At 35.4% G+C, this 69002-nt stretch overlaps 1 protein-coding gene across 2 annotated transcripts; it reads right to left on the bottom strand.

The window, feature by feature from the left end:
- Positions 1 to 13527: 13527 nt before the first annotated feature.
- LOC129256750 (uncharacterized) lies at positions 13528 to 41366 on the bottom strand. Of its 2 annotated transcripts, none has more exons than XM_054894917.2 (14): positions 41120 to 41366; positions 37857 to 37914; positions 32839 to 32988; positions 29489 to 29625; positions 27786 to 27936; positions 26048 to 26104; positions 25051 to 25214; positions 22503 to 22607; positions 21870 to 21933; positions 21386 to 21502; positions 17424 to 17540; positions 16824 to 16940; positions 16154 to 16273; positions 13528 to 15574 (listed from the first exon to the last, which is right to left on the bottom strand). In XM_054894917.2, the coding sequence occupies exons 1-14, from the start codon at positions 41309 to 41311 to the stop codon at positions 14799 to 14801; spliced, it is 2325 nt and encodes a 774-aa protein (XP_054750892.2). In that variant the 5' UTR covers positions 41312 to 41366; the 3' UTR covers positions 13528 to 14798. The 2 variants fall into 2 exon arrangements, with proteins under 2 accessions (XP_054750892.2, XP_054750893.2); XM_054894918.2 differs by having other exon boundaries at positions 14697 to 15574; positions 25051 to 25211; positions 41120 to 41344.
- Positions 41367 to 69002: the final 27636 nt, after the last annotated feature.

The following is a 69002-nucleotide window of genomic DNA, read 5'->3' on the forward strand; positions in this document are numbered from 1 at the left end:
CAACCCTTTCAGGTTTTTTGTTGAGCCAAGATGTCTGTGTATGGCTAGATATATTTCTTCATGCTGAAGCGGCTTTCCTTCGGGCACGTCTCTGTTCTTTAGGAAGACAGGCTTGACCCCGTTCTCCACGCCCGTACGACCCGTATCACGTGCCATTGTTTTGGTTGCGTCTGCATACGTGGAATCCGACGTAGCACCATACTCAAATATAATGTATGGTCGATCCAGTTCCTGGCCTCCGCAGCTTGCGATGTCTCTTCCACATGGCCTCGGCCTCCGCAGACAGTGTCGGCCCTTGATGAGTAGCTCCAAGATCAGAGAGATGTGGCTTCGACGAGTTAGTGGACGAAATAGAGCCCCCCATGATGACATCAATTTTGACCAATCATGTCGGTGGAGAACCGGCGCACAGTGGGCCAGAATGAGTTGAAAGTGCGCCAAAATTATATTCCGTGTTATATTTTTACTTTAACATGTGGATTAAGGGTCATTTTGGGCGTAGAATCGACTGAACATAATTTAAAACCGATATGACGTCACTTTGATACCAAATTTTGATTGGCTACTTAAAACCCATCTGTGAAAAGACAAATTACGCTAACTGCAATATGCAGTATATAAACTTTGTGTTATGTGTATACTTTAAGATTGACCAGAGTGAATGTTGGTTAATGCTTCTCACATGCCTAAAAAGTGTGTATGAGATCCTGAAAATAGGTTTATGGAATAAAAATGATCATTAGATTTTAAAAAAATACTAAAAATCTGAAAAATATTAACCGTGCTTTATCAAGCAGCGTAGACTTGGATAAAACGCAGAGTGTATTACACCACGAATGTTCTACTATGAGGAGTGTTTTTGGCTGAAATTATTCTACAAGTAACTTTTATCTCTGGAATAGGGGTGGGTAGCCCTAATATGCGTTATCAACCTTTATTTTGTTTACATTATTCCCGGAATTCATGTCATTTTCATGGAATGGAAGGATAATCGTCATCGCCGTGCAAAAATAAACGGCAATGCACACCCCATACGGTGCGCTACGATGACTGCGCGGTATGAAAATAACCGTTTTTGAACAGGTTTTGGTGGTGTTGTGTCAAGTAAAATCGGCTCTAACATGAAAACGGGCAAAAACGGGCAGCTAAATTTGGTATCGACTTAAAGCTTAGACATCTAGCAAAATGATGTTGACAGAATTTAAACGGAAATCCACGGAAATCTAAACTTTTCTAATGTAAATGCAAAAAACATGGATTATCAGCCTATTTCGAGGAATAATTATCCTACAAACCTCCTGAAATGTGTCTTTTATCTACTTTGAACCATTTCACACGATAAAAGAATATATCAGGATAATGTGGGTGCCATTTCAGATTCCTACATGAAAAACCTCCTGTGAAATGGCTTGGTTTTTAACTAAGTTGTCATATACGCGGCATTTCGCAAAATGTCACATTTTACGATTTGAGGTAGGAAATTAACAACCTTTATGCAAATTCCCGAATGAAATATTTTGCTGAAGTATTCTTCAAAGTGTTGTCTTTCAGCTGGGCATGACAAAAATTAAAAATCTAACATTGCACAAAATGACTTTTGGCGCACTTTTGTTTCGCCCCGGCCCACTGCACGGCGAGGACGATTCCCCTTCCATTTCATGAAAATGACATGAATTCCGGGCTTAATGCAAACAAAATAAAGGTTGGTCACGCATATTAGGGCTACCCGCCCCTCTTCCAGAGATAAAAGTTACTTGTAGAATAATTTCAGCCAAAAACCCTCCTCATAGTAAAACATTCGTGGTGTTATATACTCTGCGTTTTACCCAAGTCTACGCCGCTTGATAAAGCACGGTTAATATTTTTCAGATTTTTCAGTATTTTTTTAACCTAATGATCATTTTGATGCCATAAAATTATTTTTAGGATCTCATCCACACTTTTTAGGCATGTGAGAAGCATAAACCAACATTCACTCTTGTCAATCTTAAAGTAACACATAACACAAAGTTTATATACTACACATTGTTTAGCGTAATTTGTCTTTTCACAGCTAGGTTTTAAGTAGCCAATCAAAATTTGGTATCAAAGTGACGTCATATCGGCTTTAAATTATGTTCAGTCGATTCTACGCCCACAATTACCCGTAATCAACATGTTAAAGTAAAAATATAACACGGAATATAATTTTGGCGCACTTTCAACTCATTCTGGCCCACTGTGCGGCGGCAGCTGGGGTCGTTTATCTCGTCACCGACGTAGTCCCTCAGTTTTAACTTTGACTGCGTATACTAACATCTGTGGTCCATTCTAGCTTAGGTGGTTCTCCCTGAATTACTGAAATTAACCTCCTAATATACCCTACCGTTAATAGGACTAACTAAAATTTCTATAAAGTAATTCAAAGAATTTCAATAACAGATAATTGCATAAAGCAACACATTCTTAATAACAAGAGACTTCCTGTGCATCTGTATACATACATTCATCAATGCTAGAGCGCTGTATTGGCTATTTATGACACCTGTATGAAAATGCTTTACATAATAAGAAATATTTCTAACACCTGTACAAAATATGACATCAACCTGGTACACTTGTACACGAAAGGGGGGTATCAAACGTTTTCAACGTTTGCTTTTGAAATATTCAAAACATATGTACATGCTTGTCTATTGGCCTACCCTATAACATGGACCAAGTAAATATGTTTAACACATGTTTAAACTTTAACTGAAACATATCTATAATTGCATCTATAATTAAATTTCTTTCCTGACACAACCACTTTTCACATAGGCATACATGTGTGTCTAAATTTGGATGGAATATGACCTTTATAGTCAAAATAAAGTTAATGAAAATTCCAATTCAAATATATGGATCATTATATATTCAAAACATGTGCGGTAATTTTCAGGTCATTTAAGCTCTTTAAAGGTCTTGTTTGGGCACAAAAAAGAACACATTATATAATTCTGAACATCTCATATTTTTAAAGAAACATGATCATTTGAATTTATTGATGAAAATTATAGTTGAAGGTATGTATATTTAGAATCCGACACGTACCACCTTGGCACCCTAAGTCATTTTAATGAAATCCAAGCCACGCCCCTTTTTCACATTGACCTTGATTATGACTTTTCTATTTTACGGAATAAACATATCATATTTGGTATTAAATTCCTCTTCTTTTGAAGGTCCGTCCGATTTTCTTTCTATTCAGCTAGTCTCAACTGCTTTTTCAGTTTTTCTCTGTATTCACAATAACACAATGTTATTTTCATTCACATATAAGGTCAGCAAACACGTTTAGCCCTAGAACATGGTGGCAATGACATGGGGCCTGTTGCATGACGAGATGAGCGATACGTAGGAACGTCCTAGGACCATTCTTCCGAGATAGGAAGATTGGCGACAAATCAGCGCTTTCCGTTTCACGAAGGCAATTTTGTCTTTCAAGTCCGCGACATCGTTTGATATCGATAGTATCGGAAAAATATTTAGTCTTCATCGTCACCTGAACCTTTTATTTCGGAATGACGACTTTTCATAAAATCATATATTTCAATAAAAGGGGATCAAATAATGTTTTATTTATTACTGATTGTAACATTGATGTATGGAGCGTACTTAATGAGGTAAAAAGAGAAAAAACTTTCAAGATTCACAAACATAACTGGATAAAATCGAAATTTTCATTATTTCCCTTATTTAGAACACGGTGTCCTTTTAGAGACACCTTTCATTGATATTTCAACGAAAGAGACCCTTGTCCAACATAAAAATTGATTTAACTAAGTAATTTCGACATTTTATTAGTTCAATATACTGATATTTATAAAATACATATATATAATGATGATTTTGCCAATTATGCGTTAATATGTTATCTGTTGAGGTAAAAATAGGGTTTGAATGGAGTAAACAAAATCAACAGTGTCTGATTGTATGAGACTAAAAAGGAAAATATGAGAGGCTGCCTGTGAAAAATCTAATTTATTTATTTTATTTGTCAGATATAACGCAAGAAATACAAATGTGAGTATTTAGAGTATAAACATACCTCAGTTGCATGATGAGTAACCGAAGACAAGGAAAATATGAAAATTGCTGCAAACATGTCCAAGTGGATAAAGTAGTGCTTTGCAATAACAATTAAAACAATGAAAAAGGTGTGCAATCCGCAATGGAAAAAATACTATTTACAGAAATAATGCTAAATATTATAATGATCATAAACGTTGGTCATCTTTAAAGTTGATCACTTAATTTATGGAAGCTTATATAAGAATATAAGGTTTAAGAATATAAAAAAATATATGTTCAACATTTCAAAGTTGAGGAGTAGAGACTACATTATTGCTTTAACATTACATGGGGGCATTAAATTAATTTTCATTGATTAAAATTAATCTCAGCAAAAAAATAATTATAATGAAAATGAAATAAAAATAAATGAATGATTTACCATGTTTAACATTTTAGTTTTGTATCGTGTCTTTCTTTGCTGAACGTTATAAACACGTTTTTTACCTTACATAACTTCTTTTAAAGAAATTTGTTTTCATGTTGTTTAATTATCTATAATGAGAAAGCATGAGGGGTCAGAGAGATAGTGCCGCCCATTTCGATATTTCAAAAAAAAATTAATGGAAATGGTGTGGGGATAGGACGGAGCATAAAAGAAAACATATAAAAAAAATATTTGGGCCTACATTACCCCCGGACATAATACCCGGAGAAGTTAAAATGACATCTGTTTTTGGTCGTCTTGCCGTGCAAAAAGACGACCTGAAATTGATGACAACTAGCCCCCATATAAAAAATAACTTGGCGCCATCCCAGATAAAAAAAAATCAGTGTGCAACCCCAAAAAATGTTTAAAGGTGATATGTCAGTGTGGCTTGCCGTAAATGCATTTTCTCTCAATGCCGACGGTGGTGGGCGGTGTGCAAAGAAGATCATGCCTACGTAGGACATGTCTGGAGGTGTCTTTCCAAGGACCATTCTTCGTATCGCCCAAATCGGCTTTGTGAAACAGTTGAGCGATATCTCGTTCTTACGTAGAATGGTTCTACGAAAGACCCTTTCATGCAACATTCCCCTGCTTCCTACAGGGAAAATGTTCTATCACTTCTTTGGGAGTAACCCATATGCAATGAACAAGTACAGGAGCGTCCTGAACTTTCCATCCAAACATGGAAAGGCCTGGTAATTGCAGGGGAGTAATTCTGATCAGCTGTTCTCGAGCAAGATCTCCTGAAGACGAGTCCTTTAGATATGCTCTTTTGCTGACTTGGAGGAAGACTGTTTATATTTCGACCACCTTCCTTCGTGCTAATATGAAGAAATGCTAAGTAATGTGAGATATTCTGTTATGTTTTCATAGTATATGAATGGGAAAAGGTATAAATCAGTTTTTATCCAGTTCAATTCTTCTGCATCAGGCTCTATGAATTTAGATTTTATCTGATCATAAAGTACAGTGTGGAAATATTTTCCTTGCCGAATTGATACACTATACGGTATCACAACTTGATCGATAGGACATTCGCAATGCACAGCCAACATTTCCCCCCTATAGCTTTCATGTCTTAAATGTGAATTATTTTTGCTTTAATGTGAAGCAGGCCCTAAAAAATTCTGATAGAACAAAATAAATGTGTCGACAGTGAAAATTTACAGGTGCTTCTTCTGCGGTGATATCTTCAGAAGATAGCTAATAGTTGCCACGTCAGCCTTTTGATAATGCTGTTCGATAAACTGCAATTGATGATTGGTTTCTGTCGACAGGGTACCTACCTACTGAATCATTTCTCTACAAAAGAAGAGATTCGAGGGATAACCACCAATGTCTGTATTCAAAGCAAGATAATCATGTCCTGAATCATATTAATATGTTCGTGTTTTTTTTGCTGCCCCAATTTGACCTTTTAAGAACTTGATTGACCTTTAAATGACCTGTCCATGTTTTCTATATGTCTGTTAATCCATGTCTTCTCATTAGCTTTAATATGATACCAAACATGATATATTCATTCCATAAACTGGATGTATATAGGCAATATTCCGTTCAAATTAAGATGTATGTGCCTATGTGAAAAGTGGGTAGGGGTCATGAAGTTTGCCATTAATAGAATTTTTACACATTTTTATCGATGAAAATGATCGAACATGATGACAATTATTTTTGGGAAGAGTATCTTCAACAATATTCATCATTTCACGGCTCAATGAACATGTAATGAAAACAAAAAATACGATTTTCAAATATCATTGGCAAGTAATGCTTCAATTTGGTAACTGAAATTATTTTTTCTCAACCTTTTTTCGTGATGTTCATGACCAATATTAACATGTTTCAATGATTCAAAGGCGTTTAGTTAAGCATTTACGCTTGAATGAACATGATTGTGGAATGTGATAAGCTCTTTTTTACGTTATTGGAAAAAATAAAATTGCTAACTATGGGATATCTGTCACAAACCTTCTTGCAAAGTTAATTTGATTGGATTTTTATGAAAATCCCGATATTTAATGCGTCAGTGAGCACACAATATTCGAAAATTATGCAAATGAGAAGAAAGTTCAAGGCCTTGGCCCCGCTTTGTGCCGCATCGAATGGTTATTTGAGTGTGCGAGCCCTTTGGATAGTGTCACTCTGAAGCCATGTGCGAAGTTTCATGAGAAAATTATTGGCAAAAGTAACAAAAACCGTCTATGAAACAAACCCTTATTTCACTTTTGTTAAAATTTTGACTTCCTCTCTCATGAACATAGTGTACACTATGGGTACATATTTTTGAGAATAAGTAACCCCTATTCAATATGGTGGAACTTTTTTTCAAAGCTATCTTTAGCACTATCATTTGGCAGTAATGTTTATCAACCTATGGGCAGAATTCTATGCAAAATTGAAATCGATTTGTTTGTTTATGGATGAGTGAGCACGCCTCAAAGGGGGAAAAAGGGGCATATTTAATGTCACAGACTCATTTTGAGTGGTTATAAAGTGAATAATGGGGACAAATTCGGTTTCAGATGTAACATAATTGGTGTTGTTTTTATCATCCATCATTTTTATCACCACACACTTTCGAACTTTTACACTGTCATGATTGAGTGAGCACACTCGAAAATTTGGGAATTAATACTCAATTTACAGCATAAATGTATTATTTTTCTAACAATTGTTCAGGATCAGTTGAATTTATGGACAAATAAGTGGTGGATCCAGAAATTGAAAGTGGGGAGGTGTCGAGAAATTGGGGGAGGGGAGCCACTAACATTTTCCAATTTTAACATGTTTTAACAAAAAAAATCAGTTTGCTTTTTTTCCACTTGTGATCTAGCCTCAACTCTGGTCTAAAATAATTTTATGTGATACTATTGATATCATTTGATGGTGAATTGCTTTTTTTTTCTTTCTAGTTTTTTTTAATCATGGCCGACATTCACCACAGTGAGTTGTTCTCATTAATGATCGCTTGTGAGATCATTCTCCCTGTTCTTTTTTTCTACTATTAGGCCCATTTCTTTAATATAAAGCATGGTGTATAAGCCCATTCAGTGCGCCTATCATCCGGGCCACATTCTGACCCTTTTTTAATACAATAATTTTGCATATGGATTTTCATTTTGTTTGTTTCTCACGTATAGCATGGCAAATTCATGCGTAGCGTGTATCCATCATTCCGATTTTAACTACCATGCCTACTCAAGTTGGCCTACTACGATATAATTTCTCCCATATGACATGGAAACGAAATGGCTGTGTTGTACCATGGACCTATGAAAAGATGGACGATTAACGCGAGCATTTCTTTGACCCAATGATAGTCACCGTCACCTGGTTATGCGCATCTTAATGAGAACATACAGGTGTTGTAACAATAGCAATTACCATGACTACCAAGGGTATCTGATCACTCAAAGACGGAACAGTTTCCCGGTCTTGACTTTTGTTGGCTGATCCCCTGTTTCAGTATGTGCCTTTCAGTCAATTTGCTTCATATATGGATCAGCAAACTTGAGAAGCAGACGATTTTTATGATATAAAATATGATATTATTCGATCCGCTAACTACCGCTCACACATAAGGACCTCAATAACATTGAAAGATACACGGTCTACACATGTTATGTGCCACGTATATCTGGAATATTATGGAGAAACTTGGGAAAATTGAATTTTAAATGGTAAACAATCAATCGCAATATTGCCTCTATATTAAAATATGCAGACATTTCCCCAAATAAAACACATGGAACTAAGATTAACAAAGGTAAACAAAAACTGCACATCGATTATCCATTATTTCATTGATTTTCTATCAACTGCGCATATAATTTGTGAAATATAAATGTCCAATAACGAACTAATTCAGTCCCTTCTCACGGTGACGATCATAGGACCAAAGAAGACTAGTATGAAGAGAATGTTATTCAGATGACAATTACCGTCACCTGTTAGTGAATTCATTATCTAAGCGATGAATGTCCATCTCTTCATAGGTCCATGGTTGTACTGATGATTTTGATTTTATTTGGTATTGAGCATGCAGTGCTTCTTTTTTAATTGTAGGGAGAGATGGACACACTGAATTTGCATACTGTGTAAACACTTCATGAGCCTGATGTCATGCAGCAAGCTCACGTTTATTTACTACAATTTTTTTTACTTTTCATTAATGTTTAATATCTTGCAATAAAATCAAGATAGGGTCTAACTTGTAACTTGTAATTTGAATCTATTTCACAAGCTAGTAAGATTTTGTTGAGAACCGCTCAACCGTGTTATATATTTCTATTTGGTCTCCACAGGAGGCCATCAACTTTAAAAGGACTCACGATTGGTTTGTGTGTTTAATCACAAGGGTTGCTGGCAAATGCCTGATTAATTTTGTTTGTGTGTGCTGCCATCTAATCATTTCCCGCCGACTCCAGATTTTCCTTTCTATTTTCGTCTGTTGTATTACGTGTTTCTGTGTTCTGTGTTCGTTCACCCGTCTCTGTGTTTGTTTGTTATGTAACTGTTCTGCACATTCTTTTCATTTACAGATTCTTCCTTCTTTCTTTCTTTTTTATAAAGATGACTACAAACAACAATGCTCCTTTTCACAACTTGCATAATGATGAATTTTTTGACACTTTTCAGTCTGATCTAAATACCAATTTCAATGAAAACTCTAACAATGTTTTTCATAGTTTTATTGCCCAGTCCATGAACTCCTTAAACAATAATCTTGATTCTGTTTCCGATCCAAATGACAGTACTTATCAGCATGCACCTTCTTTATATTACACTGGAAGCCAGATTGCAACTAAACAATTAAACAACACTAACGATTTTTTAATGTTACACTGCAACATTCGTAGTGCCAACAAAAATTTTGATTCATTGCGTTCCCTTCTCCTTAACTCGAAGCTTAACTGTTCGGTTATAGGTTTATCAGAAACCTGGTTCACTCCGGGTACTGAATTATCATTTTTTTCAATCCCTGGCTTTAATTTGATTACGAATAACAGGACAGACAAAACAGGTGGCGGTGTATGCATGTATATTTCTGAACGGTATGAGTATAAGTTAAGACCTGATCTGAACCGCATGGATAATTCTATCGAAACTTTATTTATTGAAGTAATTGTTCCAAATGACAAGAACATTGTAGTTGGAGTTGTATACAGACCCCCTAACTGTCTACGTGATGACTTTTTGATCAATTTCAGTGAATTATTAAACCATCCCGTCATGCTTAATAAAAATTGTTTTTTACTAGGTGATTATAATGCAGACCTCTTAAAATATGATTCTGATTCATTTACTCAAAATTTCATGGATTTATTACTTACAGCAGGTTTTTTACCAGCAATTACTAAACCTACCAGAATTTCTGGAAACTCAGCTACTTTGATTGATAATGTATTTACGAATGTACGGGGTGCGCTGTCATCTGGTATAATTCTTTCTGATTTATCAGACCATTTTCCTGTATTTTTACATTTTAATCTCAATACCAACCTTTCGGTGAACTTAAATTCTTGTATCTCACAACTTGATTTTTCTGAACATAATATGGGGCAATTCAAACAAGAGCTAGAAAACACAGACTGGTCGGGAATCTTCACTTTACAAAATGCTAACGATGCATTTGATTCCTTCATGAGTATTATTTCTTCTAAGATGGATCTTTGTTTTCCTTTGATACGGAAAAAAAGATCAAACTACAAAAAGATTCCAAGATCCCCATGGATCTCCAAGGGCATTTTACGATCCATTAATAGGAAAAATAATCTTTATTTAAAATCTATTGTTAAACCATGTGATAAGAATAAAAAAAGATACACAGATTACAAAAACATTCTTACTGGAATACTTAGGAAAAGTAAGAATATTTATTTTTGCAACCAGTTTCACTTATACAAAAATGATATACAAAATACCTGGAAAATAATCAAGGAAGTCTTGCAAGGTAAAACTAAAAAATCTACTGTTTCCAAAATAAATGTTGATGGTAATTTTATAGAAGATCCACATACATTGGCAAACACTTTTAATAATTATTTTTCTAGTATTGGCCCAAATCTTGCCAGAGGTATTCATAACCCCAGAAAACACTTTAGAGATTTCCTTCGTGACCCCAACCCAAATTCAATTTATTTTATTCCTACAGATGAGGCGGAAATTGCGAACATAATTCATAACTTAAAAAATAAGCAAAGTCGAGGTCATGATGGTATTAATAATATCTTGTTAAAGAAGAATTGTGAGTTAATTGCTAAGCCCTTGACATATATTTATAATTTATGCATGTCTACCGGTGTTGTACCTTCATCACTGAAACTAGCTCGTGTTATTCCTGTATTTAAGAAAGGTGACAGTACGGTGTTAGGTAATTATCGACCAATATCCCTATTAACATGTTTGTCTAAAGTTCTTGAAAAACTTATATTTGTTCGCACATCGAAATTCTTTAATATGCATGATTTATTTTATCCTTTACAATTTGGCTTTCGTGAGAATCATAATACTACACATGCTTTATTAACTATAGTTGACAAGATTGCTAGGGGAATCGACAATTTTGACCATACTGTTGGGGTGTTCCTGGACTTCTCCAAGGCTTTTGATACCATTAATCATGAAATATTATTATACAAACTTAATTATTATGGAGTCAGAGGAATAGCCTTGGAGTGGTTCAGGAACTACCTAGACAATAGAAAACAATTTGTCTCTATCGAAAATACTATCTCCGAAACAAAAATGGTTAACTGTGGTGTTCCGCAGGGCTCTATCTTGGGTCCCCTACTTTTCCTTATATATATTAATGATTTTTGCAAGTCTTCCGATATTTTATCTTTTACATTGTTTGCTGACGACTCTAATATTTTTTTCTCCCACAAGGATCCACGCCATTTACTTGCCACCATTAATCATGAACTCGAACAGGTTTCAGAATGGATCAAAGCCAATAAATTATCACTTAATCTTCAAAAAACAAACTATATGCTCTTCAGTAATATTATAGATGATCTTCCAGGCAATGTTATTTTTGAAAACACTAGCATACAAAGAGTTAACAGTACTAAGTTTCTTGGTATAACTATTGACAGCAATTTATCCTGGAAGGAACACGTAGATCACATTTGTAAAATAATTTCGAGAAATATTGGTATCATAAATAAAGTAAAATTTTTCTTCCCAACCCATATATTATTTAATTTGTATTCAACTTTGATTCTGCCGCACTTAAACTATGGCATAATAGCTTGGGGGAATTGTGCTGACTACCTCGTCAACAGAATTCTACTTTTACAGAAAAAGGCTTTGCGTATTATTTGTCATACAGATTTTCGTGCACACACTGATGTACTTTTCTACAATCATAATATTTTGAAGGTCGGTGATTTATATAGTTATAATCTTGGAAAGCTTATGTATACTTTAGATAGAAATGAACTACCAAATATTTTTTATTCCATGTTCACTAAAAATGTCAATATTCATCATTATCCAACAAGGTCCGCCGGACTTTTTCACCCACCAAGAGCTAGAACCATCCTTTTGAATAAAACATTTATTTTTACCGGTACACAACTTTGGAACTCTCTTTTGGAATCCGTGCGCAATAAACCGACACATTTTAGTTTCAGTAATGGGTTAAAGAAAATTCTTCTCCACAAATATAAATCGCAGATATCCAACGTCTCTACTTAAGCAGCATTCTCTTTTTGTTATTATTTTTTCTTATTTTCTATTCCCCTCTCCTCACATTTTCATCTTCTCTTTTTATTCTTAATGTGCAGATTTCTTGTTTGTTTTGTCTGTTCTGGTCTTTTGGCTTGTTATCTGTAGTGTTTGTTTTGTTTTTTGTTTCTCTGTCCTGTTTTGTCCTGTCTTGTCCTCTTCGGTACACTGTCTTTGTTTTGTTTTGTGTTTTTTTCTCTGTTAATATTCCCTCTTGTCTTGTTAAATTTATCTTACATACAATATTTGAATCGTTATCTTGTATATATATATATATTTGTATACCATGGGTATGAATATATTGTCTTGATTGTATAAATTTTTGTATTATATTGCATAAACATACGAAGCTTGACCCCATTAGTAGTCTTCAAATATTTTATTGAACATTGTTAATTTATATTTGTATTTGATAAATTTTAATCATTTATTTATTTCAGGGGACTCACATAAACAAGCGAAGCTTTCCAGTGAGTTCCCTTTTTTTTTCATTTCTGTTATTCATATTATGTTTTGTTCCTACTTACTTTGTCAATTTGTTTGAAATGAAGAAAAAAATAAATTCAATCAATCAATCAATCAAAAACAACTGAAGTTACAGAGGATACTACCATAAACCCATATGAGAGGATGCGTCATCACAAAAACAATGTGCTCACTCAACCATGAACATACGTTATCAAAATTTTGTGTGGAGTGGCTAAATGATGGATAGTAAAACAACATTATTCCCATAAAATTCACCAAAAAACAACCTTTGCCCAACTTTGTATTTACACAATCTGAAAAACGACTCTTGTGACTTTCAAAAATGGTCATTTTTAATTCAATCTTTGATTACTCATGCATGACCCAACTGATCAATCTCATTTTCCCACAGGAGTTGCCTAATGAGTGTAAAAAATCACCTACGAAATATAATATCTCAAAATTATTCCGTTCTAAAGTTACAGCATTTTGATTTAGGATGGACTTACTTTTTTGTTGTGTATATTATATAACCGGTGTTGTGCCTAAGTTGTGGTCTTATTGTAATTGCGTTTATGATTTTCTTAGTCTGTACTAGTTTAATAATACATGTATTGGAATATTTTGAACACGAGGCTGCACCCTACAAACTCCGTTTTTTGTAGCCTTCTTCCGTTTCCCAATCTGTTCTTGACTATATATTTTTGTACGTAGAAAGTTGCTATATGTTGCTTAAAAAAGCAATGCTAATAGGATAAGATAATTGAGACTTCAATGATAAAATCATAAAAGAGAGATTCAGTGGAAATACCTTTTTAATATTAGCCATTTCAGATGAAAAAAAGGCATTGGGGTGATTTGCTCATTTAGCCTATACTGGTTCTTGCTCTGCTCTTAAAGGGAACAAAAACCCAAGAAGAGAAGCAATCCTATTGGAAAGAGTAAAATGAGAGGAATAATTTAAAACAAGTTTCATCGAAATCAGTTATAGAATAAGCGAGTTATGGAAGTTTGAATAGTCTTAATTGTTGTACTTTCTTTGGGGATCCTCAAATTGGTAAACATGCTTCAAAATGACTGATTTTGTGGACAACCCTCCATTTGTTTTGTTCACATATTTTCAGATTTCCCCCTTTATTTCACATATTTCACATCATCTCCTCCTGACCTTGACATATGTGGTGTGAATTACATTTCCCATGCATGACATATGTTATGCTCAGAACGAGGCAATACGCAATTTTAAAGATAATAGGAAAAATCTTTTAAAATGTGTACAAAACAAATGGAGAGTTGTCCACAAAATCAGCCATTTCAAAGCATGTTTGATTTGAGGATCCCCATAGAAAGTACAACAAGATTTTTTAAACATCCATAACTTGCCTAATTCGTAACCGATTTAGATAAAACTTGTTTTAAATTGTTCCTCTCATTTTACTCTTTCCAATAAGATTGCTTCTTATCTTGCGTTTTTGGTTTCCTTTAATCGACATAATACACTAAAAAATAATGCATTCAACCCGTTTTAAAAAATCTGTTCTTTTATTATTTTTCATTCGGATTTCAACTAAAAATATAACACCTGACGTTTTGGTAGGCCTAAAAATGTATTTTGCGATAAAATTAGGATTTTTTGGATTTATTTCTTCATAATTCACGTAAAGGGGGGGGGGGGTGAGCAACTGACAAACACTATGTGTTGTCACCCATTGACTGTGTGTTATATATAATTGGTGTAAAATATACATTTTGAGAGAGCCGATAAAAACAAAGAGAAGACGTTATGAAAATAGTATTAGTAGTAGAAGTAGTAGTAATAATGTTTATAATGATGATGGTGTTAATGATAATACAAAAATATTATAATATTACTACTACTAATAATAAAAACAATAATAATAGTAATAATAATAATGACGAAAGTATGAAATTTCGTTTTCAGATATTTACTTTTGTTTTCCGAAATTTCTCCTTGAAATTAGCCTTACTAATTAACCATTCGCGTGAAAAAAAATTGTAACTTTTCTCATATCCTCCTTTCTGCAAATATGTAGGCGAAATCAATCTTCTAACACTAACAATAGATACTTGAGTATCCCTCTATAACCGTTGAATGCATTTTCCTATATTGCATGTGATGATGTGATAAATATTCATCAAAAGCACTGTCGTGATTGTCACTGTCAGATTCACTATCGTGTGAAATAAGAACATTCAAATCAATTCCCCCTGTAGCCTGGTCTCCATCCACACTCACGAACTCACATGGAAATCCAGAGTCTTGTGATTCTTCATGGTGATTTCCTGACCAGCTTTCTAAGGCACATATTAATTCTGTTCTTTCTGTACATGGTTCACGTCCTGGTAAAAGTATGTTATTACTGGAAAGCGATGTAGGTTTCTCAATATCCTGTAAATTAAACCACATTAAATCCAGGTCTTCTAACAAACTGTATGTTCGAAATTCTCGTAATTTACATGGTATGTTCAATCCCGAACACACCTTCGAAAAGAAACATACTAAATGCCTGTCTTTCCCCCCTTGCCGTTCACTCTCAGTAAGTTTTAATAGTTTTTCAAAATTATTAGAGTGTACTGGTTCTGATGTCTCTGTAGAACATATCCAGACTATCTTCTTGGCTTTAACTGAAGCGCTTTCAAGCCACTGTTCCCGCTCGTGATCAGTCATTCGTTGTGTATTCTGCGTTGGAAGAACTGGACTGATATCACCACGGGTTCTTAGTAATCTTGCCAACATCTCAACAAGATTTACAAACTTATAGTTTTTTTCGGAAAAGGCAAAGAGGATATCATCAGAACCTAGGCTTGAACAAGATCTGGAGCGTTGATCTAATTGAAATCATAAGAACAGGAATAATGCAGGAAAGAGAGAGGGGTCATGGTATAGTAGAAAAGGTGAGGATCAAGAGCAGATGTGTATGGGAAAGGAGAAAAACATGAAAGGTAATGTTAATATATTTGATCTATATGGAGGCATATTAAGGGTTGTGCTATTTTGAGGATAATGAGCATAACTGAGGGCTCCTTTTAAGACACCAAACTGTGTGCCATACATACCAAGAAGGTAATTACCATAATATTTGAATTAAGTTTGAGACGAGGTTTTATGGTGACAATGCTATAGTCGCCGGAACGTATATGTCATGAAATCATTTTAATGAATAGTTTTTATTGAGTAAATATCTAAAAAGCAAATACATACAGGTATAGTAGTTTGAAAAACTAAATTATCATTAGCTGGAAAATAATTTTTGACAAATCCTGCTAACAATAAAAATTCTATCCAAACTTTAACAGATTGTTAGAACATGACTTGAGAACACACGGTTTAATAATACCCCATAACTTAAAATAGAGTACTGAGTGGTAGGGGACATGAATTCATTTGAGGTAAATGATAATACTTACCCTGATGTTCTTTAATTCTTTTACAACAAATGCAAATCGCCAGAAATATGAAGACCAACAGAGCACCTATAACAGCAGCACCAGTGATCCCTTTCCATGTATTGCTATCACCAATGGATTCTGAAAAGTGGAAGAAAAATCTTATTTTAGGATATTTTCATGTGTATTTCAATAATACACATTTATGATAATAGTAATCATACTTGCATATTCATAGCGCTTACCGCTCTCTTTATCAGAAGTCTTAAAGCGCTTCTATTAAGAATAGATTCCTGTTAGGTCCCCCGTTACCTCACCTGGGTTGAGTGCAACAAAATATGGATACATTTCTTGTTGGAGTAAATGAACTTCTGGAGTAGGATATAAACCTCTAATTAAAGAGACGATAGTTTGAACCACTATATGCTTGCATCCATGGCACAGCCGAAAAGCCCGTATACCACAAGATGAGAAAATGCAATAGGATACCAAATTTGCATATTACTAGTAATACATTTGTCTCTTACACGGAATGAAATATTGCATTTATAGTTTAATTAAACATTCTGAACACGAATACTGTAATTGTCAGGACCTCGGTAACACTCTGTAGAGTGATTAGACGCCTTATACATATTTGTTAAAATTACAATCATAATTTAAAGAATCGTAAAAGTAACAAGGAACTCACGGATACATGTATGGTTATTCAAGTTGATAGTTCCTTCTTGACATTGACAATAGTAGTCATCACCGAGGGGTATACAGGAGCCAAAAGGTTCACAAGATATGGATTCACAGGTGTCCCCTGTATAGAAATATATTCATATATTATTCTACTGATATCTGGTATCTGATCTTTCTAGGATGAAATGAAATAATCTGATTTATGCATTATTAATTTTGTATGAGATCCTTTCATTTCTCGATTTCTTTCCAACCTGCCTGAAAAAAATCTTGAATTAGAAAAGATGACCTATGACTGCTAGTACAAACTAAATATAATAAATCAAGTCTTACTGGACTATCATTCTATAAAAAAGAAGTGAAACTGAACATAATAGGATTGAATTTAGAGCCTTGTTTATAATCAGGCCGTTGAGTAATACAAAGAAATATGCTTCAGGAAATCAAATTCTTGCGATAAGTGATCTTTGTAAAGAAAAAACATAAAATAAGAAAAAGAATGAAAAATAATAATTCAACCGATAAGACAATGCTATTTCGTTACCATAATACAATATCTGTCCATCCTGAAAAGACTAAATTTAATCTTTTTTATAAAACTTACGGATACAAGTGTGGTTATTGATGTTCAGAGATCCCTCCTGGCACTTGCAATGATAATCTTGACCAGAAGGAATACAAGATCCAAGAGGTCCACACGTATTGACCTTACAAGGATTTTCTGTTATGGAAAATAATAGACACTTTTTGAAAATGTATGTATCGGATCATTCATTGTTTCAAATTTTCAATTAATGAAAATGTATTATACACAGATGGGTGGGATATCAGTATAGGCTATGACCTAGTTACAGTATCTTCTCGATTACAGTCAACTGCATCAAATCATCTTGGCCATGTTGGCTGCTCTGAAATTCAAAAGTGTGCACTAAATGAGATGCTGCTTAAAGGGATGCTCCGGGCTGAAGATATTCATATCTCTATACAGTGCGTCCCCAAAAAAACTATACACTTTTGAAATGGCTGCCAAATAAAAAATATAGCACTTTGGGGGAAAAGACTTACATATATGGAAAGCCAATAAAGTCAACTTTCAAATGACACCAAAAAGTTGGAAAACTATTCAGGCTTGAGCGAGCACTGCCCACTGAAACAAAGGGTATGAAAATTCGGGTGGGCTGGAATTAGCCTTCCAATTTATGTCAGTTTTTGAGAGGCAGCAAATCCTTTCGAACTTGCAAAGTTAAGGGCGTTGTGATAAATTAATGATCAACCGTGACCAGTTTTGGTTGCATAAGCAAATTTTATAAATTATTAAATTGAACTTTAATGCATGAGTGAACACAAATTACACTTTTTGGGCAGCATTTCAACTTTATTAGTTGGATATATTTTTGGGCAGCATTTCAACTTTATCATGTGGATTTCAGCAATGTGTTCATGGGAGTCGGGAGAATAGGGGGTGAGATAGAACTTAAGTGGGAGAAGTAGGTTGATGGAATAAGGCTCAACAGAACATTCAGCCCCTGCCCCCTCCCTCTTTCCCGCCCTCCCCTCCTGTTGAGAGACTTATGGCTATTGTCATGTACGCGTGAAGTCCAGAGCAGAATGTTGATTTAATGATTAATTCTGAATTGGGGCATCAACTTTTTCCTATCAATCATTTAATCAACAATTTATCAGTAAATCAACTCATTCAATGTGCAATGTGATCAATCAATCATTAATATTTTTCAATTAATTATTTCATTAATCATCATAATCATTAAATTTCTTGGTAATCATTCAATAACAAAACTGACCATCAGCCACCGGTCACTTGGCAGTTATAAGTTTTGAATACGCTACAATCCAGGAAGTGAGACAGAGAGAGAGAGAGAGGGGGGGGGGCTGGGAAATGGTGGTGGAGAGGGGAGGGTACATATGACTTTTAATTTGTAATTTTTAAAGGACAAAAGGAAGAGGAATGCCCTTTTAACCAAGTCTTAGCATATCTCGCCCTTTTGCTTGTAACAGGTACCATCACATTACTCTGACTCTCACGAACACACTTCTGATGTCCACAAGATGAATATGCTACACTAAAATTACAATTGCTGTTTCAATTTAGTAACTCATGCAATTTAGTAACTCATGAAATTTGCCTAAGAAACCAAAACTTATCTCACTCATTAATTTAGCTTAGCAAGTTCCACAGGACTAACCACTAAAAAAAAACTGTAATGCTAATTCCTGCCCAGCCTAGCCGAGCTTAGTCTCTCAGGAGAGAAGCGGGGGGGGGGGAAGGGGGTTGAGATGGAGAGAGGGGTTGCTAAAAAATGTTCTGTTGACCTTTATACCATCAACGTACTTCACCTACCTAAATCATATTACCCCCTCTTCTCCTGACTGTCATGAACACATTGTTGAGATCCACATGATAAAGACAAAATGCTGCACTAAAAATTGCAATTCATGATCACTCATGCTTTAAACTTCAATTTAATAACGCATTAAATTTTCACAAACAATAAACTGATCACAACTAATCTTTAATTCACCAAATAACCCTCAACTTTGCATGTACCAAACAAAAAACCTGAAAGAAATTGGAAGGCTAATTCCGGCCCACCCTAATTTTCATACCCTTTGTTTCAGTGGGCAGTGCTCGCTCAAGCATGAATAGTTTTCCAACTTTCTGGTGTCATCTGAAAGTTGACTTTATTGGCTTTCCATATCTATAAGTCTTTTCCCCCAAAGTGCTATATTTTTTTATTTGGCAGCCATTTCAAAAGTGTATAGTTTTTTTTGGGACGCACTGTAGATAGTAAAATTCACAGAGCGAAATGCTGACAATTTCATCAAAATCGGATAACAAATAACGAATTGTTGAATTTTTAAGATTTGCATTATTCCCGCGAAATAGTTCTAGACATGTCTTCATGAATATTCATTAGGTGGGCTAATGATGTCATATCCCCACTTGTTCTTTTGTATTTTATTATATGAAATTAGGTTTATTCAATTTCTACTAAGAACTAAAACGTTTAGATTGACAACTGATTAAGTGCATTAGTTGTTCCTTGCTGCAACCTATTTCATCGTAATGTAGACGCATCATTTATGAATTTATGTAAAATTAAACAATTATGATTTCATGAAATAAAATAAGAAAAAGGAAAGTGGGGATGTGACCTAGAACTGTTTCGCCGAAATAATGCAAATCTTTAAAATTCAATAACTTCGCGTTATTTGTTATCCGATTTGGATCAAATTTTCAGATTTTGCTCTGTGAATTTTACTCCATAATATATAAATCTTCAGCCCGGAGTATGGCTTTTAGACGTTCCAGAGTTCACTGCATGCATGCATGGCGATACCCTGGTTGCAATTAATGTTGCAAGGGTCAGTATGGTAATTTCTTCTTTGATTGAGATCCATCAGACATACAGATTCTCTTTTGTTATAATCATTCCCAATTGAAACCAATAATCCTAATTGTACCAATTTAATCAATGAACAGTTGGTACAGTAGGGACGAACTAGACAGACAGGACTGATTGTAGTAGGAAAAGAAGATATATTGGTACAAATTGATTGACATTCAATGGATGTTCAATATTGGTCATTCGTCTTGGTAGGGATTACCATATCTATGATGTCCTAGTAATGAGTGTTCTCTTCTCTGGAATGAAGAGTTTGCTTATCCAGATAATGATCGCTGCTGGTCTTTCATCTTGTAGTCTTGGCTACCTGTTGGGAGGGCTGGACTATCCCTAGATTTGAGGCGCTTAGAACAGGAGATGACATTAAATATATTGGTCTTTGGATTTTGGCCTCTATCGTAAGTAAGTATGAGAGAAAAGACATGATCTCCGGTGAAGATCTGCAAGATTTTCCTTGGACACTCAATGGTTTAGTTATTAAGTGAACTTTTTTTGTTTTCAAACTATATGTGTAATTCAAAATAGTCCGTCAGAGAAGATGTATGTTGCGTTATTTTCTTAATGAATATAACCTTACATGACAAGAAAAGTTGGCCTATCAGTAATGTGATTGCATATTGCATCTGTCAGCTGTTTCAGGATCTCCTCTGGTCTTATGACCTGTCAGTGGTCAACCAGAATAGTATTTGTGGTCAGTCATCGAATGTTCATTTTGCATAGGTCGTTCATTTGCAGTAAAGGATTTCCAACAACATGAAATGTCTTATAGTGGTCTTTCAATTTACAGAAGCTATTAAGTGTAGGCTACAGGGATGGCAGGACAACTTGGGTATGCAGGAAATAGGAAATAAACCAAGAAGCTGAAAAGTCAAGACTTGGTGAAAACGACAACACCTGAAACCAATCTATGCGACCATGGAGATCATTAAAAGGTAGTACAGTCATGACAGTGATCCATGAAGACACAAGGATCACTGGTCATTAACAGTATAAATAGATCATGATCTCGGAGATCAATGAACATTCAACCGATAGGCCTTTTCAAAATCAGTCCATCCACTCCATCGTGTCCCTTAAAATGTCAAATGGCCTAAAGTTTCGCAGGAGGATTTTGGCAAAGGGTAATTCTTAATTTACTTACGAATACAAGTGCGGTTGTTTACTTGAACAGTCCCTTCCATGCAATGACACACGTAGTCATCACCACGAGGAATGCATGATCCAAGAGGTTCACAAAAATGTGTTTCACAAGGGTTCCCTAAAAGTAAAAAAAAAAAAAAAAAAAAAAAAAACTTGATATAAATTTTGTGACATTGTTTTGTTTCTGGTTGATATAAACAGTGCGGAAACAGTTGCTGAATGCCCCAATAATGGGCATTTAAATTAACCTATAGAATGATCATGACAAATGGCTGTTTTGTGGAAGACCTTCATTTCAGTTAACACTACCTTTGTATGTTTTCATGGTTCACCATGTTGGCTTTCATTCTTAGGAAGTATTTTTGGCACATCTGCTATTTGTTTCATATGCAGGGGAACTGGATGGTTTACGTTGGTTAATCTGATAAATTTATAAACAAGAAATAGTATTCTGTAAACTTGGAGTGACTGAAGTCCTATTTCACCTCGGAATATTACATTTGGACCATTCGTACGCGTCTCTTCCTGGCTGTCCTTTCCTGTTATAATCTGTAAATTACAAGATGAAAATGATCGATGGTAAGCTTAGGCCAAACTTGAAAGTACATTTAGGCAAGACGGTTACAGGAGCTGACTTAATGATAATTCCCCACCCACAAAATCTAATTTTCCGTTTCCATCTTTCTTTTTGTTATTCCGTACCTCCCCCCCCCCCCCCGCCGAGATCCACCAGTGAATGGTTATTCCATACTATACCTCTTAAAAATATAAGTCAGTTTTTGTAAATGACTTACTTTGATAATTTTAATGGTAATACATTATTTTGTCCCATGAACCCGTAGTTTCGTATATCCCTTTTCAGTTGCCCAACATATATATTATAACATAATACTTCGTTTGAGTTTGGACTAAGCAAATTTTGCATATATAAAGAAAACATCAACATAGCATAAAAATTTATTTCACAATCTTAACTATCGCTACATTCTACATGTATCTATCATGTCTACGTGGTAATTCATCAAATATATTTCACTTCATTGATCAATTCAATGAAGGAATAACATTAAAATTATGCAATAGATTTAGTTTACTAAGATCTTAAAAATATCACTTACCATTACAGTAATAGTATCTCCTGGGTTGGCATTGATCTCGTAGTCGATGGATGTAGTATTCACAACAAATCCATTAACCTCAACAGGAGTTACAATCATATCATCCTGCATTCAAACAAAATAACAATGGAGAGATAAAACTGTAAACAAATAAAATGAGTATTTTGAAATCCAATTCCTTTAGTTAAAAGATTTTTATTTAGGCCTACATGGCAAAAAAAAAAAAATAATAATGTAATGATAATAAAGTCTGTATATGCGTTCAGAGAAAATATCTGGTATATAGGGGAAGTATAGAAAGAAGTAATGCTTCGATACTGTTTATTCTTATAAATATATCAACATGAATCGAGATACCGGGTTTTCAAATTAAGGGCTGAAAGTGTCTCGCAAATAGGAATTAGGTCGTATATAACCATGTTCAATTATGATTATGTTTTTTGTGAATTAAAAATGGATCGTTATGATTTACTTTGGAAAACAAAAATTAAATCATAACACTGATTTGAATCAAAAGAGAAAAATCAAACAAACATTACACTGAAAATTTCACCATAACCGGATGTAAAATAAGAAAGTTATGACATTTTAAAGTTTCGCTTATTTTAATAGTTATATGCACTCGGTGACATGCAAATGAGATAGTTGATGATGTCCATCACTCACTATTTCTTTTGTTTTATATAGTTTTAATTATATAATATTTATTTTTTTTGTACAAATTTGACAATAAGGACCAACTTGACTGAACCACAAAATGATAAAAACAATGGTAATTCCACATAATCAGGAAGGAATAAAACTCCCTTCACATGACAGTGAGGAGAAAATTAAAATATTTCATTTTTAATTTAATAAAAACAAAAGATATAGTGAGTGGATGATGTCATCAGTCGCCTCATTTGCATACCGACCAGGATGTGCACGTAACTTTTTTGTGAAATTAAACTTTCTTATTTTACATCAGATTTTGATGAAATTTTTAAAGTTATTCTTGTTGGATTTTTCTCTTTTCATTCAAATCAATTTTTTGTTGAGGTGGACTTTTCCTAAAAGCTTTTATTAATAGCACATGATACAAATATACGTTTATCACATTAAAAAAATATAGTTCTCTTGCCACATTATTAAATTATGAACTAAAAGGGTTATTTCGTGGTTACAATCAAACAAGTTAATTTTAAATATTGAGAAAACAAAATTAATTTCGATCTAGAGGCAGAACAATACCGGATAATCCTCTCGAAATCGTTATGGATAAAAAAAAACATTTGAATACGTTCGATAATACATCTTTTTTGAGATAAATGAGTTTCTTTCCTGGAAACCACACTTGATATACATTATGCTCACGTATTATAGGACAGCTGGAATATTACAAAAACTGAAATTTATTTTACCAAAATATACTATCATAACTAGACATAATAGTTTTGTTTTGCCACCTCTCACGTATTGTAATGTCATATGGAGTAATACATTTCAGTCACATCTAAATAATAAAAAAAAATCAAAATAAAGTTGTAATCATTATTTGCAATGCTTCATTCAATTATCATACCAATGCATTGTTTTTTAATTTAAAAAATCTTAAAGATAAATGACTTGATAAACATGGGTGTTGCTATTTTTATGTTCAATTATAGAATTAATATACTTCCGTCATTTTTTAAAAATATCTGTAAAACAAATGAATCTCATCATACATATCCAACTCGCAAGAATAATATCATCGTTCAATTCGAGCACATAAAACCACATCTCAACACTCCTTACGATTCAACGGTTCAAAAATATGGAATAAGCTATCAGAAGATTTTAAATAATGCTCAACAGCCACCAGATGTACAAGCAAACTGAAATATTTACATATTCATAAATATAAACAGTTTACCTTAAGAGGTACGTCCTTGTAATTTCAAAATTAATCAAATGAATGATTTTTTTTTTACGTTTTGTTGTTTAATTGTTCTATTTTCCTATAATGTACAGATAACAATGATTGTTTAGGATGTACAAACCATTGCTTTCCTGTTCTATGTAATTATTTCCCATTGTATTTTATTCTTGTCTTAATTCAAACACGTTTTATTCTATATCTAGGCTCCTGGTGATAAGCTTCTTAAGGGACCCACGCCTTATGTTAAATATTTGTTTTTATTGTTTTTACACATGAAATAAAATAATGAAATGAATGAAAGGAGAGAGAATGGAAGTATGCACTACACTAAAGAGCAAGTGAAGTCATGGATAGTATTAAAAGTGAAAGTGTCAGAATATTTGTTTTGTTACATCATGGCGATGGTTTAAACAAGAAACTATTATTCCGCGATTATCTTATACTGAGATAAAACACAAAGGCGAACAAACATTTAAACGTATATCTGAAACTCTTCAGAAACTATTTAAATAAGGATGAATGGTGTGACGTCACACCTTCGTACCCTACATGCCTATCGGTTAATAGTGACAATTATACATGATTATCAGAACTTTTTGTTTTCCAGTTGTATAATCAAAGAGACACTATAATGGAATTCTATCATACCGTGTAGATGATATGTCCGTCGATGAAGATATTTCCCATCAAGCTGTATATATAAATCCTATATAGATTTATTGAATAACTAGCAGGTGCGGGTGTAAATGTCAGTCTGAAGGTATAATATTCTGGAATGGCTTGGTAAAAGTCAATAGATGGGGTCCATTCTTCTGAAATATCAAGGAAAAATCAACGAACCAAGAACATATTCATGTCAGATAATACTATTAATGAATAAATATAACACGTTTATGTTACTTTCCTTTAATGGTATTATAGCCAAACGCCTACCGATTCCACTCTTTTATCAAGTTTCCTCACATTAAATGGATAGATCATAATTATTAAAGATTAATTAATGTTTCCAACTATTCGTTAATAAAAGCCTGATGAAAATGAAAGAAAATCGCAACGTTTATAAATAGCTGCTCAGTGAGATATGCCGTCATGATGGGTCATATAAGTTCGTTTTCTGAATATAAAACATATACGATATTCTATTAATGATAATGATAATAATAAAGATTGATTTATTGAGCGCATAATAGAAAGCTCTCTCTATATGCGCTTTACAATGTAAGACCTAAATATTAACATAGTATGAAACAAAGTCATTGTAAGAATGCAAACCAGCTAAAAGATATAAATTACTGATACAGCATGAAAATAAAACCAAGCATATTTAAATCAAAGTTAACATAAGACATTTGTCAAATTTAGTGTTCAATATAGGAATGCGTGTATCCTGTTGGCAGTGATTTCGGAAAAGTGAGTTTCGATCTCAAGATTTTATACGTATTTCATTTTTACCGAAAGTATAAATCTTCTGTTACTTTTATAGATATGCATTTCATTTCCTATTACTAAAGAATAGATGATAATATGCATGTGCTCGTTTCATTTTCAAGCTAAAATGAGGTGTGTTAAGATAAAAACATTTAGAAGTTTATGTTCCATTCTTTTCTTTAACAAATTATATCAGAAACGCACGATAAGCGCTTACCTCTTGGAATCATTTCACAATATTTATCTGTCCATGTTCTAACAGGATCGTTGCAAACTGAGAGATTTAAGAAAAAAAAAATTCAATTACATTTTCGTCCTTACTATCAGTTTTACATTTCAACTTCATGATTATTTTTATAAATTATGATACAAAACGCCTTCATTGCAACCGATGTGGCTTAAACCCTGTATTCAGTTTTCATGAAGTTAATGACTAAGCTTAAACTTATTGCAAATTGAAATAAAAGGGTCTCTCATAAATAAAAAAAAATGTGTGAAAGATGTGATCCAAATCTTATGTTAATGGGTTATGGGTAGCATTTCAAAATTGTAAACTGTAAAAAAGTATATTTGCGTAACAAGTATCCTTGGTAAAATATTATTTTCAAGCATGGAATGTGCTAAATATTTCGGGATCAAAATGATATTTTCCTTAGGTAGCTTTCTGATGTGCAATCACCAAATTTGTATAAAAAAGGGCGTTTGAAAATCATCTTTCAAATAAAAATATAACAATTACCGACAGAAAATGTGACATATCCTTAAAAAATCTAAATTAAATATTTCAAAAAGAATAAACAAATTAAGAAAATGAACTAATCAGTACACTGGTGAAATATTTGAATGAAAACCCATTGAAATTCGTATAATTGAATTTTACGAAAGCTTTAGAAAGGTTTTTAAAAGAGAAGTCTATCTTGACGCGGCAAGTGGGGTTTGACGAAGTGGGGTTTGACGAAAGAAACAAGTGAACGACACATGCAATCAATATTTTGGCGAAAATCCATATACAACAGATTACTGCGTTTCAAAGCTTAAATTGATAGGCCCGTATTCTGAAGTCAGGTTTAACTGAGACTGTGGTCTAACTCTGTGCTAAAATTATGGGAAGCCAAAAGTGTCAAAATTTGTCATGTTTCTTATGTTTACTGTGCTCTTTCCTGATTCATCGATGGTGAAGACAATCATCTATTCTTATACTTCCTAGACAATTATGAATGATTTTGAGAGCCAAATGAACTGGATGATATCTCTTGTGTTAGTGATTTGTAATTGGCTATCCATACTTAAACCACAACTTTAAACCTGAGTTTAAGTTAAACCCGACTTCAGAATACGGGCCATAGTGTCACATTTTACTAGTTCTCTCACATTCATGTTATATAATTTTCTGATAATCAATTCAATATTTACCTCTTTATGGTACACAATATTCCATCCACGCATCTCAGAATAAATATTATAAACCATCATGGTCCTGTGAAGCAGGGGATGCTGAAGCCCTACCCCAAAATTTGCACAGGAGATGATGCGTATACCACATAGGCAGCATGCATCCCCTGGGAATCAGATCGATGTGATAAAAAGTAATCATTTGACCTAAACCACCTTCATTTTAGAGCAAAAATTTTTTCTTGTCAATTTGTTTCTTACCAAAATCATCTTCAATGTGGAAAGAGAACCTTTGTTTTATCAGCCAAATAATGCGATCAGAAATTTTTAAATATTCTGACCTAAAAACTGGACTTTTTATAAGGAACACTTGTAGGAATTCATGTACTGGTCAATACATTAAAAAAAAAAAAGAATGCGAGCAATAATTCACTAATTTTTTAGCTTTAATTAAAACCATCTTGACGTCATTATGGAGTTTCTCTTTAAAAATAATACTTTGTTTTAGTGTCTGTATTTTGAAAGGGAATATGGAGTAGTTAATACGGAGATGACAATCTTACCAGGTACTCTTACTTGCATTGTGACAGTCTGATCATCTATTAATGTACAGTCTTGAGATTGGTATGGTAGAGAACGGATTTTTAAAGTATACTCATTTGGTCCATCGTCACTTATCTTCAAATCACAGAAACAGTCGAAATGAAAAATCCTCTGAAACATTAAAGAATTGAAAGAGGTTAATGTATTATGTTTCATGGAGCTCTTCTTAGACAGCTTCATAAGAGGACTGATATCTTTTGCTATTATCATGTAGATAATCATATTATTATTCATTCTGCATTTTAAACAATAAAATGAAACAATGAAATAATGACATTTCAAAGTTCAGAATAATTAATAAAGGCATTCCCCCGTTACAGTTCCCGACGTTGTCTTATAAATTAAAATTCCTATACCCGCAAGTCTCTTCGTTTGACTTCAAGCGGGATACCTATAGCATTATATAATTAAATACAGAAAAACAATCAAAATTTCTATGCTCAAATTCAATAATCTACATTTGATAATAATTTGATATAGTTTTTATACTCTCTTAATATAGTATACTCTAGTCAAATTGAAATAGATACCATATCGGAAGGCTATTTATGAGGTCATATTCAAGTTTTAATGATAAGCTATAATAGTGAATAGAATTCTAGCAATTTTTACTACTATTTGTTAACCACCTGATACAGGTCGGGGTTGTGTGCTTATTAACTTTTTTTTCTATTCGTCCACACATTCAAAGAAAAAAAGGACGTAATTTCTTTGTACATAAATCATGGCCACTATATGACACATCTTCAGTTAACAAATAATTTCTCTTTTGGAATTATTATTTTTTTAGTTTGTGGGAAATCGCACTTATAGAATGACGTTTCCATTAATTATTTTCCCATACATGGGCCGCATAGCCATCTTTATCCAACTGAATTTATATTTCACATCAGGCAGTTAAGACTTGCTATGACTATGATACAATGAACAATTCTTAGAATTCGAGCGACAAATTCATATCAAGCTTCTTGTTTTAGGGAAAATGAAACTACATAATTAGATTTGATTACCTATCGCATTGACCCTTCAGCATCCTTATTTAAGAAATATGAAAAAGATGACTTTAAACGACTTTATAATCTTTTGTCATTATTGAAACTAAGCTATACCCGATAAAGAGTCATTGAAAAGACCAAATAAAGACTCAAGATTGATTAATGATGAAGGTCTGCATGCTACGTTGTTGTTTACTTTCGAATTCACTTCATTATGGACATAATAAATCACTTCTCTTAATAAATTTTGTGTACTAACACAGTATAGTCAACGTGTCAAGTTTTAAATCTAAACATGAATTATGCAAACTTCGACAATAATTCCTGGACAATTTTGGTCCACGAAATTAGGGTATTTTGTGCACTACTATTTTGTAAAACTAGGAATAATTTATCGCATTATTTTCAAGAAACATCTTCTAGGTAAAGTGTGAATGTTCAATCTTTTGCATTTCTTTTAGTTTTTACTCTTTTTTTTATATCAGTGATCAATAGTACTCGATCGTGCAACAAATCTCAGTTGATATAAAACGGATTGAATTATTCTGTCACCCCTTTTCTGTATTGTTATAGATTGCATGGTTAGCAGAACAGGAAAAGAGATATCACGATTTAAATAGCAATTGTACCAATTGGGATACTACATTATGAAATGATTATAAACTCACATTTTTATTTGGAGCTGTAGAGTCATAAACAGATAAACGGTTCAATCCTGATGTAAAATTCAATCTATAGCACTCTTTGTAGCCACCATTCCAATGATCTTCCAGAGTGAATATCAATCCTTCTAGATTAGAAGCACCTAGAGTATAACAAAAATTTTGAAGTCCGATGTACAAAGCTCCAATTATCGTATTCACATAGATTTTCACTATAGGTGTAAGTGAATGAAATTTTCAAGAGTAAACATGCTACAATAAACATGATAGAAGCAAAATTAATCACTACCGAATTTTTTATTTCGAAATGGATCTCGTGTAAGTTTTTTTTTCATTTTCATTCTTCTTTTTCTTTTTCTTCTTCTTCTTCTTTTCTCTTCTTCTTCTCTTCTTCTTCTTCTTCTTCTTATCCTTATTCTTTTTTCTTTTTGCACTTTTTGCAGTCCCCCGCATGCCCTCCCCCGCGATGGCTATATATGAAAGCTTTCGAAGTTCAACTCGAGTAAAGTCCGAATGAGGATTACTATTACACAAACCTGTCTCCCAACATACAGATCATGAAACATAGAACGCTATATACGAGTCCAAATTAAACAACAAGATGAGCTCTTTTTTTTCTTCAAAATGCCATGATTTCTTAAAGAAATTAGTTTTAGTAAAACGATACACTCTCAATGATTAACTTCTGTATATATAAACATGTGACTAATAACATATTTTTACTTTTCAAAAGTCAAAGTAATAAGTTTTCATGCCAATAAAACGTTTGATGACCTTATTATCACAAGTTCAAATATTCCACTACAACTAGTTTCCTTTTATTTCTTCTGGTAAATAAAATGATAATCACTATTTTCACTATTTAATCATAAATACTTCTAAATGCCCCTGTAACGTATCTATTCAAATCATTGTCTGGAAATTTGTAATTTCTTTATCTTCAGCCTGTCATTTTTAAGAAACTTTAATAGTGGAATGCCTAAAACCCACTGCGATTTCAAATGTATTTCTAAGGTTCCAAACTCATCATTGGTGCAATGTTTAAGATGAATACATATTAATAACCCTGCTTAGCATTATAACACACGTTTTTTTTTATCCGGCACCTATTTATACTACAAAACAGCTATTTATCATGATGCAGCTCTCACTTGTTTTAATAAATAAACTCGATTAAACATATTACAGTCTTAAATGGTATTGTCTTCTCATGAATGTCTTATGAAGAATTATAATAAACAGTTCCTAAAGTCCTTTAACAAAGTTAAATGGCATGCTGTTTGAAGGTAAGTTCTATTGTATAAATGGACATGGGCCGATCAGCATGGGTTCCAAGCATGAATTCAACAAAGTATAGATGCGATATTGCGTGACATAATTATGAAAGATTGTCATAAATGAAGCTGTTTATAGATTTTACTGGATCTATTCATGTGCAGAACTGGAGAATTTTCAACAAAAAGCCTCAGAAATAAATTTAGAAATCATGTAGGAGTTTTTATAACCCGCATTCAATGCAACTTAATCATTGGTGTTAATTTTGACACCAGCCCAGTATCTATATCGGAAAACACCATGAGAGAAGTATTGAAACAAGAGTTTATAATCAAATCGATGTTATTTGAGCAGTGACCGGTGTTGTTTAAATGCCGTTCTGATCTTAGCCTAAAGACAAACTGTTGTTGTTCCAATACCTCTCCTTCATGGATTCCGGCTGGTGTTAAATTAATACCACCGTTTTTGCAGTGTATTGCGAATGACATCGTAATCAAGTTAAAAAACAAAAAAGAATAGAATTTTGAATCTTCTTATTATGTATATGCAATATATGCTATTTATTCATTTTTTATTCGAACAGAATGTCGGAGTTGCACATTTCATGAATTTGGTATACTTTGTTATTCGAAAGGTTGATTTGTAATCATTTAGACAATCAGTAGCGTACCGTGGGCCACGGCCATTGGGGGGGGGGGGTCACCAGCAAAAAGTTTGAGTCACTTAGCACGAGCTGAAATTTTTGATATTCAGACCTAAACAGGGACATTATTAGAAAATGTTTGTTATCATTGGTTATCATGATACGTACCTGTCTCGCTAAACAAACAATACGAGCGGGAGCTGAAATGTTAGTATATATACTGACCCCAAGCAGGGACATATAAGGACTATATTTTAGGAATCAATTAAGAGTATACATATCTCACCATAATCAACAAATGCGAGTGCCAAGCGCTTGCTGATTTTGTTAGAATTACATCTAAACACACGAAGCACTTTTTGCAGTCATTGTAATCATGATTAGCATACGCATCTCACTAATCAAATATTGCGAGAGCGAAGCGCGAGCTGAAAATTTAGGAAATTTAGACCAGAATAGGGGCATTCTAAGGCTTGTTTGTAGGAATTCACTAAGACCATACGAATTTCACTAACCAAATGATGCGAGCGCGAAGCGCGAGCTGAAAATGTTTGATATTCAGATCAGAAAAAAGGACATTTTAAGGACGGATTTGAGGAATTCATGAAGAGCAGACATATCTCACCAATCCACTAATGCGCACGTAAGCACGGACATGAAATGTTTTATATTAAGATAGGGCTATCACTTTAAGTTGTCATGAAAAAGAAGCATATGTCACTACATAAAACAATAAAAACTCGAAGTGCGATGAAATATATTTGGTGTATATTGACTTGATTTGACAACGTCAGGTCTCTCAAATATACTTGAAAACTATAGTGTTCCGAAAAAAATATTTGATCTATTAATTCTAGTTAAACAGACAATGCGAGCACCAGGAACAATGAAGACATAGGCTCTGAGCAAATTATGTTTCATAAAGTTATGAAATAATGTTTTTTATGTAATATACAGTAGCATAACACAATTACAATTTCTCCTTTTCCCCGTTTTTTTTTTTTTTTTTTTTTTTTTTTGGGGGGGGGGGCAGCCGATTGGTTGGGGGGGGCACGTGCCTCCATGCCCCCCGTAGTTACGCCACTGTAGACAATAAAAGAGAAGCGTTGTAAAAAAATTGTGTATGTTTGAAAACAGTATTGTTGAAGAAATTATTCATGCTTCATGTGATGTGATTATTCATCAATAAAATTATTTAAAGAAAGAGGAAAACTTTTTTTTTCAAATTTTGTTAATTCCCCCCCCCCAAAAAAAGCAAATTAATATATTGGTTGAACGGTATATAGAAAATGATGAATATTATTATCATTATTAATATCAGCATTATCATTAGTATATAAGCTTATTGGTATGATGATGATGCTTATCATTCTCATCATTATCATTGTTAGTTATTGTTGTTTTCATTATTATCATCATCACTATCAATATAACTTACTATGGCGTCTGACTTCAAATGTGATATTCAGACAAGTGATGACGTCACCATTATCATCAGTGGATCCATAAAAGTCAGTGTTCACTTCATAGACCTGTTCTGCATATTCTATGTCTGGACTGGGAGTATTGCCTTCCGTCTGACAGGTATCTGCACAATAAGAACGGGAATCAAACACGCTTTTTTTTTTTTACAAAGTTCATGCCCATTCCCTTTAACATTTATTGGAAAGGTATGTCCTATGACATTTTAAGCAGGATAAAAAGATGATACTTCATGATTTTGCAAAAACATTGTGAGTTTATAACATGGGCGTTTATATATAACACACAAGTATATATTTACATGTAATTGAAGTGCAGCTTATTAGAACAAATAATTTTAAATAGAAACGAACCATTTTGCCATAATATTTGTTTTTATTTATTTATTTTCAAATAAATTTCATAGATAATACATTTACTCTGTTTCAAAAGGCTGACTTCCATTTAAACAATGTTATTGTTTTTCTTTCTTTGGCCTTGGTACGAATCTAACAAGTTTGATGCTTGGTGTAACACACCTTATCATTCACCTCATTGTTTGGATCCGATGATAATCTAAACAAATGAATGAATAATGCATTCAGTTTGACCAAAACCTTGTCGATGCACCTATTATGCCTCGTCGGACTTACCTACAGCGTGACCTAAACCAAGGATATATTGTATTGAAAGCATTGGTTCCACATCATTTCTCGATCAACAACGCATTTATTTGAATAGTATTACGCATAAAGCTGCCACATTTGCTTGAAAAACTAAAGAAGGCATTATGAAAATGAAGAAAAATAACATAGAAGAGAACTACAAACAGAAAATAGATATTGACCGCAACACAACTAGGAATCTAAAAAAATAAATATGATATGGACTGCAACACAACAAAGAATCACAAAAATATTAATATTGTTAGCAAAACAAGAATCCAAAACAGAAAATATTAAACCTGCAGCATTGGAAAATAACCGTGTATAATTGACAGTGTTAATGGGAGGGGGGGGGGTTAATAAAATTGCTCCTAAACATGATAAAAGATTTTTGTAACTAAGATGTGCCGATAAATTAGTATGTTACCCCACATTCTGTTACCAAAATGCGAAATTTACCAAAAATGTGCCTTAACTATCGTGTTAAGGAGCAATTTACCCCTCCCTTACAAACCGATTAAAGTTTCATTCTACACTAAATCAGAACATTTCAACCTTATATTAATGATATTAGCATTTCCCCCCGACATTTATATATAATATATTTTTGAATAATATGTCGTTACCATGGCAAAGCAGAACCTATCACCCATCACATTGAAAAATGTGTCATAACTCCATGACCGTATATAACTCTGAAGGACACCATGATTATTTATGTGCCTTAAACCCCCATTCCACAGAGAGCAAGACCTCTGAAAGACTGCTGTAAGACCATTAAACTTGCTTGATCTTACAATGGTCTTTCAACGAACTTTCAAGATCTGCGAGGTCTTTCACGATTCCTGATGGATCTTTCAGAGGTCTTCGTGGTCTCCATGATCTCCAAACGGTTCAAAACAGTCATTCAGCGGTTTTACAGGAAAATGGTCTTTTGATGGTCTATCAGCAGTCTTTCAGTGGTCTTTCGATGAACTTTAAAAGTTCTTATTAGTCTTTCCATGATCTTTCGAAAGTCTCTCAAGAATTTTGCAGAGATCAGTGTAAGACTCATGAGAGATCATTGAAAGATCATTGAAAGACCGGGCAAAGTCCATGGAAAGAATTTTGAAAGATCACTTGTTGCATAAAATATCTCTGAAATACCATTGAAAGATCTCTATAGGACTAGTCTTAGCCTAGTAAGACAAGAAGTACCAATCACTTTTTCTTTTTTTAGTTCTTTGAGGGGTCTTTCTGAGTCATTCCACAGAGATGACAAATTTCAGTGATCTTGAAGGCTGCTTTAAGACCTTGCTAATTATTGGTCTTTCAGAGGTCCTTCAACGGTCTCCCCTCTATGGAATGGGGGCCTTACCGACAAGTGCAAAAGTTCCAGGTGAAATTACATTTTAATAATACATTTTGGTAACAGTAATCCCGTCAGACATACACTATATACGCACTACCATTGCATTTTGTTATACAAATTATTTAAACAATTAGTAGTATACCCGAAATGCATCGTATTAATGTAATACACGGGGGGGGGGGCATGCCCGTAACCAGGATTTTCTATGAGAGGGTTCCGAATTATTAAGAGTAAACCTTTCTACAGTAGTAAATGATCAGTTCCGTTACTCCCCGCGATGGATCTAGCTTTCGCCAATAGGAGGGGGAGGGCAGAAAAAAAATTATCTACATTTTTCCGGATCGGCCGCTTAAATAAATAATGCGAGGGCAAGCTCAAACTTGTTGATATTTTATGTATTCAGATCTGAAAACTGAACGCTCAAAGCAATTTTTGTAACGGGGATCAAGACGCGTATAGTAAACAATCAATGCGAGCGCGAAGCGCGAGCTGAAATTTGTAATATACTGACCTGAACACCGGATTGCAGTGACTAATGAAGAACATACATATATCACTAATAAAAAAATGTTGATATGCTAACCTGCTTGACATTCTAAGCCAATAATCAAGATGGGTATCTAAATGAACAATATTGATACGAGCACGAATGAAATTTTGGAATTTCGATCTCAAAATGACACTTTATGGACGTTTTGATAAAGAACATGATATGCATCAAATTAACAATTATTGCACATGCGAAGCAAGAGTCTTTTTTTAAGGTTTTTTTAGGTTTAGACCTAAAAACGGGACATTTCATTAACTTTTTGTGATAATAAAAAGGATGATTGTCTTGCTAAGGCCCCCATTCCACAGTACGGAGACCATTGAAAGACCACTGAAAGACTTAAAATTGGTGAGGTCTTACAGCGGTCTTCAAGATCACTGAAATTTGTCATCTCTGTGGAATGGCTCAGAAAGACCCCTCAAAGAACTCTGAAAGACTGATGGATATTTCTTGTCTTACTGGTCTTAGACTAGTCCTATAGAGATCTTTCAATGGTCTTTCAGAGATCTTTCATGCGACAAGTGATCTTTCAGAATTCTTTCCATGGACTTTGCCTGGTCTTTCAATGATCTTTGAATGATCTTTCAATGATCTCTCATGAGTCTTACAGTGATCTCCGCGAAAATCTTGAGAGACTGCCAAAAGATCATTGAAAGACTATAAAGACCTTTGTAAGTTCATCGAAAGACCGCTGAAAGACTGCTGAAGGACCACTGAAAGACCATTTTCCTGTAAGACCGTTGTAAGACTGTTTTGAACCGTTTCAAAAAGTTTTGGAGCCCATGAAGACCACGAAGACCACTGAAAGATTGGTCAGGACCCGTGTAAGACCTCAAAGACCATTGTAGGTTCATTGAGAGACCTCTGAAAGATCAACCAAAATTCATGGCCTTTGAAAGGTCTTTCAGCGGTCTTGCTCTCTGTGGAATGGCCCCTGAAGTAAATGACGCGAGCACGATGCGCGAGCTGAAAATTGTTGATATTCCATTCTGCATCTGGACATTTTGAATAAAGAGGACGTAATTTTATTAGATATAATTTCATGTAATAAAATACAAAGGAACACGTGGGGACATGACATCATCAGTTTCCTCATTGAATATTAATGAAGATATTCATAGAACTGTTTCAATGAAATAATGCAAAGCATAAAGTTTTCCTTGTCCAATTTTGATTATGTTTTCAGTGTTTGATTTTTCAATGTTCAAATCACATTATTTTCAGCATAGAGTACCCCTTAACTGCAAATGCAAACCGCTGAAAATAACTGATCACTGGCGCAAATCCAAACGGTGAAGCTTTTGTTCGGGGGGGGGGGGGGTGTGATCCATTGTTTCATCCCCCACTTGAATATTATGACATCATGGATTTACGTTTTGTTTTGCTGTTAAGCGGCGGGGCTTCGCGGATCCCAGACCACCCCCCCCCCCCCCCCCCCGGTTACGGGCCTGTGTTAAAGGGGAATCCAACCTTCGTCATAACATGTGTGGGAAAGGGGAAAAATAAGTAAAATAGAATTATGGTGAAAGTTTGTAAGGATTCAGACAAGCAATAAGAAAGTTATGGCTGCTTAAACTGAGACCCCCAAGACTATGCATATTTCAAATTGGCAAGTGGATAAGTAAATTATGACAAGGGGCAAGAATACTTTCCCATAGGCCATGTTCTTAATTATAATAATAATAATAATAATAATAATAATAATAATAATAATAATAGTCAGTTCTTGTATAGCGCATAACACATTATAAATAACGAATCTATGCGCTTCCAAAGGACTTGGATATTATTACCCTGGTTTTAGCCCCGCAGCCTTTTACAGCGCTGTGGCATTTCAAGGAATAATTTCCTGCCAGGTACCCATTTACCTCACCTGGGTTGAGTGCAGCACAATGTGGATAAATTTCTTGCTGAAGGAAACTACGCCATGGCTGGGATTTGAACCCACGACCCTCTGTTTCAAAGTCCGGAGACTAATCCACTGGGCCACAACGCTCCACAATTATCAAGATTTTGTGGTTTTCTTCCAAGTACCTATAATCCCCTGGGGCAGTAATCAAAATATTACACAGGTATGTCCTCATGAATCAAAAATATAATTTGAAGTAAAATTTTTGGAAAAAAAAGTAATTGGAAGAGTCCTTGCCTTACATCACTATGACATCTCAAATACGGCCAATATTTAGTCTCTATTGCTGTAGTCATTGCCATTTTTTTTACAACTTTTAAAAATCATAACTTCCTTACTGTTTGCCCGATATTGTAAACTTGTCTGATTTTCCCTTTCCTTTAAAAACAACTTTTTATTTGGGATGGATTCCCCGGCCTTTAAGGAGTTAAGGTGATAATGTTCTTGGAGTAAAGACAAACTGTTGAAACAGGACACAATCATCTTCTCAACCCTGCATATACAATACATGAAATCTTACCTAAACAGTGACGTGAGGAATCTGTTATAGTGTACTGGTACATGAATTGTTGATCAATCTGAAAAAAAAATAACGAGAAAATACTTCTACTAATATAATAATAATAATAATAACAATAATAATGATAATAATAATAATATAGGCATATTTTCCCAGGGAAGCCACTTCAGTTTTGAAAACTGTTCTACCAGCGGGCCCTGCTATTATTATTACCCCGGCTTTAGCTGGGCTGCCTCTATAGGCGCTCAGGCATTCAAGGAATTTCTTCTGACGGGGTACCCATTCCCCTCACCTGGATTGAGTGCAGCACAGTGTGGATGAACTTTTTGCTGAAGGAAATTACGCCATGGTTGGAAATCGAACCCACGACCCTCTGTTTCAAAGTCAGAAGACTAATCCACTGGGCCACAACGCTCCAATAAAATATGTAAAGTAATTTGACAGAGGAAGTTGAATGGAAATTTACTGAGCGATATGCATTCATGATTAGGTGGAGTCTTCAAATACTTTTAAAATGAAATGTTAAATCAACATTTAAAAGGTTGGAGGATTGACAACCTTTTCAAAATGTTGTATTTACCACTTCAAATGGTTCGACCCAACACTATGTTGGATTCAGTTTTATGCAAGGTTGGATTTGTCACTCCAACCTTGTAATGTTGATTCATTTCAGCGTAGTCTACAAGCACAGATTCATATTTGACACTTTAACAAATAACAGGTCTATAGGGTAAAGACTAGACGGCAAAGGCTCTGTCTGTGTCGAATATAGTGAATCTATGCGAATTGCGAAAACCAAGGGTCTGTTCCTCCAAACTAATTTCAGTGTACCAAAATAAATTATCCTGTTTATTCCACCCAATAGATACATAATGAGAATATAAGATTATTTTATATAGCTTATGCATATACATAAATATTTGATCACCTCTCTTAATCAATTTGTCCAAACAGTTAAAATGCAAAGTTAAAATCATAAATATAAAGAGTCCTCATCAAACTTTGTGAGGAAAATGATAAGTATTTTTGTTAAAGGAATACTCCAGGTGAAGGTATTCAATAAATAAAGTAAAATTCACAGAGCAAAATGCTGAAAATTTTATCAAAATCGGATAACAAATAACAAAGTTATTGAATTTTAAAGACTTGCATTATCCCGGTGAAACAGTTCTTTTGTATTTTATTATATGAAATTGGGTTGTTTTTTCAAAGTTTTCCTAACAAGAACTAAAATAATTGGATTGACAACTGATTAAGTGCATTGCTTATTTATTGCTGCAACTTATTTCATTATAATAGAGACACATCAATCACGTATACACGTGTATGAGACAATGAAAAAAATACGATTTCATGTAGAAAAAGGAAAGACGGGATGTGACATCATCAGCCCACCTAATGAATATTCATGAATCACGTACATATAACTGTTTAAAAAATTATTGCTAAAATTTAAATTTTAATAAATTCGTTATTTGTTATCCGATTTTGATGAAAGTTTCAGCATTTTATGTTATCCCTTGGGGAGTCTGTAAGTGTAAACATTTTAAGTGTAAATAATATACGTAGTTGACTGAAAGAAGCGGGCACAAAATAATTAAGATAGTAGATGGTATTCGTTTTTTAAATTTAAAATTTTCCAAATTCTGAGCATATACAATTTGATATTCTTGAATGCATATTTTCAATCATTTCCTTACAAGTCGGGTCTATAGTCAAATTCTGTCTTCAAGATTTTACCTGCTTGTTTAAAGGTCAAGTCCATCCCAGAAAAATGTTGATTAGAATAAATAAAGAAAAATCAAACTAGAATAATGCTGAAAATTTGATCAAAATCGGATGTAAAATAAGAAAGTTATGGCATTTTAAGTTTTGCTTATTTTTCACAAAACAGTTATACGCACAACTTAGTGACATGAAAATGAGAGTCGATGATGTCACTCACTCACTATATCTTTTGTTTTTTATTGTCTGAATTATACAATTTTTCATTTTTTAGAGATTTGACAACAAGGGCCAACTTGACTGACCCATATAGTATAAAAATAATTGTAATTCCACATGTTCAGGGAGAAATTAATCTATGTTTCACTTGACAATGAGGTGAAAATTCGAATATTCAGTATTTCATACAATAAAATACAAAAGAAATAGTGAGTGGATGACGTCATAGCCTCCTCATTTGCATACCAGCCAGGATGTGCATATAACTGTTTTGTGAAATTAAGCGAAACTTTAAAATGTCATAACTTTCTTATTTTACATCCGATTTTGATCAAATTTTCAGTGTAATGCTTGTTGGATTTTTCTCTTTTTATTCAAATCAACTTTTTGTTGGGGTGGACTTGTCCTTTAAATATTCATTTTGAGTGATTATTTTCTTCTTCTTTTCCATGTTCTTTGCAAAGTGCGGGGTTTTTTCTAAATGAATTTATTCGGGTGTTTACGTTTTTTCCCTTTAAATCAGTTTTATCACAATTAAACCTATCATATTTAATGTTGACGATCTGGTTCTTAAACATTTTTTCGGTGAGTCTAACATTAAGTATTGGAAATCATTCAAACAAATATTACAATCATATTACACAATATTAAGCTCACCCCAAATAATTGTTAAGGTTGGGTGAAGTTTAAACATTTAATTTTACAAGAGCATTAGAAATTATAATTTTTTATATAGGCTTGTTGTTTCCAAATGATGCCTTGAAGTACATGTCCGAAATAAAAAAAAATTATCTATTAAAAAAAAAACCGCAATTTCTGGACTTCCCCTTTGCTTCAGACGGATTTTGTCTTTTGTGGTTGGGAATGTCTGGCTTATTCATGCAATCTTTTGAGTTCTTTATGACATAAAACTCGCTTTTGTTGCGAACATAGGTAAACCTTTTTTTGGGGAAAGGCGTGTTAAGCCCCAATGCCCGCATGCCTTTTCTGTTCAATATCTTTTGGAAATATATCATTGTGAGAAATGCAATTGGAATCCATGATAATCATCAAAATTATTCCCAGGGATTAGATGTAAAAGTTACATTTCGTTGGTACGTCACAACTATATTCCATTAATAAAGCAAATCTGCCATTAATATTGTAACCGATGAGAATGCGTGTTTGTTTTTTTCATTTGGTGAAAGAAGTTCTTCATACTTAAAAAAACCCCGATAACAAAATAACATTAAGTATCAACATATTAATATCGACGATTGTCGCAAACGAAAGACAATAAAAACACACAGTGGAAAATGATAATTATGAAGTTAACTTACCACACTCACGCTCCAAGAATAACTATTTAAACAAATATCTCCTTGTTGTGTTATCATTTTGGCACTACTTGCCTTCATCTGTAGAAATAAAAGCACCACGATGGTCACAATGGTTAACATCTTCCTTAATATGAATCTATCAAAGGGAACATGGAAAAGGGGATTAAACACCTTGGCCATGCAACAGTACATTATACGGTCACTCTATCCATACCCAAATTTTGACTGACTATTCACTCGTTTTATGACGCTTTTCCAATCTGTGATTTTCTGTTTTCAGGTGTCCCTTTGTTAAAATTCACTCTACCATCTATGAGTTGCAAAGCCTGCATTCATCCTTAAATTCTGCATGAGGGCGGTAATAATGAAATACATTTGTTTTACTGTGACTTCATGATTGGTTCTGCTCTATGTGCTTGCAGGTTGTGAGGATTATCGCCCAATGATCATTCGGCAATTTTAATTTTTATTAATTTATATTTTTGGTAGACAGTGAGCGCTATTGCGAGCGTTGTATCAGACAGGTGCGGATCCAGGGGCGCACTTTTGGCACGTGCGACGTGCCCACTTTTTATCCAAAATGTTTACATAAAGAATATAGCTTAACCTCTCTTTTTTTTCTTTTCTCATGGCTTGTCAAAATTATTTTAGTGTCTCCATTCTGAAATCTAGGATCCGCCCGAGATCAAAGGATCACTTTGTTTTTGTTTAAAATACACACTCTCTCCCAAAATACTAAAGAAGAGAAAATACGCGACTACATAATTATTTGTAGATGATTATCTACATGTGCGTGTTTTCGGATCTCAAATACAGGTAAGAATGACCAAAGATCTATGATTCATTTATTTGATATTGGAGAAATTATTACAGTTTCTCAATATTGTTAATAATTGTAGTTATTCCCATGCAGACTAAGGTGATGAAAGTTTGAATTTCCCATTCAAATCCAAAACAGGGAGCTGTTTCATAAAGATGTTCGTAAGTTAAGAGCGACTTTAAGAACGACTGGTGAACCTTTCTTACGTACTTAACCATCGCCCATGAATATACCATTTTCCACAAGAAAGGATCACCAGTCGTTCTTAAAGTCGCTCTTAACTTACGAACAGCTTTATGAAACACCCACCAGGGCATATATCAATATTTCTGCAGTATACATAGTTTGTAATCCGAAAACATGCATCCTAAAAAAAATTCCATTTATTGTGAACATTTATCAATGCACACATGCATGGGTGTCGATCACGGGGGGATGGGGGATATATCCCCCCCCCCAATATTTCAAGTGGGGGGATGGCCTGTATCATCATCCCCCCAATAATTTAGGGTAGAAAATTTATAATAATGATGATGAAAAAATGTAAAGGTTTGATCATGATGATTATAGTGATGATTATAGTATGCCATCAATCAGTTTGTTTCCCTTGCAATTCGTGAATATTGTTATTAAATAAAAACATTTTTTTCCAGGACTTTTAAACAGATGGGTTGAGGTTCAAGATGAAAAAGAATGAAATGTTTACGTATATGATATTTTTAACACATGACATAAAAGGACCCCGACGAAAAACAACTTTTGTTGATAGGGTGTTCCATCCCACCAGTGGTAATATGATCATATTTTTACAATTTTTTAATAAGTGAAATCAATTAATGGTTTCAGAAAGAATAATCATTCATTTCTCTCTAAAGCGTATCTTCGGATATGAACATCGGATTTTTTTCCCCATGTTATTCTTGTTATTGTTATGGACTTGAATAACTAAACTTGATTGGCTCTTTCTTATTTTGGCAAAAAGAAATCTCTTTTGAGTTTGGAAAGGGATGACAGGTTTGCATTCTATATGAGCACACTCATGCGATACGTAAATTTCATTTTAACACATATATTAGCTGATATTACACAGTGATGGTTCAAGAAAATGTTGGAGAAATATCATAACATGACAGTTGAGTTTTGATTGTTTTTATGTTTGTTTTTGCTTTATGCACTTATAAAGCATTTAAAACATGTTAAAATCCAGGGTTAAAATCGTCTAAGGAATGACGGTAAGCCCGATGGCGCACGAGAAGCCACACAGTTTGTAATTTGTGCTAGTCTTAATTTGTCCGAATCTGCATTTTATCATCATGCATTAAGGAGAAAAAAGATATCGCCAGTCGGGTTAGATTTAAGAGAGAAGTTGTATACATCATGTCCAATAAACAGATCACTTTGTACATGGTCCAGACAATTTTTGTAATTTTTTCTTTCGTATGAGTTTAGAATAGGCTTACTTGTAACACAAATTGAATTTTCAAAAAAAAATTATAAGTACAGTACACTGCAATAATGAAAGAATTTCCAAGAACACAGTGGCGTAACTACGGGCCCGGGGGGGGGGGGGGCATGGGGGCACGTGCCCCCCAATCGGCTGGCCAAAAAAAAAAACGGGGAAGAGGAGAAAGGAAGAGAAACGTAGTGGGAATGAAGAAATTATTGTTCATTATAATGTTATATTATAATAATGTTATAATACATAAGAAACATTTTTTCATAACTTTATTTTGCTCAGGCCTAGATTTCTTCATTGTTCCCGGTACTCGCATTGTCTGTTTAACGTTTGTAAGTCAATATACATCAAATATATTTCCTCGCACTTCGACTTATTATTGTTTTATGAAGTGACATATGGTTCTTTTTCATGACTACTTAAAGTGATTGCCCCATTTTAAGGTGTTAATATAAAACATTTCCTGTCTGTGCTTACGTTCGCACTAGTAGATTGGTGAGATATGACTGCTCTTCATGAATTCCTAAAAATCAGTCCTTAAAATGTCCCTTTTTCTGATCTGAATATCAAAATTTTTCGATCGCATCATTTGTTTAGTGAAATACGTATCGTATGGTCTCAGTGAATTCTTACAAACAGGCCTTAGAATGCCTCTCTTCAGGTCTGAATATCCTAAATTTTCAGCTCGCGCTTCGCGCTCGCAATATTTGATGAGTGAGATGCGTATTATCATGATTACAATGACTACAAAAAGTGCTTCATGTGTTTAGATGTAGCAAAATCAGCAAGCGCTTTGCACTCGCATTAGATGACTATGGTGAGATATGTATACTCTTAATGGAATCCTAAAATATTGTTTGGGGTAAATATTTACAAAAATTTCAGCTCGCGCTCGCATTGTTTGTTTAGCGAGACAGGTATGTATCATGATTACAAAAATTTGCTTATAATGTCCTTTTTTGGTCTGCATATCAAAAATTTTCAGCTCGCGCTTCGCGCTCGCATTATTTGAGCAGTGAGATACATATCCGTTTAATGGCACTGTCCTTAAAATGTCGCTATTAGGTCAATATACCTGGCAACTGAGCGCGCGCTCACTAAGTGACTCAAAAATGTTGCTGGTACCCCCCCCCCATGCCGTGACTCACGCTACGCCATAGCCTCTTGTCGAGGCCCTGTCGGCTGCTTTCCGAGCGAACATGGCAAAGCACGGGAGAGAGCCACTAGCGTACCTACGGACTGGCGGACGGTTTTGCCCCCCCTGTGGAAAATCCTAGGTACGCCACTGGAGAGAGCGAAATAAAGGAAATACTTTTTTACATATCAAAGACTAGTAAATTGAAAATGAATTGAACTTGAATTGAATTCCTAAATAATAAAAAAAATCGGAAAGAGCTGGTTGCACTTATCACATCATGAAGATGATAAGACTTTAAGGGCATAAGGGTTTGTCAAGTCGTTTCGAGGTATTCATGCAATACCATGATACCACACTGAATGTATTCGACGTCTATCTCTGTTTATCTATTTTGTTCCTGAAATAAGCACATTTGACCCATTTATATTTAAAGACCCTGACCGGTGTAAAAACAGTCATATATCAAAATAAAGGTAATGATTCATACAATAAAAATATTACATATATCTCCTTCCATTTCTGACAAATATTAAATAAAAATCAAAGAAACTGCTCCTCCAAAGTACGCTTCGATTGAGCACCCCCACGTCGCCTGGAAATGATGACGTCACGTTGTGTCAGGAGGGTTGTGATTCCATAGGTTTGTGTACAAAAGCATTGGGTATTTTCTTCCATTTCCATGTTATGAATCCATATTTTTTGTTCGTTTTCAGATGAAAATGGCACTCAAAATTATTCACTGTTCAAATTGTTGTAAACCTACAACTATTCACTACCTTTTTTGTGATTTCTTTGTTTGGCTCTTATTGGGCCTAAATTGCTATGTCAGGAAAAGTTGTTATACATAATCTAAATGCAGATAGAATTGAAATCTGCGCCAAATAAGCAGGAAATAAAATATGGCAAAAACTAGTTCAAAACTGTAGATTTCATAAATTCAAGCTTGTGGGTAAAAATATATGTGATATCCCTCTGTGATAGAAGTGAAGAGAATGAAATGCGTTATCTGGAAAGCAAAAAATCACCCAGTTTTTCTGTGTACAAACCTATGGAATCACGACGCTTCTTACACAACGTGACGTCACGGTCTCGAGGCAGGTGAAAAGCACAATAAAGCCTATTTTCTAAGCGGGGTTCGAAGCCCGATAATTGGAATATTCACAAGCAAAATACTCAGCTGGGAAGCGGTGAAAATGCATAAAGCATACCTTGCTGTATTTAGTAGCTTATAAGCTTTCGATTGGTATATAATTTATCAATTTCATTTTCGGGTCCGGTCTGGATCTTTAATGTCTTCTTAGATAGAGACTTTTCAAAATAAATAACCTACGAAAAATAAGACTTCTTAAATTCTAACCGCTTTTAGTGTATTTTGGCTTCCAATGAAAGTTTGTTGACCTTTTGACCTTTCCCTGACCTTGTCTTGACCTTTTATATCTTCTGGATAAGGACTTCTGACGATGGACCTATCAATATCGAAAATAAAAAAGTACACACATGCATAAAAACACAGAAAAGGAGCTTTCTTAACACTTTCTGTGTAATTTGCCATTTACCGAAAGTTCGTTGACCTTTTGACATTTCCGGTCATAACTTTTTAACAGGAGGTCGCAGGTATATGGTTGTGTACATTTTCTTGTTCAGTATAATAAGATAAACAATTTGATGCGTCACTCGACAGAAATAAGGCAATTTCAAAAATTGACCCCTTTGACCCCATTTTGACCCCTAACATGGTCAAGATGACCATTAGAAATTTGTCACCAAGTTGAAAGTTGTTCCTTGTGATGTCACCAATCACATAAAAGTGCAAAATCAGACTTAGCCAATTTGTCGAAGTAGCCGGTAAATCATGACATAATGCTGCCTGACTATTAGCCCTATAAGCAGCAAAATGAAGGACATGTCACTTCAATCACTATATCTGAACAAGTATAGTATCACCGGTATATGTTGTGAAAAGTCACTTATTAATGAAATAGATTGTGTATAGTTTGTTTATATCTGTATTGCATCAGTTGATAGTGATTAGAGCCCCTCTTGGCCATTTAAAAGGCCTCACAATCCAAAACTTCAAGGGACTCAGACTTCTCGAGCTGGCCAGGGGCCTCCTTAGCAATATTTCGTTCGTTCGCGCTAGTTGAGCAGTACAGATTCCCAACAAAATATATGGATCTTTCACAAAAGTAATTGAGAATGGCTGACCTAGACCAAAAGCTTCGGTCTCTGTATTTTATTGGCTGTTTCGCTGAACTCCGTTGGCTCCACTCACCAATTAGAGAGACCGAAGTTTTGACTTGATGATCTCTACACGGACTTATGTTCGGATAAACCAGCTCAGGGAAATGGGAGTTGCGCGATAGCCGAAGTAAGTCACTGTTTTTTTCCTTTTGAAGTTTATTTTTCCCCGTTTTGGTGCATTTCAGGGCTAAATGGAACAATAATCTTTATTTCAGTCCAGTTCTTTTTATATATTTTACGAAATAAAGACGAAAATCGATGAGCCCCGTCAGGGGGATTTTGCATTGTACTCCGGCCTGAATGGCAGCTGCACGATCGCGAGCCGTGTGTGTATACGAGGAGAAAAAAAAAATGTTAAGAAACTCCTCGAAACAGACAGCTGCCAGCTGTCTATGTAAAACCATACCCTTATATTAACAAAATTGGATACGAAATCCATAAGTCCCGCAATAAGTATTAGCTACAGAAGCCCATCCTTTAAAAGGACAAGTCCATCACCCCAACAAAAAGCTGCTTTGAATAGAAAGAAAACAAATCAGACAAGCATAACGCTGAAAATTAATTTCATCAAAATCCGATTTAAAATAAGAAAGTAATGACATTTTTAAGTTTTGCTTAATTTCACAAAATAATTATAATAATTCAAATGAGGGGACCGATGACATCACTCACTCACTATTTCTTTTGTATTTTGTTATGTGAAATATGAAATACTTTAATTTTCTATTCATTGCCATGTGAAAAAACATCATTCCTCCCTGATCATGTGGGATTCCATGCATTGTTTTAACATTTTGTGTTTCAAACAAGAGGGTCATGTTTTTCAAATTCGTAAAAATTGAAATATTGTAATTCAAACAATAAAAAACAAAAGAAATAGTGAGTGAGTGACATCATCGACTCTCTCATTTGCATATCACTGAATTGTGCATATAACTGTTTTGTGAAAAATAAGCGAAACTTTAAAATGTTATAACTTTCTTATTTTGATCTGAAACTGCATAATGATTTAATTTGAGAACAAGCTGCGTATCTGAATGAACATGCGCGCGTGATTCGTTATTTCGACCTAGGCTGGGCATTCTAAATAATTTTTATCATGAAAATCAACCAAGCGAGCGCGAAGCGCGAGCTTAAAATATTTGATATCCCGATCTGAAAAAGGGTCATTTCAAGCTCTGTTTTTCAAGCACTTTGTAGGAAAATTGTTAGGTGGATATGGATCACAGTTAAAAAAAGAGCTGATTTGTTTCACATAGGACGATAAAAAGCGCGATAAAAAACTTGTCGATATTCCATTCTGAAAAAAGGGAACATTTTATAATAGAATTAATATGTTATTTATTAATCTAATAAGTCTGATGATCATGAGAGCGCGAAATCTGTTAATATAATGGCCTGAAAACTGGACATTTAAAACACTTAATAATTATGTGTTTTCAACAATCAATTCCATTTATGTAATACAGGAAAATAATAGGTACCTGACAAAATAAAAATAAAAAGTCAATATTTAGACCATCAAGCATAAATTTTTACAGAGCACTTTAAAAAAAACCAATTTGTAAATCAAACAAAGCGCGAGCGAAATTTTTGTATAGTGACATAAAATATATATATATATTTTTTTCAAGTCTTCCCCTCATCTTATGTTATTCACTCGTCTTCTTCCTCTTATATGTTTCCCCTTTTTTTTCTCCACTCTTCCCCCCCCCCGCTTTTCCCTTCCCTTCTTTTTCTTTTTTTCTTTGTTTTGCTCCGCCAATAGGGGGGGGGGGCGAGGGGCCCGGCCCCCCCCCCCGGATAGTGGATCCACCTATGACTAAGGGACTAACGTTAGCTTTTCACTTTATATGCTTTGTAGTGGGGCTGAATCGGGCTGCCTTTCAGTCGCATCCATAGAGATAGATAAGCGTAATTAGTATACATCTCTATGGTCGCATCCTAGTCCCGACCGCGAACAGCTACGGGGACGAAGTCGAATTTTTACATATCGCCCAAGCACCGAGACGACTCAATCATGCATGCACGCGGCATGCATGCATTATATATATACGAGTACCTGGCCGCCCCTTGCGTTGTTGACAAGTCGACAGTCTGCGCTAGCTGATTATTTGTGGAAACTGGAAACACTGTTTAACTTTAAAACGTGCCACCGATTGTATCAAAATGACGAGGTAAGATGTAGGCCCTATTCTACATTTTCTAGACTGCATTCGTTTCAAATGCTTTTCTTTTCCTTAGTTCTACAAACTGAAACTTTGTCTTTCACTCTTTGACTCCGAGTTTGAGTCTTTCATCTTTGATTCGTTGACGTTTGAAGTTTGAAAGAGAATCGGGAGATCCGAGAGCAGTCAAACTCAAAGTAAACTTGAGTTGAGTCTTGAGACTTGAGACTTGTTGAGTCGAGAGCTTGCCATTGGCATAATTGGGTGATTTCAAGTTCGGTGTTGGTGTTGAGAGCGTAAACCATGTAAACAGGCCGCTGAACCGAGCTCCAACACCGAGCTGGGTTCAGAGGAATGATACCGATTGCTATATCGATAACACATGACGTCACGCCTCTGCGCTGCGCTGCTAAATCATCTCAACTTCACGCGAGAAGTCTCGACGACGAAAATGAAATCGGAGAGAAATGCATTAAATTCTCATCGTACAGAATACCAATTTATGGGCATTTTCACGGTAACTGACATTACACGGCACAATGTTTTCACACCTTTCATTGTGTGGGGGATGTTTACGCCGCCATCTTGTTTCTTATTGACTTCCCCAACGTTATTGTACTTCCCCAACGTTACGCGACGCTCGCGTCCGTAACGTTGGGGAAGTACAATAAGAAACAAGATGGCGGCGTAAACATCGGGCAAGTCTCTTCCGTCTTTTCACAATATTTTTTCATTTTTTTTGATGAATTCTTGTTTAAAAAATAACAACGAGAGCGTAGAAATGTCGGAAATGAAGTTTTATCCCATGTACATGATTTAGGTCTAGGGGCCTAGATCTTTTAGAAGGAAAGTAGAAATCTCGGGGGTGAAAGTTTCAGGTTTTGGCTTCCTTTGTGTGGGTCTATGAGATAGAAGCCCTGGCTTCGTATGAGAGTAACCTTACGTTAGTAAATGATTTTTACTCTCTAGAAGCTGCCTGGCTAAGTACGAGTCCTTCCTATTCATCTGCGTGTACCGCAAAAAACCCTGAAACTTTCGCCCCGAGATTTATACTTTCCTTCTAAAACATCTAGCCATAAATCATGTACATGGGATATTAAAACTTCATTTCCGACATTTCTACGCTCTCGTTATTTTTAAACAAGAATTCATTAAAAAAATGAGACAGAGAGACAAATATAGATAGATAGAGAGACAGACATATAGATAGATAGATAGACATATAGATAGATAGATACAGAGACAGACATATAGATTGATAAGATATAGAGACAGACATATAGATAGATAGAGAGACAGACATATAGATAAATAGAGAGACAGACATATAGATAGAAAGACAGACAGATAGATAGATAGATAGAGACAGGCAGATAGATGGATAGATAGATAGACATATCCAAACAGATAGATACATATATTAGACAGAGAGAGAGAGATAGATAGATAGATAGATAGATAGATAGATAGACAGATAGATATACAATGTACGTAGACCATGGACCTAATATCCAAAATTGGGTGAAAATTGACCAATATTCACGGAGTTAGAGCCAAATTTGCATAATTATAATGACGTCATAATACGCAAAATTGATATTTTGACTTCCGACGCCATTTTGATGACGTCATAATATAATTGAGGGTCAAATGAGACGTGAAATTATATCTCTAATTCATACTCTATCAAAATATGAAAAAAAAATTGGGGGTCCCTGTGCGTTCTGAAGAGCTACAAGCGGATTTTCTACAGGCATGTTTTTGCCCATATATGGCCTATAGTGAGCGCTCGCGCGCACACGTGCTGCAAACTTAAACAGGTGTTAATTTCCTTATTAATGGTCGAAGAAGGTTGATCAAGGTATCAAATTGCTCAAAATTATATTATCAATGCAATGATATTAAAAAAACGGTGTTTCTGAGTTGCGTTAAGGCGTTACGCGCGGAAACGCGCGCGCATACGTTTGCGCGCGCAAATTTTTGAAATGCTTAAAATGACCTGAAACGTACTCTACTTTGGTCAAAAAGTGATTTTGAGCATTTTGAAATTTTGACGCGCGCGTCGTGACCTCCAGGTGACCTCTGATGACATGACCTGATGACCCTTAATCTGAAGTTTATGTCATGTGAATTTGATTGATTTTTGATAATTGATAATGGAGATATGATTGATAATGTGCTTTTACAAAATGGCGTCTAGATGACGTCATCATGACTTGATGACCTTGAAAAGCTTATTTTGGCGTTTCCATGACAGACCCTAAAGATGCCTTGAAATTCAAAGTCAAATTCGAGATATCTTGGCGACAAATATATAGCCATTAAAAATAAATAATAAAAATTAAGAAAATTCTGACGAAATTAAGAGGTGATCTGTCATAGACAGACCACCTAACAAGATGGCGGCGTAAACATCGGGCAAGTCTCTTCCGTCTTTTCACAATATTTTTCTCATTTTTTTGATGAATTCTTGTTTAAAAATAACGAGAGCGTAGAAATGTCGGAAATGAAGTTTTATCCTATGTACGTGATTTAGAGCTAGATCTTTTAGAAGGAAAGTAGAAATCTCGGGTGAGAGTTTCAGGTTTTGGGGTCCTTCGTGTAGGTGAATAGGAAGGATTCTCTGGCTTCATTGAGAGTAAGCCTACGTTAGTAAATGATTTTTACTCTCAAGTAATGTTGTAACCGATTTTTATTTCTATTCCCGATCCGATCCGATTTCCCCCTTTTTCCTACATTTTTCCGATTTCCGATTTTGATGCTTGAGAATAAAAATCTGTTCGGATTCATAATTAAAAACAAATAAAATACATTCAAGAATTTAATGCGTGAAGCGAGGAAACAGCATCGAGCTCGTCAAAGCGTGAGCCAAGTTTCATGCCTGCGCTTCGAGCATCGCGAGCCACACACACGGCCCACACATACTTGCCAACCATCCTGATTTTGGCGGAATCATCCCAATTTTTTATTGCCAATTCCGCATTACGAATATCAACCCCATAATTCTGATTTTCATTAATTTTCACATTGATAATATTGAAAAAACGGCTGGAGCGAAGGTTAGACAAAACTGAAGTTTGCGGGCACCTGGATATCGCGATATCCCAAATAGCATTATTTTTCCACCAACTGAACACAATCTTGTACGTAGTTTTTCACTTTGCCTATCTCACATGGCGCGCACATTACAGAAGCGCGTGCAAACACAGCTAGAGCGACAACACGAGTTAATACAATGCATGCTGCATGCGACGTCGCCGGACGTCGCGATACCGCGCTGCATGCATTAAACAAGTGCATAATATGTGTGCAAACGTAAGATCCAGCTCAACGATCGTCGGTCTAATGCTAATGGCCAAAGGATATAGTTTTTCCGTGGAATTTTAAAGCCAAAAATTACAAATTTAGTGTGTGGAAAGTGGATACCGTCGCCAATGCATCGTTTGGATTGTGAATGTGACTGTGATTCCGATCGTTATCCAGACAGTGCAGTGGGCAGTACAACACAGTGACAGTGTAAACCCCGGGAGCTCCGGCACGCTTCGTGGCCCGCTTCGCGGGCCGGAGCGCCCTGGGTTGTGACAGTGAGTACCGTACCGGTGCATTTGCAATTGCATAGATTCTAAGTTCATGTGTAAGTTACAATACATGTGCATTTAGACTGTTACTAGTAGTCTGTTTTCGTGAAATAAAGTAAAAAATGAGCAAACCCAAAATTAATCAGAAATACAAGAAGGAGTATTCTGAGAAATATCCAGTTATTTCACTTCTATCAATCTCATCCAAATTTTCATTCAGGATATATCCAGTTAGTACAATATTGTAATGGAAATAGATCTACATGTTTTTGAAGTCTAAAAATTTGGTACAATTTCATGAAAGGAATCCTGTTGATTTTCCTGTTTCATGCTTCATTACACTGGGACAAAATTAAGATTTTTTTCTTTGTGGACAGGTAAAAGGCACTTCAAAAGTGAAGGAAAACCCCCATTTCACGTTCTAAAATTCCAAAAATTTCTAACCGTGGGCGTGGCAGGGGGGTACCCCCACACCCTTCCCCCGCAAAATGTCACACGCTCGTTACTCTGAAAAATGGATTCCTCTTTTTTTCTTTCTAAAGTTGGCAAGTATGCCCACACAGTACCACCGCACCCTGCAGCCAAGTCATAACACACACGGTCCATCGCCGGTGTGGTGCACTCATTCAATGAACAAGGTTATGATATAACCTTGTTCTCAGTTACATCTCCATGTGTTGCAAAATAAGGGTAGCAACGTGTGGCTTATTTTCTCTTTTTCTTGATGCTTGATTTTTTTATACTGTCTGTTTCCATTACAGCCATTCATCATATAACTTGGCTCTTAAGTAAATTTGATTGTTTAAATTATTAATAGAGATTGAAAAATGAAAATTTTCTTACCATATTACTTTCCATCAATAGAGGGCGTACACAAAAATATGCCCAAAATTTAAGTTTTTGAGTGCTCTGGTGAATACAAAAATTAGTCCCTGGTTACTACTGAATAAGAAATTGCAACTCTATGGAAATTAGTAATTTTGGTCACAAAAGTGACATTTAATGATTTTTTAAAGTGTGTGCTGTGTACAGCATTGGCATACCATAGTCCTACCTGTAGATTACCCACAGGCAGGATGGTTGCAGTGAACAAGTGGTGTGGTGTGATGAATGAATTATTCTGCCCACAATCAAAACTGCACAGGCACGCGAGTACAAGGAACGTAAATCATATTACCATCACCTCCGCACAGCAGTCTAGCAAAGTTTGTAAACAAAATAATCTCTCTTAAGATAAGCATGTCTTTATGAACTTCCCAATTCCCACCTCTCCCATCAATCTCGCCCTGATTTCCCGACCTTCATCACTACTCTCGATCTCCAACCTTCGCTTCGCCGGCCGCCCTATAAACATAAACAAAGCTTTAGGGGAACTGCTGACCGCGAGCAACAAAAGTTTTTTTTTAAAACCAAAGATCATAGTTCTTCCCCTCAGGCCTAACCCTGCTCGAACCATGTTGGAGGAAGAGATTATTAAACTTGTAAGAGACCACAAATCGATTAAAAAGCAGATTCTGAGGATAGCTTGAAAGCTCTCACTCATTTTATCTTGTTTTGTTACATGAATAAGCACATATACTTGTTGATTTCCAAGTCTAATTTCAAATGTCTTGGCATGGGTAGCTCCATGGTCCTGGAGGTTGTACTGTCGCTATAGAAAGTGCCAAGATTGATGAAAATGTAATTATTGTGAGATGAAATTACGTGTGAGATAAATGTGTATTTGTGTGTGGGGGGGTCAAAGTTCAAACTAATGAACTACGTCATCTACATGTACATGGACTAACATTAAAATTGTAACAATTCGATTGTGCTTACATGTATATCTTTCCCAATTATTATTGATATAATTATCTGTATATTGTTTTGTTAATCATCAAAATTTTATGAAACAACAGTTTATTTACTCATCTGAAGTATTATTCTATTCTGTTTGTATATTCATATTATGTGCGATATTTTGTAATGTTCAGTATTAAAAAAAAAAAATTGAATTGAAACTGAGGTAGGGGAATAGAGAGGGGGGGGGGTGAGCCCGTGAGGGAGAGCGGGAGGGAGAGCGGGAGGGAGAGAGAGGGATGGTCTTTTGAGATACGCAGGCTGGAAGTGGAAAAGAGAAGAAAAAATAATATGTGAAGAACAGGTTATCAAAAATGTTTTCAATCGCATTATGTTGAACTAGTTATGTGTTTTCTTAGAATTAATGAAGCGAGTTTTAGAGACAGTGATTTTCCATTTTAAAAAAAATTGTCTTTTCCGTTTCTGAAAATCTGTAATTCCGTTTCAACTTGATCTAAAAATGGAAATTCCGTTTTGTCACTGATAATGTACACAGCAAAAACCTGAATTCTGTTTTACAAAGGTGAATTTCATGACTTTTTACATGAAAAGTATAAGAACCAAACGGGATTTCGGTTTTATTTAACGGTAAAACAGAAAATCACTGTCACTAGAGTTTCGCTTCCCCCATGCACCCACGACGCCTCAAGAACATACATGTAGAGCCTCTATTGTCAAAAGCCCTTGTGTCAGAAATTGGTGAATCAAAACAGCAGTTTTCGTCTTTGACTCGTAACAAACAACATATTTGCACTTTTTCTCTCAGGCTGATCAGCTGTTCTTCTTTTTTTAAAGGCATTTTCAATAAATCTACTATGTTCTAGAATCCATCCGTCCACGTTTCAATTGTGAAAACTCCCTGGTGCAATGTTTTATCAGTGAGATTAATGAAGTTGGTATTTAAAGCAAATGGAGTATTTCGAAAATTTGAGTGAAATGAAGGAATAAGTGTGAGGATGAGAGCGAGATCTTGAAGATGAAAGAATTTTAGAAACAAGATATATGAGCGATATGGTGATGATTGGTCTAAAATTAAAGGGAAGTCAACTCCAACAGAAGTTGATCTGAATGAAATAGAAAAATCAAACAAGCATAATCCTTCAAATTTCATCGAAATGGATAGATTCAGAAGGCTATTAATCAAATTATTAAATTTCTTTTATTTTTCACAAACAGTGACATGAATTTCCAAAGTATAGAGTCATGCAAAAAGATACGAAGATGTCGCTCGGCGTATTTTATAATGTGAAAAAAAAATCACTGTTTGCAGATTTGACAAGAAATTGAGGATATACATGTACTCATCAAATAAAAACAAATGTTACTAAAAAATGAAAATTCCAAAAATGTCATCCGTTCGCTAATTTGCATACAAAAGATGCACATAATTAATTTCAATCTATAATTTCTTTTATAACAATGTACATCAGATTTATTGAATTTTCATGTGTAAGCTTGTTTGATTTTCCGCTTTAATTATTGTAGTTACGTTCATCATGAATGGAGCTACTCCATGTTCATATCAACTATTTTGCTGGGTAGACTTGCCCTCTAACCAAAGACAGATGAGATAAAAGAGTTTGCTCTACATATTTCAGATTTCTTATGTAACGCAATAACAGAAAAAAAACCCAACCAAAAGCAAAATTACTAACTAAGAGTCACCCCAAAAATAAATCCAATGTAATAACCATGAGGGAACCCTACCACAGGTACTATGTAATTCGACATGATTATAAACAATAAAATCATGGAGGAAGATGTAAACGAGCTGCATGCATGGTCAATCGCCCCTTTTATTTTTAATTCGGCCTCAACTCTCCCTCCCTCTCTCTCTCTCTAAACACCCATTGAAAAATTCCAGACTTCTTGACACCTCGGGGTGGTATCACATTACTATGATTGTTGTCAGTAGCTTTAAATCTCATCCACGCGACAGACTCGATCGACCAGGAAAATTGAAACTTTATTGCTGACATTTGTTTCTCACAGCACTCTCTCTCTTCGAGGCATTGAAAAACTTTATTCTTATCAATTATTGGTGGCTAAATCAGCCAATCAGCGACCTATTTGTTTTGTGATGGGCAGTCATTCATGAATTGCACGTACATCTTGTGGGTGTGATAATTTGAAGCAGAAATTGAAGGACCACGTGGCGATAAGATGAACGGCACTCTTCCTCAATGGACTGTTAAAAAGAAAAGTGCCCTCCACGCAACTGATTGATGTGTCCTGACTCAGATCCAATGTGAGGACAAGGTCAGTACTCAGGCAGTAGTGTTTATTATGTCAAAATATTTTACCAACATTTAGTGAATGAAAATATGAAATAATGGCAGGGGTTATTGCACTGAATATCGATATGAAATGTCATTCATTTCAATGGATGTACCGGTACCTTCCGCCCCGTCAGTATATTACATGAGCAAAATAAACAATTGGACTTTTATCAGTAATAACACAAAAAATAAATAAAATAAAACTACCCACCCCCCCACAAAAAAAAATACAAAAGCTTAGAAATTAATTAACAAGTAGAAACATGTTGCCAAATTAAATCCGAACTTCCAAAGAAACTCTTACCTCAGAAATCTTTGAAAGTATTGAAAAACATGAAGTAATAAAAACGAATATCATATAAAAACATGTCTGCATTTATAATGGAAATTAGAGGAGATGATGGTAATGAAGAAAGAGAAGAACCCCTAAACGAGAATAGTTGGACCAAAAGTAAAAAAAAAAAAAAAAATTACATTGGACGGGAAGCGGAAGTAGAGTCGTTGACGTGGACTTTCATGAAATTACATTTACTAATACTTTACATCAGATCTTCCACTACTCTTTTTTCAAAGTGCGTTGGCAAGCATAATTAATATGATCTTCATCGTCACCAATAACATCATCGTCTTCATCATTATTAAAGCAAAAATCACAACTTAACAATGCACAATCAAATCAAAGCACCTTTGTCAGTTTGTTCACTCATCGCCCGCTCACTGGTGGCTCACACGCACGTGCACCGGCGACCGCATGCATCGACCTCGTTCGATCATACTTGGGAGCATTGCTTTGTGTGCGCGCTCAACCAAAAATACAATTTAATGTATTTCTTTGTTTATAAATATAATCCGATCTGATATCCGAACCGATTTCGATTTTTCAAGTGAAAAATCCGAACCGATATCCGAACCTACTTTTGCCCTAACTTACAACATTACTCTCAAGAATGTTAATGAATATCCGATATAGGCTAATAAACTTTTTTCTCTCTATTTTCGGGGTTCAGCGTGAGAATTCCTATGATCAGCGTGAGAGCGTGAGAATCGGGTGAATTGTGTGAGACTCACGCAGATTGCGTGAGAGTTGGAAGCCCTGAATTAAGCATAATTGGACCAAAACAAAAATACAATCATTGAATCACAGGGCTCTCACTTAACTTTTTTCTTTGGTTGCCAGCCGGGCAACCTATACCAATTTTTAGGTTGCCAAATGGCATTTTAGGTTGTTGGCCATAATGAAGTTCAGGTAATAACTGATGATTGTACATAGAATGTGTGAACCATCGATAGCAAACCCCTTCAAAACATTGCATGTTTCACAAGACCTATACATAGTCCTATTATTAAATGTAATAACTGAAATCCAGAGAAATCATACTAGACCTTGTGAAACCCTTTGTTTTTAACCAGCCACTCCTTGATTTAAGATAAGCTCATGCCAAAGGAGCATTCAAATTTTCACAGAATCAATGAGCAAGGGAGCGAATCAAATTGTGTTTTCCTTCAGACAAATAACTACCAGAGAGGAAGGTATTTCAAGCTATTTTACTCCTGGGTTTAATATAGTCAACCTATGAAAAGTATTAATCATAATATGATAACATGTGATTTGCTTACCATGAATCAGTAAATAATTTCATGAAAACTTGGACTTGGCGTCTGCACCATAGACTAAATGTGTTGCTCTGGAAAGCCTGCGGCAAAATTCAGGTTGTCAAAAACAATTAATGAAAAGATATAAAGAATTGAATGAACTGGGAAAATTGGAATACAGGCACTATGTATGTTGGCTTGCGCAGCTATTTTTTATGAAGAATTTAATGAGTATTGTGAAATTTGAATAGGTGTGTAATTTGGTATTTAATACAAACCATAGAATCCAGTTTACACTAATTGTTGCTATGTCAGTCACATCTCTGACAAGCATTAAGGATGTCAAGAGCAGCCATTATTTAGGAAGTATAAAATTTGAATATACGTACGCACATGTACCAATGTATATGCTAAGGCTGAAGGTCTATTTGCAATATGTATAATTTAGTTTGCACACTACTTGTTGCTATGTCTGTCAAGCCTCTCACAATGTTCAATACATTATATAATTTTCTTAACTCCGAATCTTGGTTAGAATCCAGTTTGTAAATAATTGATGCTACAGGTATGTCTGTCAAGTCTCTAGCAAGCTCTGACACATTTCAAGTTGTCAAGGAAAACTTCTCAATTTCTTATCACATCATTGTCTGCCAACATGCATACATGGTTATGACCTAAGTTTGAAGTAGATTCCCCAAACGGATCTACAGTCGTCCAGAGAATGAGATATGTCCATTCATACAGTAATGACCTCTATGACCTTTGACCTTGTAACCCAACGTCTATACTTGGATCAATGTCCGTCCAATATGAATGTAGGAACCAAGTTTGAAGTATATCATTCAAACGGTTTTTCACTTATTGCTATATTTCTATATATAGCAATATGACCTCTATGACCTTTGACCTTTGACCTTATGATGCGCAAATATAATCAGATCATTGTCACTCCAATATGCACACACGATTCAAGTTCTTTAGTATTACAACTTGGCATTCAAAAATATCCTCAATCTTTAGAAAATGCCATATTTTGAGTTGCTCATCAATATTCATGAATCTGATATGAATAGGCAATCATGCTCATGCATAATAATGAGTAAGATCACACATGTTCATAAAGTAGCAATCATTATCAAGGAAAAATTGAAAATATGTCAATTTTTCTGTCTTTTTTAAAATGAAGATGTAACAACTGCGCAAGTAAGTAAAGGTTAGTCCTGAGACCCCCTTTCCACATTCTTGATCTGATAACATATATTGACAAACAAATTGTTGCACCCTCTACATTTTGTGCATTCACTAACCATAACATACATGTAAGTGCTATATTATTTCTACATTAACTTGCAACAACCCACTTCAATCATGTCAAAATTTTGTACCAGGACTTGTACGGTTCCCACCGAGGACCTAGCCAAACTTTGGAGCTGAAACTTTGCGACAATGCGGTCTGGAAAAGCACTCTTGCTTGCCGCTAAATTCTGGATAATTTTATTCTCTGTGAGAGAAAAAATTTCCAAAATTTTCTTGGTTGCCATCTGGGCAACCATGGCGGGACTTATAGGTTGCCCGCCGGTACTTTTGGTTGCCAATGGCACCCGGGCAACTGCTAATTTCGAGCCCTGAATCAAATAAAAATCATGTTTATTTCCGTAGTACAATGTTGAATATTAATGTCATAAAAAAATAGAATAAAAAAAATTATGGGGAACAGAAATTATTTACTTACTAGGTCTAGGGCCTACCAGAAGCTTGTTTTTTGCCAAAAATCGGACACAGTTTCTAAATATCAGACGCGTATAGTTGTGCGCCTCGATCAATTTCCGATTTAAATCGCACTCTAGACCCCAAAATAATTTGTTTTAGCTGCACAAATGCCGATTTTAATTATTACTATCAATTATTTTGATATAGAAATCAGTAAATAATAAAAATTTACTTTCGGTTCCGAATATCGAACGTCTTCACTCAGTTGCGCGCGACTTCGTTCTGAAAACGATCGTGCGCGCGTCAACAGCACGCATTTCCAATTTAATCGGGCGATATGTCCGATGTTGGGGATCGTGCCATATTTGGAATAGATCGAACATGTGCGATCTCAGCAGCAATATTTCTAGCAGAAATCACTTCCCCCTTACAAGATTTTTACCAGAGGCCCTTCGCATTTGCTTCGATAGAATTTCGGGTCCGCTCGAAGGGATCGCAAGCTCTTGGGAAGGATCCAGGCAAAGTGTTTATTTATAAATGTTGCAGTGAAGTTTCCTGAAGTGTAGGCACTTTGAAACATACATTTTTGAACAGCTGATATTCATAGCTTTCCAAAGAGGTAAGATACATTGGAATTTGGTAATAAAAAAGCAAATTTCTTGCAATTTTAAAATTGGTTGTTTTCAGGGTTTGAAATGCTGTAAATCTGTGGGTGTCTTCAAAATCAAGGAGGGAAGTGAAAACTCTACTCTAAGGAAGAACAGTTTTAGTCAAAGGGTTGTTGACCGATGAAACAATCTTCCTCCATCTGTTGTTTCGGCATCCTCTATTCCTTCAAACACAGGCTAGACAAACACTGGTCTTGCCACCATCATTTAAAGAAAGCATCAAATGCTTTCTAAAAAAAATATCGGTCCACGCAACATGCATGGATAAATATATGTTTAAGATAATTTTTAAGGCTTTTGTTTGGCCTCGTCTACATGTAGAGAATGGTCATGCTTTGTGGAATCCATACAAGTAAAGCATATTGATGCACTTGAGAATGTGCAGAGACGAGCTACTTGCTACATCCCATCTTTGAGAGGGCTCTGGTACTCTGAGAGATTGAAGAAGCTTGAGTTGCCTACTCTTGTTTATAGACGAGCTAGGGGTGATATGATAGAGACCTTTAAGATTCTTCACAAATATGACCCTGATGTAGGGACAGTGATTTTCCGTTTCAGAAAATCTTAAATTCCGTTTCAGCATGTCAAAAAACGGAAATTCTGTTTCCCCATAGACTTTGTGTACAAAAAAATTGACAATTCCGTTTACCCATTGAATAGCAATATCACAACACTCGTGCTGGTCAAAATTTGTATCTGCCACTGTACCAACAACGCAGTAGAATCCATTCTAATCGGATCTGTGCGGGTACCGGTACACAAAATATTTTGACAAACACATCTAACATGAATACATGTACATATGTACAGTACATCCTCACCTTTCACATTATTAGCATTATTTTACGGTAAAATGAAATTTTATCGATAATTTTTTTTTTTTTTACATCGTTTTCAGCAGTCAACGATTTTCGCCTATCCGCCATTTTGGATTTCAAGACCTTGATATCGTGCTGTTACATTTTTTAACATAGAGGGCAGCAACACACAACCGTGTTGTTGAAATCAGACGATGTGTGCGTGATTGTTTTCGATAAGCTCAACTCTGCCCGGCCCGCGCTCGGCCAAGGCAGGGTACGGTACGGGTGCGAGGGGGGTACGATCGAGTGTGATGAAGTCGAGTGCAGTCATGATGTGTGAATTATCATGATTGTAGTGAAGTAAGATCATGTTTTCTGGGGTTTGTGGGCATTTAATATTCATATTTTGTTGAGATTTTTGAGTAATTTCTGTTGCTGTTCTGTGTATTTTGAGGAAAAATATGTTTTCCGTGATTTACCATTTGAAATGCCACTTTCGGTTTCAAAAGGCCCTTTCCGTGAATTCCGTTCGTTTTCCGCGATCGTGGAAAATCACTGTCCCTACTACCCCATATGTCTGCAACCTTAAGTCACTCACACACAAGCTTTTTAAGATAAGAGCTAAAAAGAATTCACGTAAAAACTTTTTTTACATTGAGAATCTGTAACTCATTAGTCTTCCTGAACTTGTACATGTATCAGAGTATAAGGATCTAGATGTAGGCCTTTTTCACTTTGGAAAGAGGATTGATTTTTGGTGGCATAATGCAGAATTTAAATTTAAATTTCCTGACTCAGTCCGTACTAGCAGGGAGAAGCTCTGGATGAGACGACTTCGCACCACCCAACCTCATGGCCTGAACATCCAAGAGGGGAACGACTGATTTTTCTTTCCTATCCACTTTCAATTTATATATACATATAATTTTTCCCCTCAGCTCTTTTGAATAGTTACATTATAGTTTCTTACTCTACTTTCCTCCCATATCTCATACAAGCTCAGCTCCAATTTTTCCTTCCTTATTCAGGCGATATAATAATTATTATATATATACAGTATATATATATATTTGTATTTATATCAGTTACACCATATGTGTATTTATATATTTTTTCATATACATTTCTTTTTTGGATATATTTATATACATATCACTTATAGATACATATTTACACTTACCTTCTTCTCTTAGTTTGTTTAATGCTTTATCATATATACTTATATGTCTTTTGCACATTATCAGTTGTTCCCCATTCTTTTTCTTTTTTCCCCCCACTCTTATGCACCAGTTTATTAAGCCTTTCTTTGTAACCTGTTTGACCCACCTCTCACTAATTCTCTTGTTTTTCATCCCATTATCACTGTTTTGTTCCAGATCCTGTTTGATGTTGCCTGCCTCATTATTTTAATCCCTCTTGGCTTGAGGTCTTTTACTGGCCTTACTTACACTAACTTCCCTTTGTGTCTGCCTACTCCTTTTCTTTCATCCCCTTCACTAACCTGATTGGTCTTCTCTACTCACTAATGCCCCTTTTGTCTCCTTGTTTCTAGTGTTGCTGTAGCTTGTTTGTGGTCTATATTATGGTTGTTCCACTTTATATGTTTGTCATTTTGCCTCATCGAAAGCTTAGGCCCCTTTTTTACTTTAGAATTTAAATTGATTATAAGGTTTCTCCCCTGACCACGCCAATTCTTCAGAGGTCACTTTATATCACCAGGAAGCGGACATAGAGGAACAGAAGATCCTGCGTCCAGGACTGAACCTTATTAAACCTTATGTATGTCATAAAGTTATTAATATAATAGGCATTTCAGGTGACTTGTGATACTAGCTTTGCAATTGATATTGGAAAAAGGAACTCTTCCAGATCTCAGAACACTTTGAATTTTGAAAATTGACCCAACGAGTCATTAGTTATGCCCAATTATGTTTCAGCAATTGGGTCAAAGGTCATTCTTTTCTTTTACTTTGTTGTGAGAATGGCACCATGAAAAACCTGAACTAATATTTTCAGACTTGTGTTATTTTCATGTTTTTTTTGCATTACAGCTATGAAACTTGGCAGGGTGTTAATAGATATTATCTTTTGCTTTGATTTTTTTTGCACGGTCATGGAATATTTTTTATGTTTATGTTGGACCAGTGAATTTGACCATTTCTGGAAAAGTTACTGGCCACACAATGGTTTTTATTACTGGTCATGTCGGACCCATAAGTCTTGCTATTTAAAAAAAAAATTACTGGCCCGACAATGATATTTTTTACTAGTCATGTCAGACCAGTAAATCTTGCTATTTCTGAAAATTTACTGGCCCGACAGCGATTTTTACCGGTCGGGGACCGTCGGACCGGCGCTAGTGTCGCGCCCTGTCCAAGGGGTGCATTACGAAATCTCGCTGTGGCACGATACCATTCGTCATAGGGAACAACGTATTTCAACAGTAGAATTAATTTTCATTAGATGATTTTAATGATCATTTGAGCTCTTTATCAATCTTATAATTCTGTGACATCGTATAAGATTATTTTTCAATAATTTTCAAACGTGTTAGATAAAGAAAATTACACAAAAATCATGACCCTCCTATTTTCCACCCCTCATGACCAGTGGACAAATCCACTCGGAATATGATGATGACGTCATTTTCAACTGGGGGTTCTGCCTTTGCTCGCTCAGACCGAGTAAGATATCGTTCAAAAAAATGACTGGGACATCATGTTACTATGCCGAGCAAGTGAAGGCATGGCATTTTTCAATAAAAAATCGAGAAACTTCATAAATAGTAACAAATAATAATGATAATGCTACGTACCAAAAAATAACGAATCTCATTGACGCCTTCCGGGGGTGGCAGCTGAAGATAATCTCTCAACTTGGACCTATTACAAATGGACACTCAACGAGAGCATTTTATGGCCACCACCTGTTTCCAAGCTGTCAAAATTGCTGACACACAGTTAACTTTCTCTTTGCGCTTTTTTTTACGACGAGCGCCCGGGGCGGTTGTTTACTCAATCCCTTCTCGGACACTGACAGTCACCGCTCGATCTCTGGCCCTCTTTCGACCAGATGCGGTCATGTAAGCTCAATTGCTGCGATCAGGGAAAGTCCCTGCATTACCTATATTGCAATGTGCAATTTATTTCCGGTTTTCAATACATTATTTCACGCTGTCAGTACTGTGCAATTGTGGTCTGATCATCAGAAAAAAATCCTATTAAATTTCGCCAATCCTCTGGAATTTTCGCTCAAATGAAAATCAACTTCTGACCGAAGGTAAGCGCTACTATCGACATCAATACTGTCCGAAAAAGATGCATTTTCAACGTTTTTCCGCACATTTCTCCGTCAAATTTTAATTGCTTATTTGCTGTAGATATACTGATCTGCACGGTGATGTCAATGCATTTTGTGTGCGGTTGTTTGCGATGTACGTAAAAATACGTTTATGCACGCCTGTTTTCTTGTTTCTGCAATCATTTTCATAGCGCTAACGTTCGCTGCTGTGCGTTGGTTTTGATAAAGTGAACGAACAACATCGCAATGGGTAGGAGCAGCGTACAATTGATTTCTAGGGACAGTGATTTTCCGTTTAAAAAAATTGCCTTTTCCGTTTCAGAAAATCTCAAATTCCGTTTCAGATGTCAGAAAAAGGAAATTCCGTTTCCCCATAGACTTTGTACACACGGAAAAGTGACAATTCCGTTTACACATTGAATAGCAAAATCACAACACGTACACTCGCACTGGTCAAAATTTGTATCTGCTACTGTACCAACAACACAATAGAATCCGTTCTAATCGGATCTATGCGGGTGCATAAAATATTTTTACAAACCCATTTAGCATGCATACATCCTCACCTTTCACATTATTAGCATTATTTCACGGTGAAATGATATTTCATCAATAATTTTGGGTTTTTTTGGACATCGTTATCATCAGTCAACGGCTTTTGCCAATCCGCCATCTTGGATTTTAAGACCACGATATCGTGCTGTTACATCTTCAAACGTAGAGGGCAGCAACACACGACCGTGTAGTTGAACGATATGTGTGCATGTGAAGCCCAACCCGGCCGGCCGGGTACAGGGTACAATCGAGTGTGCTGATGACGAGTGCAGTCACGATGTGTGAATTGTCATGATAGTGGCGAAGTGAGATCGTGTTTTCTGGGGTTTTGTGGCCATTTAATATTCTCATTTTGTTGTGATTTTGGAGTAATTTCTGTTGCTATTCTGTGTATTTTGAGGGAAAATACATTTGCCGTGATTTTCCGTTTGAAATGCCACTTCCCGTTTCAAAAAGCCCTTTCCGTGAATTCCGTCCGTTTTCCGCAATCGCGGAAAATCACTGTCCCTAGATTTCTGCTGTCCATCAGTGATAGCGTGTTTTACAACCGGCTTGATGGGCGTCAGCTGCCAGCGCTCTGTTGATAAAAGGATTAGCGGTGACGGTCTTCGGCCGAAAGGAGGGGATTCGTTGAATGTCCATCCGTAATAGGTCCATGCTCTCAACAACTATTTCACTTCTTAAACAGTGACGGACATGGCTATTTTTGGGGTATGTTAATTTTTCATGTTTATTCGTCAGTTCCTTTATCATTATGAGCAGGTTTGACCAATCGGAACGATGCCCTGAGTACGTCTTTCTCAGTTCATTCACAAATCGCGTGCCAAAAGCAGACCGCTCGTGAGTGTGTATAAAGTCAATGGGATCCCATTGACTGTGCATGGAGAGCGATCGCGGTCAACAAGAAATGTCATGTGACTGAAGTCGCTATTTATAAGTCATTTAGTCAAGTTAGAACAAGCACTATAGAAGGAACGACTAGAAGTCTCGACAGGCTTGTCATCTTCTGTACCACAGTGGCAAATTGCCTATTGACAATCACTCACACTAGTACGAGGTTAGTATGCTATACCTACCTGGCTACCTCGTACACCAAACCGCGTTTGGCCCTGGATTTCTAAGTTGTCTGCAAACAACGCTTCATTTGCAGAAGTAATATTTGCCAAAACTCCTCGTTACTCACCGGGGCTCTTTCCGGTTAAAGTAGCAATACAATCGTAATTTTGAAATTAAATTTGTAAATCAAAATCGTACAAACAAGAGCAAATTTGCTTACCTCGGCCTGGAAAGTGACTTCGCATCTCTCTTCTACGGAAATAAAAGGAAGCCCATTGGTGGCGCTAATAAATTTTACAACCTTGATTCAGCTCCTCGGTAATTTTATAACTGTCTAAATTCTTTGAATGCGCAATTCTTATGATTACTTGACTAATCATGGGCACCAAGAAATGAAATACCTTCAAAAACATAATTCAAGATTATTATTGCTGATGATAACACTTTTTTGCAAATAATTTAAAACGATGACTAATAAAAAAAAAATCGAAAAAATCTGCGTACCTGGAACGAAACCAGCAGTACAAGCTTTAACGAACGTCAATAATATGGTCTACCAAAGTCTGTACAATGAAAAGATTGGACACTTCACGGACTTCGCGTAATGCCTTGCGTCGATTTGCGTGTAAATAGTTTAGGTTTCTAGTCTTTCCCTTGTCGTGTCTTTGATATGAATATAAATCGCGCGCCCTCTTTAGGCCAAAAATTGATGTTGTCGCGGATCTACAGGCAGCGATGTCAAGAGCAAGAAAAGATGAGCAACAGAGGGGAACAGAGTGCTCAAATAAGTCACCAAATGGACTTCATATCGATTGGCAAGTGAAATGGAACAATTTAATTAGATTTAAAATTTCGTAAAAATCATGTATTTTGTGCAATCGCATGAAAGTGTTTTATCTGGACTCTAGGAATCTCAAAATTCTGTGGAAGGAACAGCTCATAGAGAGAGTTGCATGCGTCATGCCTTGATTTTACCATGCACGGCGGCAGTAATGCACCCATGGGTGATTGACAATGTACAACGGATAGCCCAGCTCCGCACAGAGATTCGGAGACCACTGATTGGTCCATCGGTCACAAATGTCGTAGCAAGTCCTTTAATCACATAATAAGGTCAATGGGCCCACCGCTCTTTGTTTCGCCCACCAGAGGTGAAGGCGAGACTTAGGGATCCAAATGTCGTCGGTCCATCGTCCATCCGTCACAAACCTTATGACACAACTCCGCAACCGTAAGTCATTTTTCAACCAAACTTGGATGGTAGATGGACTTGAGGGATCCGCATGTTATGCTGCAGTCGGAGGTCATATGGTAAGGTCAAAGGTCATTTTCAGGTATATGTCAAAGTTGTATGCAAGACTCTCTTATGACACCTAACTCCGCAACCATAAGTCACTATTCAACCAAACTTGGATGGTAGATGGACTTAGGGGACCTGCATGTTATGCTGCAGTCGGAGGTCACATGGTAAGGTCAAAGGTCATTATGACACCTAACTCCGCAACTGTAAGTCACTTTTCAACCAAATTTGGATGGTAGATAGACTTGGGGGACCTGCATGTTATGCTGCAGTCAGAGGTCACATGGTAAGTTCAAAGGTCATGTTCAGGTCAACGTGAAAGTTTACATGCAAGACTCTCATATGACACCTAACTCCACAACTGTAAGTCACTTTTCAACCAAACTTGGGTGGTAGATGTACTTAGGTGACCTGCATGTTATGCTGCAGTTGGCGGTCACATGGTAAGGTCAAAGGTCATTTTCAGGTCAATGTTAAAGTTTACATGCCAGACTCTTTTTGACACCTAGCTCCGCAACCACAAGTCACATTTCACCCAAACTTGGATTGTCGATGTAGTTAGGAGACCTGCATGTCATTCTGCAGTCGCAGGTCACATGGTAAGGTCAAAGGTCAACGTTAAAGTTTTCGTGCAAGACTCTTATGACACATAACTTTGCAACCAAACTTGGGTCAACGTGATAGTTTACATGCAATGTAAGACTCTTTTATGACACCTAACTCTGCAACCATGAGTCACTTTTCAACCAAACTTGGATGGTAGATGTACTTAGGGGACCTGCATGTTATTGTTTTGGAAGGTCACATGGTATGGTCAAAGTTCATTTTTGAGGTTAACATTAAAATTTATGTGCAAGACTCTTATGACAGGTGTTATTTCATCCCAATCATTTCACAATGAAATTTCGATACAATTCTGTGGCCTGCCCTCGCAAATCACGATATTTCTGGTTATTTTAATAAGTGGGCGAGACACAAAATCACTTATGTCTTGTTTAAATATCGCAATCAGGAACGGCTGTATTTTGGCTTTGATCTCGACGTTATCATTTGAATCCTCAGACATTGCTTCGCTTGGCTTCGCCGTAATTTTTATATGGACTGAAGTTAACTAATAACCAAATCATGGAAACATGCAGAGAACAAACTGCCGCAGGCGAATCTTTTGGTCGCTAACTTCAGTCCATATTAAAATTATGGCGAAGCCAAGCAAAGCATTGTCTGACTAAGTCTGAGAATTTGAATGATAACTTCGAGATTGGAGCAGAATTACAGCCGTTCTATAGCCGAGACTATAGGCTCCGCTTTTCCAACAGCGGCAGCATCAACATCAAATCTTAACCGAAGTTTTTGAAATGACAGCATAACTTAGAAAGTTGATG

This window comes from Lytechinus pictus, chromosome 3, assembly GCF_037042905.1.
Source record: "Lytechinus pictus isolate F3 Inbred chromosome 3, Lp3.0, whole genome shotgun sequence".
NCBI lineage: Eukaryota > Metazoa > Echinodermata > Echinoidea > Temnopleuroida > Toxopneustidae > Lytechinus > Lytechinus pictus.

Excerpts from the sequence above, each read along its gene's own strand:
- LOC129256750 (XM_054894917.2), bottom strand. The coding sequence starts at position 41,311 with ATGTACTGTTGCATGGCCAAGGTGTTTAATCCCCTTTTCCATGTTCCC. Across the intron at positions 32,989-37,856 it reads TTCCTCACGTCACTGTTTAG|ATACCTGTCAGACGGAAGGC; the intron begins GTAAGATTTCAT and ends CTTATTGTGCAG. Across the intron at positions 16,274-16,823 it reads GAATAACCATACATGTATCC|AATCCATTGGTGATAGCAAT; the intron begins GTGAGTTCCTTG and ends TCCACTTTTCAG.